Below are 72089 nucleotides of genomic sequence, written 5' to 3'. Positions count from 1 at the left end.
TAGACACCTCGTCACAGCTGGAGGACTAAATACCCCTAAAGATGGAAATTGGAATACTATCTTGCCTCAGAGAAAATCCCCAAAGGATAGACAGCCCCCCACAAATATTGGCGGTGAGTCGGAGAGGAAAAAACATACACAGGCAGAAAAACAAGATTTAGCACAGGAGGCCACTCTAGCTAGATAGGACAGGATAGGACAGAGTTCTGTGCGGTCAGTATTAAAACCCTTCAAAACATACACAGCAGAATATACAAAAAACTTCCTACATCTACTAAAAGATGTAGGAGCGTAAATCTGTAACTCCAGTGAATCCTACAATCAGAGCAGGCATAAAACTGAAACAAGCACACAGCAGTGTGCCACAGATACAAAAACCAAACACTTATCTTTGCTGAATTTGGCAGCAAGCAGGAGAAGCCAGAAAGTGATCCAACACTTCACAAGGAACATTGACAACTGGCAAGGGCTAAAGGATCCTGCACACCTAAATATCCCAGTCAGAATTGTAATCATCCGATACACCTGGCCAGGACTGCGAGTCAGAGACAACTGCATTCCCACCTACAACCACTGGAGGGAACCCAAGAGCAGAATTCACAACAGTTTGCCAAACAGTAGCTTTTCATGTCATATGGGGTATCGGCATACTCAAAAGAAATTGCACAACACTTTTTATGGTCTATTATCTTTTATTGCCCTCGTGAAAAGGAATAATTTGGTACTAAAGCAAAATGTTTGTTGGAAAAACTAAAAATTGATTTTGAAAATTGTGTTGGAAAAATGAGAAACTGCTGCAAAACTTTTAACGCTTCTAACTTGCTGATGCATGTTGTATATCTATCTGGTTTAAGGGCATAAAAAATAAAGTTTCGAAATTTCAAAATTTTCAAGATTTTGCCAAACGTCTGATATTTTTAAAAAAAAAAAATTAATTAAATTTATCAGTGACATAATGTACATAAACTGTCTGAGAACCTCTGGGATATGTTGAACTGTTGAAGCGTTCCAGAATTATTACCTCATAAAGTGACTATAGTTAGAATGGTAAAATTTTGCCTGGTGAGGAAGGTGAAAACAGGCTTGGGGGAAAAGGGGTTAACAAGTGAAATACTGTTCAACTCAAAATATAATGTACATCGCTCAGTACATATAATTTTTTTTTTTGGAAGATCTGTAAGTGATGCACAATATGTGGCTGGCCGATTCTTGTACAACGCATAAAATAAAAATAAGAGATATTTGCCAGAATCATGAGATTTTTCCTTAACTTCATGGGATTGTTAATACCAAAAGGCATTGCTTAACAATTAAATTGTATTGCCCAATATAAAAGCACCAAAACATTGTGTTTCATAGCAATGTAAAACTTGGGTCTTTTCATGTCATTTGTTCAAAAAGAATAAAGAAAATAAAATGAACTTGACTGTTTCAATAATAAAAAAAGATTATATTGTTCACTGAACACTGAATTCAAGGACCCTGACAATGAAGACCTAAAGAATAAATGAGTAAAGAGTAAATGTTATATAAACATTCAATTTTTATATTTTCATTATTTGATCAAAGTCATGGAAATCCAGGTTTTTACATTAATTTTACTCCTAAAAGTATTTTAGAATACAAAATACCAGGTGGAAATAAATAAATAGGAAACAGTATCATAGTAGAAAGAAAACTAAATAAGTGAATGCCTTTTTATATTACAGGCATGAATAGTTGAAGCTCTAGGGATCTACTTTTCTCTAAGGTGATACTTGCAGTTCGAGGGGTTTAAGGTAGTGATTCTTGTTTATGTAAACCTCATAGCTCCTTCATTAAGATTTAAAGAAGCTCACATGTAACTAGTGTGAGATTGTAATATATATATATATATATATATATATATACATATATCTACTATATAATTGTCTAAGGGTCACTTCTGTCTGTCTGTCTGTCCTTCTATCACGGTTATTCATTTGCTGATTGGTCTCGGCAGCTGCCTGTCATGGCTGCCGCGACCAATCAGCGACGACCACAGTCCGATTAGTCCCTCTCCTACTCCCCTGCACTCACTGCCTGGCGCCCGCTCCATAATCCCCTCCACGCACCGCTCACACAGGGTTAATGGCAGCGGTAACGGCCCGCGGTGTAACGCACTCCGTTACCGCTGCTATTAACCCTGTGTGTCCCCAACTATTTACTATTGATGCTGCCTATGCAGCATCAATAGTAAAATATGTCATGTTAAAAATAATAAAAAAACCAAAAAACCTGCTATACTCACCATCTGCCACCTTTCCCGCTCCTTGCCACGCTCCCGGGACCGCTCTATTGCAAGCGGCAGCTTCCGGTCCCAGGGCTGGTGTGCGACAAGGACCTGCCGTGACGTCATGGTCATGTGACCGCGACATCATCATAGGTCCTGCTCACACCAGCCCTGGGATGGGAAGCTGCCGCTTGCAATGGAGCGGTCCCGGAAGCGTGGCGAGGAGCGGGAAAGGCAGTGGATAGTAGGACTTCAATGGGCCTTCGGAAAGTGAGTATATGTTTATTTTTTTTAAGTCTCTATACTACGTGGCTCTGTGCTGGGCAATATAGTACGTGGCTGGGCAATATACTACGTGACTGGGCAATATACTATGTGACTGGGCAATATACTATGTGGCTGGACAATATACTCCATCGCTGGGCAATATGCTACGTGGCTGGGCAATATACTACATGGCTCTGCTATATACTATGTGGCTGGGCAATATACTACGTCACTGGGCAATATACTACATGGCTGGGCAATATACTACATGGCTGGGCAATATACTACGTGGCTGGGCAATATACTACGTGACTGGGCAATATACTACGAGACTGGGCAATATACTACATCGGTAGGCAATATACTACGTGACTGGGCAATATACTACGTGGCTGGGCAATATACTACATGACTGGGCAATATACTACGTCGCTGGGCAATATACTACGTGGCTGGGCAATATACTACATGACTGGGCAATATACTACGTAACTGGGCAATATACTACGTGGCTGGGCAATATACTACGTGGCTGGGCAACATACTACGTCGCTGGGCAATGCACTACATGGACATGCATATTCTAGAATACCCGATACGTTAGAATCGGGCCACCATCTAGTATATATATATATATATATATATATATATATATATACTCGTGTATATATATATATATATATATATAGATATATATATATATCTATATATATATATATATATATGTATATACAGTACAGACCAAAGGTTTGGACACACCTTGTCATTTAAAGATTTTTCTGTATTTTCATAACTATGAAAATTGTACATTCACACTGAAGGCATCAAAATTATGAATTAACACATGTGGAATTATATACTTAGCAAAAAAGTGTGAAACAACTGAAATCATGTCTTATATTTTAGGTTCTTCAAAGTAGCCACCTTTTGCTTTGATGACTGTTTTGCACACTCTTGGCATTCTCTTGATGAGCTTCAAGAGGTAGTCACCAGGAATGGTCTTCCAACAATCTTGAAGGAGTTCCCAGAGATGCTTAGCAATTGTTGACCCTTTTGCCTTCACTCTGCGGTCCAGCTCACCCCAAACCATCTTGATTGGGTTCAGGTCTGGTGACTGTGGTGACAGGGACTCAATATGAAAAACATAACAAATTTTTTTTAGAAGCTCTGGACTTTTGCTTGACTAGAAATGTATTTTTGTTTGACCGGAAGTACTTCCACCAGCTCAGGGGCACCGCGATGGGCAGCCCTTGTGCACCTTCGCATGCTCCTGGGCTGGTGGGAGGAAACAGTGGTCTTTAGTGATTCCATGTCTTGCCCAGATGAAAGGATAGTTCTATGGCTAAGGTACATTGATGATGGTCTGGTGATTTGGAGAGGAAGTGCTATATAGTTTGGCAGTTTTGTTGAGGGCCTTAATACTAACAACATAGGCCTTCGCTTCACCTACGAGGCCAGCTCAACCAAACTAGTGTTTTTGGACATTTGTATTGAAAGTAATAAGGATAGTAAGATAGGAGCTAAGACTCACAGAGAAGACACAGCCATGAACTCTCTTCTCAGATGGGAGAGCAATCATCCTGTCCCACTAAAAATAGGTATTCCTAAGGGGCAATACTTAAGAATACATAGGAATTGCTCCAGTTTGGACACTTTCCATGAACAAGCGGATAACCTCAAGAATAGGTTCTTGGAAAGAGGTTACCCCGAAGGAATACTAAATAAGGCCTACAAAGAATTTGTAAAAAGGAAAGAAAACAACTATTGATACCAAAACCTAGGTCTGATGAGGACAATGTTATTCGCTTCATTACTAGGTTTTCCAATGAAGCAAGTGACATCAGGAATGTTCTTCTTAAACATTGGCCTATACTCCAGATGGACAGGGACATAAAGAAACACATTTCAACATTCCCACAGATCACCTACAAAAAAGATAGATCTTTATCTGATAGATTGATTCACAGCCATTATCAACCAATGTGCAGGCCCACTTTGATGAATCAGATGAAGGGCTGCTTCAAGTGTGGGGGCTGTAAAGTGTGTGCCTCAATTACATCTACAAAAGTTTTTTGGGGCAATGTCACGGGCACCACCTATTCTATTCGAAACTTCATTAATTGTCGCACTAAAGGTGTTGTATATAAGGACACCTGTGAATGTGGTTTAGAATATGTGGGGAAGACAAAAAGGGAGTTCCGAAAGAGGGTTGGTGAACATCTCCGTGACTTCGTCAATAAAAGAGAAACCCCTGTGGCAACCCATATGAATCTCTTTCATCAAGGCAATCCCCAAAAAATTTATTTTGTGGGGATAGACAAAATATCTCCGCCAATAAGAGGAGGGGATTGAGACAAATTGATCCTTCAAAAGGAGAGTTGATGGATATTTACTCTTAGAACGGTCCAGCCGTTGGGCATGAATGAGCTTCAGTCCTACAGCTGTTTTTTTGTAATAATTGTTTCTAACATCTATTCCCAAGTACATTCCTCCATACCTCTGCCTACCTGAAATCTAAAAGGGACAGCTATTGAGGGATAGCCGCCGATGAATGGGGGCGCCATTTGCACAGGAGTTTAGGGTGCCAACCCCTGCATGAGGCAGGCTCCAGTTTTAAGAAAAAAAATCTCTCATGAGGAACACCCAGATACACATTATACATCATAATCCAAATTAACTAATTTTATACTTTGGGCACTCATTCAATCTATTGTTTCCCTACTTTTCTATTTATAGTGGAGGGACCAACGAGGGACCAACGGGGACAGGTAGTTTGGGATAGCCTTCGTTGAGTGGGGGCGCCACATGCGCAGGTTTCTCTTAGGGTGCCAACCTCCACGATAGGTAGGGTATAGGAAGAGTATGCGCGTATGTGTTTAGGGCATAATAGGTCCCCTTCCTCTCGAAAGGTTCCTTCCCTCCCCTTCCACCCCCTGTTTCCATTCTTTTGGAAAGTGGTGTTCCGTACATATAATAGAATTTTTGGAGGATATTCAAATACTCTTTTCTTTTAGAGTTCATACAGCTGTTATTTTCTTTTGTATACACAATATTTATAATCTCTCTCGTCCAATGTTTTTTCTCCACTCTGGATCTGTTTCCTTCTCTAGTGCTCTGCACATCAGATCTGTGATTACCTCTGTGAGTGTCATCATAACGAAGTGTTGAGTTAATGCTGAATCATGCCATATGGTGCATAAGACGGTGCTGAGACAAATTGCATCCGCCTTATCTTGAGTGCTTAGCCCATAAGGGATGCCTGTTATATACATTCAGTCATTCATTAATATATGCACCGCACAAATAGGGACTTTCTTGCGTGGTTGGATACTCACTAGTGTGTGACATATGTCCCGCTACATAGGTATGGGGGCCAATAAGCTCCGGATCCGGATGGGAGCAGAATATCAACATAGGTGAACGCTTGTGTTTCACCTTAGTGGGATTTTTGCGTTCCACTATCCCGGACGAGCGCTCCGATAATACCGAAGTACTTCTCTTAACCCACAGACGCATCACATCCCAGGGGCGGGGCTTCCCGGACGCACCATTGGGTTGAACCTTTAAATATCACAGAACTGGGAAGATCGGTAAAGCGGCGAATGCAGGCTACCATACTCCCCTGATTATTCCGCAAGGATGAAACACATCGGGAAACGCTATTCATAGCCGAGGCTTCAACTTTATCTCACCGCCTTTGAGAGATCTAATACAGGGCAAAGTCTCTCCAACTTGCGGTGAGACCTACCCACATCTGTGGGTTCTTTAACATTATGCTGCTCTAAACTTGCCAGTGTACAAATGAAACATCTATGGTAAATTGACAAAGTGTCTGCAAATTAACCATAAGGGAACGCTCATGAATCATTGATGAGGAAGCATGGTTCCGTATATACATGTGGTCTTATATTTGCGGTTATGATTTTTTTGGTTTTGAAGCATCACGGACATGCTGCTGCATTTACTGACAGTAACTATGGTTTATGATAAACAAATAATTCATTGACAATTGTTTATATGATTTGGGAAGCAGCCTCCTGATATAATTACTAGAGGCCAAAAGTAACACAGGCTGAAAGATTCTATGATTGGACTATAGGATCGTGCATAAATGCATTCAATATTGGACACAGTTTTGCACTTATGGTAGTGGAGAGGGCATTAGTCCATACAGGGATATACCTTGCATACAACCTTGACCATAAAAAATACAGTATTGAAACTTGTCCAATCGATGTTTTTCTTTAAATCTGGCCCTCTTGAAAGTGGTCTAAAGAGAGATTTCCTCTCACTTTCCACTTAAGTGGAGATCTGCTTCATTTCTCTGACTGTGACATTTACTGGTTCAGAGATTAATAGTGCTGTCAACTTGTAACATTTTGTATTTTTGATTTTTTGCTTTTTTGTCTTCCTTTTCTGTGTTGGGTATCAGTGCACTTTTTTTCACTAGGGTTCCCCTCCCCCTTTTTTGTATTCTTTCAAAATTTTATGATATTTTTAATGAACCTATTAAAGGTTAAGTTTTACAGGATCCAATTGCTCATTCTACTATTCGCTCATCTCTATGTGACCAATTTTCCTGCGGTCAGTGCTGTTTCCTCCTTCCACCAGTCTTTTTTAAGACTGGGTTTAAATATATTCGTTGCTACTCAACCAGATCACAAGTGATACCAAAACTGATTTAAAAATTCATCAGGCACATTTTATTTCCAGGTGCAGATCCACGGCCGGATGCTAAGGTTACATGAAACATTGTGATCAGGCCACATGTACCTGGTGCGAGTTGCAAACTTTGGAATCTTTTTACCCTTCAGCTTCCATCTGGCATTAAACGCCGAATGGAAATAACGATGCAACACCTGAGATATAAGCAGGTGCATTACACATACGCAGAACCATGATTAGCTTTGTCTGTAGCTTTGATCTTTGTATCATAGCCAAGATTCTGGCTTTAAATGCTCTCTCTGTCCTGTCTCTGAAGAGTAACTATACTATTGTCACCCTACTTGGTGCCTTCCATTTGCCTCCCACTGCCTCCTCTACTGAGACCTGCATCCAAGACGGTTGCAATAGTGTCTTGAGGAGTACACTGGTAACTGTGAACCATGCCTCCACAGTACAGGAAACGCAGGGACAGGTGTGGTTCAGATTTACAACTGAGGTGGCCATCTTGGATGTAGAAGGATTAGAATACTGGTGTCAGTGGAGGAGACAGGGGTGACTATACCTGGCAAATATACAGTCACTTTTCAGTACAGGTTAGAGGGTCACTTTAAAATGATACCAAGATGTAAGCCATTATTCCATTGTGACAATTGTTAAAATCATAACGTATTATATACTGTATGTCTATGGCAGTGAAAGGGTTACCGGCACAGGCTTACAATAACAATTTCTGCTTTTTAGATTATGAGTATTTGTAAGCACTTGTCTTCCATTGTAATACTTACATAAAAAAGCAAACTCCGGCTAGAATCACGCTCTTTCGAAAACATGAGGCATATTCAAAAGAGAAAAGAGCTTTTCAATAAAGAGACTTAAATTATGTTTCTTTATTCTCCAGGTTTGATTTCAGCCAGATTGCCTCTTTGAAGGCATCTCTTATATTCCAAGCAAACATTTCCCTGTGCTTTAGCTTTATTGTTCTGTTCCACTACGCTCCCCTAAGAAATAGCCTGTCATTTAAGAGAGCTTTACTTAATTTGCTGTATTCTAGAGTGACAATATTGGTGAGAGAAACAAGGAAGGTGAATATACTCCCTCCAGCTACAATTTACACCTCTAAATTACAAATCAGCAGCCCAGAAACTTACATTAGGCAAAACCTAGTCCGCATATTGTGATGCTGGGAAATGGCATTTTGACCTCCTTTGTTCTGTCCTTTATAAGATATACTTGTATAGAAGGTAAAAACAGTATTATGTGGCAGAACAAAGAATAATGTAATATGTAAAAGCTACAAATATTCAGCCATCTATTATTGCCCTTGGTTGAATCTTCTGTAATCTGTATGTATTGATTTAACTTCGGCATACAGTATTATTAGGTTTAGGCAGATTTCATGCTTTGCATTTTTTTTCACCTCCAGTCTATATATGCATTTTTGCTTTTTTGCATTTTTTTCCCTACTTTGATTTAAAAGGTGAAGAACACACATTGGTATGAACAGCATGAGGAAACAGCATGTTGTGGTAACACATTTATCTTTTAGTACAGCAACTGAGTATTGAGGTTATGGCGGCATAGGATGAATACAGAGTTAAGATTGAAAGAAGCAGCCAAAAAGGTGCGTGAATTATTGGATTATTGCAGATTTTCATCTGTATGTTTTTTTAATAATATCACTATTCATTCACATTGGATATTATTTGCTTTTTACCTAAGTGTAATGCAGTTTTCCATACATTTTCCATTTTAACACTTTGTTGACTGTTATACCTTAGATTTTTCTTCATTAACTCTGCATATATGTATGTAACCTAGTATTAGTGTATTAATATACTCACCTACTGCTGCTCTCTCCCGTGTCCAGCGCTATTCTGCATTGCTTCTCAGTGACATCACCGCTCTGAAGACTCTCCAGGTCATGCTATGCTCTGCATGGTAATGGCTTTTATAATGTAAGCTTATGGAGCATCAGAAGGAGGTTCCCTAGACTTACATTGGTAAAGAGACTTCCAGCTCATGCATAGGACACAGAGTGGGCCAGAGAGTCGGCATTGTCACTGAGAAGCAGAGCCAGACACTGGATCCTGGAGAAAATGGCAGTAGGCGAGTATATCAATGCATTCACACTACACACCATGCACATATTTAATGAGAAAATATTAATGGGAGTGCTTCTTTAAGCTATAAATATAGCTATTTTAGATAGCTCCAACTTCTTCCTGCAAAGAAACTCATAGGGTATGTGCACTCAATGGCCTTGATTCATCAAAGCTTTTTTGTTAGCGGTCTAGCACACCAAGATTTGAAAAGTTGTTATATTTTTGAACTATACAGAGTTGTGCAAAAATGTTGCAACTTTTGACATTTTCATGTTTTGCCCAACTTCACCAAAATGGGAAAGCTGGGATGGGACAGATGCATGGCGGGGCGTGGCAACCCCGCCTTGTTAAATTTATGAATAGCAGCAGTGTTTGCTATGGCAGAGAACTTCATACAGTCGCCGACTGGAGTAAGATTGTAGCGAGGCACACATGAAAGAACAAACCACTTCATGCTTTGCCTGATTCATTAAGAGGTGTGAAAAACACTGGTCTTGATGAACCATGGCCATTGTCTATTTTAGGAGAACTATCTCAGAGTTTACTTTATTTTAGATATTTTTGTATACTGGAGGTTTTTTATTACTTTTCCAGCATTTGTTTTTTGCCATCTTATTTACTGGGGTTTCATGGGCTTTTTTTTTTATAACTCCATTCAACATTAAAGAAATCATAAAAAAAATGTCTGGGGGGGGAGGTTATTTATTGAGGCTTCCCATTGACTTGTATTGCAAAGTATAGCGATTCATCAGAGTAGAAGTCATCTGCAAACTGGTCAGGTCATTTTTTTTAAAGCGCAACTATCATTTTAATTATTATTTTAGAAATCAACAATACTCATGAAAATAAGAAACTTTGTAATCTGTATTATCAGAGAAATCTGCTTTTTGCTCTGCCAGAATTGTTCCATCATTTTCAAAATTCTCAATTCAGGGATATAATCTGTATTCAGTGAAGACCAACATTCCCATTACTGAGATAGGCAATAGCTGTAGCTACTGAAATGATGAAAAGGTTATTTTCAAGCTGTCTCTTGAGCAACTCAGAGCTCTGCAGTCTCCTTGCTTCCTGGTTTCTGGCAGGGCGGGCTCTACTCCTTGAGTGACAGAATTGTAGTATTAGTAGAACTGTAAAGCTCAGTACAAGTTCTGCTGTAACACATTCAGGTATCAGTGGTTTGTTCTGGAATGTACACTGCTATCACTATGGGCCCAATGGTGATTACATTACAAATGCAGGGCAGCAATTAAGGTAATAAAAAGGAGTCTTGTGGTCAGTATCCTTTTAATGTGGCAGAGCTCTGCATATGTGATCAATAAAGAGAAAAAAACATTTTAATATGTAGAATTGGGACTAACAATGAAGTTGCATTGAGTACAGTAACAACAACATCATGGTTTATGAATATGCTTTATTTGCATTTATGCTATTCTTATTGACAAAATTGGAACACTTATATAGTACAAAAGTGACATAAGAATCATGATGTGGAGATTTATTTGGGGAGAGTATAGTACATATATTAAAAACGCCATATCATTACGTCATAGAGTAGAATGAAACAGCGACTTCTGCACTGGCAGACTTGACAACACTGTAATTTGTGGTTGTGCTATTAATTTGTATGAAAACCATGTGTTACTACACTGTATTTCATTGCAGCAAAATATACATTCCAGCTGCTCTCATGAAATCAGATCATCTCTAAAGGTTTTGTCCAATTGGAGCCTTATTTACATATCTGTTCTAGTTAATAGTAACCTCCCTGAAATAATAGCCCTGGAAATTGAACTGTGCCGTTATTCTGTATTTACTTCTACTTCAGAGTGGAAATACCCAGCTGTCAATTTCTATATACATTTCTATGAGCAATAAAAAGGAACAGTACATAGTAGACTTCTAAGAGATTGTGATGTAAAATTATTATCTGACGGAGAATACAATTATTTCATAAAACAGCTCCTCTTTAAAGAGGTTGACTCATTTAAAAAAAAATATTACTACTACATATTGCTCATTATCCACAGGTTCAGGGCTGAGTCTCATGGCTCCTAGTGTGTGCTGCTGCACCGATGTCACTGTGACAATGTGGCGGCCAGTCAATGAGGTCAGCAACTCTGAACAGGGAGCTCCATCCACACAGGTAAAGCTATTTGAAGTTCAGTGATTGACTGCAGTCATTTTTGGTTTTGATGCCAATTTTGCAGCCAATAAAAACAACTGCACACAGGGAAAGATATTTCCTGAAAAAGGACAACTCCTTTAAGGGTGTCCTACAGCTTCATGAATCACACGTGGAAACTTGATGGGTATCTTCTACTGTGCTTAATAACAAGACATATTCATGAAGAAGATATGCGCTATTAGAAACCAAAAACTGGCAAAAACAGTCACTAAGGCTAGTTTCACACATCAGGTTTTTTGTTTTAGGCTAAATCCGGCAAATGTTGGAAAAACTGGATCCGGCGCAGATTGTGAAAAACTGATGCGACGGATCAGTTTTTTGACGGATCCAGATAGCCTATCTAGATTATTGGATAAAAAAAAATTTGGAGCATGCTCAGTTTAAAAAACCGGATCAGGCCGCCAGATCCGCCATTTTCCACATCCGGCACCTTCTGGCTCCCATAGGCTTCCATTCTAGCAAACAGCCGGAAGCGCCGGATTCGGCGCTTCAGGCTTTTTCGCCGGAGACAAAAAACGTTACAGTAAACGTTTTTTCCAGATGCCTGGAATCAAGTGTACACCGGATCCGGCCTCAAACCAGAAGGAACGCTGGGCCATCCGTCGCAATCCGGCACTATTGCAAGTCAGTGGGGGAAAAAACGGATCCGGTTTTTATTTTTTACGGTGCCGGTTTTTCTCGCGATAGCCGGATTTAGCCTGAAACAAAAAACCTGATGTGCGAAAGCAGCCTAAGGCCTTCCAAACATGTGATTTACAAGGCACAGCTGGCGCCATTATATGTATAGTGTTTATGTGCTTTTCTATTTTTGGTCTGATAAAGAACAGTGAGGAAAGTCATAGTTTACTACATATACGAGAAGCTGTGCGAGCACGAGTCAGGAAAAGTTTTCTCTGTGCACTGACCTGTGACAGACCTAAGTCATGTCAGACTGACAGCTTTTAAAAGCAAGGAACAATCTGCTCCAACAGCCGGAACGGCTTTAATGAGCGAAAGTAACCAGCCAGTGGTGCTAATGTTTCAAAGCTATTATAGTATTCACCAGTAATAGGCTCCTGTTCAGTAATGCACAGAACAACATGGGAAACATGAATATATTTATCAAGGAACTGAATGAAGCAGTACTGACATAACGAGTCCATGAAGTTCTGTAGTTCTGAACCCACCAAGAATGCTCTTAGGTGACAAGACCTGTCGAATATGGCAAGTGTTTTAACATGACTTGATTTATTTTTCTTTTTTCTCATAAATTCTTAATAAATCTCCTTTATGAGCAGGGCCGGTTTTAGATAAAGTAGAACCTTGGTCAAATGTTTAAAGTAGGGCCCTGAATTCTAACATATTGTACCAACACACTCAATCATTGCGGCTGCATTTACATGTTCTGGGGTCAGGCTGTTAGGCCTGTTTCATACGTCAGTATCTCCAGTACGTGTAGTAACAGTTTTCTCACGTACTGGAGACACTGACACACGTAGACCGAATGGGTATATGCACGTCAGCCTGTTTTGATGGACCATGTGTCCATGTGCAAAACACGCAGACATGTCCGTTTTTACCCGGACACACGGGTCGCAAAACGTGCCACACACATGCACACAGTGTAAGAAAAAAATCAAAGCGCCAGAAAAATGTTTTTTTTTTTTGCCCACTACAAAATTGTAAAAAAATGAGAAATCAAAACATTTTGTCTACCCAAAATTATAGCAGAAAAAACATCAACTCAGGGCACAAAAATAAGCCCACTATAATAGACCCATATCTGAAAAAATACAAATGTTACAGGTCTAGAGTTTTTCTCACGGTGCTAGCGGGGATCTCACCGAGGTCATGACAGTTCAGCCTGGCTGGGAACACAGCCTCAGTGACTGGAGGTAAGCTCAATGAGTCTGCACTCGCAGCAGCTTATTCACCAGTGATTCTCAGCTTGGACGGTCGCATCTTGGCACCGTCCAGATTGAAAACTGTTTTTCCCCCAGACATGGATTACGGCGTGGGACAGAACGACAGACAGGTGAGGGATATTGTTGTTTTTTACCTGTGGTTTATTACAGGAGAACGAGGGCTTCAGTAGAATAGGCATTTGGTGAGTATAACTGTTTTTGTTATTTTTAAATAAAAAAAGTAAAAGTGTGTTTTGTTTTATTTCTAATAAAAGACCTTATTCTGGCTGTGTCTTTATTTAGACTACAACTATAGGATTAGTAATGGAGAGGTGTCTTATAGACACCTCTCCATTACTAAGCCGTGGGCTTGATGTCACCTTGACAATGCAAAGGTGATATCAACCCCACAAATGTGAACCTCACTTGCCACCGCCACAGGGCAAGTGGCAAGATCTGGGCAAAGTGCCAGAATTGGCATCTCTAATAGATGGGGGGGCTATATCCATGGCCCCTTACCAGCCTGAGAATACCAGCCCCCAGCTGTCTGCTTTAGCAAGGCTGGTTGCCAAAAATGGGGGTGACCGCACGCCATTTTTTCAATTATTTATTTAAATAATTAAAAAATATGGCGTGGGGACCCCTTTATTCTTGATAACTTGCCTTGTTGAAGCTGACAGCTGAGGGTTGCAGCCCCCAGCTGTGAGTTTTGCCTGGCTGGTTATTAAAAATACAGGGCAACCACACCGTTTTTTTTTATTATTTATTTACAGAGCAGGAGCCGGCTAATGAAAACACCCATCAGCCGCTCCTGCTCTCGCTGTTATTAGCGGCAGCAGGTGTTAGATGATGGGAGCTGTAGTTCCATTCACTGACACCAGTGATCGGAGGTAAACTGTATTCCGATTACAGCTGAGCGCTCACGCTGCCTTTTGACAGTGTGGGAACTGAGGGTCTCTAACCAGCGGTGAAGAATTCACCACTAATCAGAAGTGGATGTTCGACCCCCTCATTCAAGTGAATGGGGTCCGGCTACTGTTCTGGTACCTGAGCTCGAACTTTTTGTAACTGCCCGAACCCACCGGACCTGAATATCGAGGTGTTCTCCCATCTCTAACAGAGACACACATATAAACATACACAGACACACACACACAGATACACACACAAACACAGACACACACACACACACAGACTTACCACCAATCTCATCTTCAGTCCCTCTGACTCCCGCAGAGTACAGGGCATGTGGTGACATCACAGTCACAAGCGTAAATTGAGCAGTTAGTGAGTTGTTATTGTTGTAGGTTTTCTGTAACATTTGTGCACCTATTAATTAAATTAGGTTGCCTGCATTTATTAGCAGCGTTTTTCAATACTTTTTTTTTTACATGTGCTTTTGACACTGCTTTTTTGTCTCTTTTTGATGTATCACATTTTAGATATAGCTGCTTTGTTTTTGCTACTTCCAGGCATTTTGCTTTTATTTTATTGATGCAGTCATGTGCAGACTACATTCTTTTTACCTTCGAATTTTCTTTTTTTCTTGGTGCTCGCAAGTGCGACATGTTTTGCATTTCATGCACGCACTGCAGGTCAGTTTACGAAGGGTAAAATACTGTCATATTTGGCATGACATTTCCATACATCCCATCCACTTTGCTGGAACTCTAAGTGACTGCGCTTCTTGCACAGAAAAAATACAGTGTCAAAAACTCACGAAAAGCTCATCAATGAAACTTAACCCTATAAACTCTTCCCAAGTATAAGCGTATGCTGGGAATATTTCATGACATTGTTGCTGTCGTTGTCCTTACAGCAATAAGTAACTTGCATAGTGACAATTATCATTAAATTCTACTGTTATGGCATTATTTATTTATTTCAATGGTTTGTTCTCTACTAAATGGATCATTTAAGCGCACTGATAGTCATTCGGCAGGAAGAATTGGTGTTGTTATAATCTGTGTTCAATTGTTTGTAACAACAATAATACATTTCAAGCTAGAAACTAGACTTGGGAGGAACAGCTGCATAAATACCTCTGATCATTAGCAGTAGACTAATGAATGGGTTGGCAGTGTAATGCGATAGATGGAAGCTTGTGGATGTGTTGCTTTGTGTGCAGCTGCATGAATATTTCGATACCACTCTTTGATTGCATGCTGGCACATACAAGCCATGATTATTTTATGTGGATGTTTATGGATAGATGGTAAGTTTGATTAAATAAATAATTTCAACCTGGCAATCTGCTAATTTCTATTTTGTTTAAGAGAGATGGAAAATTGTAGTATATTATTGATTAACCCAATTGATTCAGAATCGGTATTACGCCAGCATTTTCTGCTTATTTATATTGAGTGGAAACATTTATTGGCAACAGGAATAGTTAATTCTAATAACTTTATTCATGTCTACACCATCTCTGATGATCTTGAAATGTCTGGATTGTCATTATCTGTTTTGCAACTGATGTAGCCCTGAAAGGCATGGAGTAGATGCTAAAAAGGGTGTGCAAAATTAGAAAAAAAATCAACAATTTTTTTTCTTTTCCAGAAACGTACTAGAATGAGGTTACAATAGGCCACAGCCTATGGGTGAAGGAAGTTCTACTTCTGGAACAGGTAGATCTTTTTTTCTAAACATGTTTAAGGCCAGTCTCACACGTCCAGATAATTCCGGTACCGGAAGAATCGGTACCGGAATTATCCGTGACTGTGTGCTCCCATGGTACATCAGTGTGGCACATGTGCGGCACACGTGTGCCGCCCATGTGCCGACTGGGTACCACACGGAGCGTGCAGGAGACAGCGCTAGAGATAAGTGCTGTCCCCTGCATCTGGTGCTAAAGCGACCATTCATATCTTCTTTCCAGCAGCGTTCGCTGGAAAGAAGATATAAAAAATCCTTTTTTTTTTTCTGTCCTTGTGTTTAAAATAAAGATCCCTGTCGCCAAACCCCTCCCACCCCCTGTGCGCCCCCCCGCTGTTACTTAAATACTGAATGGCCATATGAATGGCCGCTTCAGCACCATGTGGGGGGGACAGCGCTTACAGTAGCGCTGTCTCCTGCATGGCACAAGGACTGCACACGGACAGCGTCCATGTGCGGTACGTGTTTTACATGGACCCATTGACTTTAATGGGTCCGTGTAATCCGTGCGCTCCCACGAACACTGACATGTCTCTGTGTTTTGCACACGGACACACGGTCCGTGAAAACATGCTGACATGTGCAGTGGCACATTGCTTTCAATGTGTCTATGTGAGTCAGTGTCTCCGGTACATGAGGAAACTGTCACCTCACGTACCGGAGCCACTGATGTGTGAAACCGGCCTAACGGGAACCTGTCCTGATGAAAATGCAGTCCAATCTGCGGGCACAGTGTTACAGAGAAGGATGAGCAGAGTTAGTCGCAATATGGATTTGTGACAAATGATTCAGCATAATTTGTTTTAATCATTCAAACCTCTGCCCTTTCTGGTATTTTTGGTCCAGTGGTCCTATCAGTGGCTGACAGCTGTCTCTTATGCACTCTGGTACAAAGAAAGCTGTCAGTCACTGATAGGACCGCCCAAAGGACTGAAAACCCCAGAAAGAGCAGAGGTTTAAATGATAAGACCAAATAAAACTAAATATCAATATACTCAGCACTTCCTGTTTTGCAGCAGAATGTCTGCAGTTTGAACAGCATTTTCATGTTGACATTTTCCCTTTAACCCTTTAGTTACTGTGCTTTTGAGCAATTTTGATGTCACATGAATTTTTAAAAAAATGATTTATCAATTTAATTGACTTCTCATTTCTAGCAGCGTCACCATCTATACCCTACCAGCTCAAACTCCTCGTCCCTGTTACTAGACCTAATGCGTAGAGACAAAATAGTGCTCCTCTTGGAGCACTCCATAATGATGCACACCACTGTGCTCTTTACAAAGTAAAATGCTATTTTAGTGCCCTCTAGATGATAAAATTGAGTTCCTAAGTTTCACTTTCCTCTTCACAGTATGATACTCTGCAGTTTCCCTATACCCAATATGATGTCCCCACAGCACATAGCCTCTCAGCTCCCTATATACAGTGCTATGTCCCGACAACTCCCTATACATAGTATGAAAGACTCATAGCTCCCCTATACACAGTATAATACCAACATACTGTTTGATACTACCCACAACTTCCTATGCATTGTAAAATGCCCAATATACAAAGTATAATGCCACTCTATGGACAGTTTTCCCTCACAGCATAATGCCCCCCCAGTAGTGTCCCCACTTTTTGATGCCTCCACAGATATCTTCACAAAGTATGCTGGCCCTGATACTAGACCTCAATCTCTATGATCCCCCGACAGTACCACTTCAAGTACTGAAGATTAAAATGAAAAATTAAAGGTAAGTTCACACAGGGCATTTTTGTGGCTATTTTTTTCTACAGCAAAATCTGATCTTCTTGGCAGGAAAGAAGCTGGTTTGGGTGCGTTTTTTGTTGCGTTTTTGGTGCGTTTTTTTCATGCTTCTTTTGTCTCTTTGTGCATGCCAATAAAGATGAGTGCCCCCAGAGAAAAAAAAACTTCCTGTAGATAGATAGTATGAATATATAGATAGAATGAGTAGATAGATAGATGATAGATGGAATGAATAGATAGATAATATAAATATACAGTGGGGCAAAAAAGTATTTAGTCAGTCAGCAATAGTGCAAGTTCCACCACTTAAAAAGATGAGAGGCGTCTGTAATTTACATCATAGGTAGACCTCAACTATGGGAGACAAACTGAGGAAAAAAATCCAGAAAATCACATTGTAGGTTTTTTTTAACATTTTATTTGCATATTATGGTGGAAAATAAGTATTTGGTCAGAAACAAAATTTCATCTCAATACTTTGTAATATATCCTTTGTTGGCAATGACAGAGGTCAAACATTCTCTGTAAGTCTTCACAAGGTTGCCACACACTGTTGTTGGTATGTTGGCCCATTCCTCCACGCAGATCTCCTCTAGAGCAGTGATGTTTTTGGCTTTTCGCTTGGCAACACGGACTTTCAACTCCCTCCAAAGGTTTTCTATAGGGTTGAGATCTGGAGACAGGCTAGGCCACTCCAGGACCTTGAAATGCTTCTGACGAAGCCACTCCTTCGTTGCCCTGGCGGTGTGCTTTGGATCATTGTCATGTTGAAAGACCCAGCCACGTTTCATCTTCAATGCCCTTGCTGATGGAAGGAGGTTTGCACTCAAAATCTCACGATACATGGCCCCATTCATTCTTTCATGTACCCGGATCAGTCGTCCTGGCCCTTTGCAGAGAAACAGCCCCAAAGCATGATATTTCCACCACCATGCTTTACAGTAGGTATGGTGTTTGATGGATGCAACTCAGTATTCTTTTTCCTCCAAACACAACAAGTTGTGTTTCTACCAAACAGTTCCAGTTTGGTTTCATCAGACCATAGGACATTCTCCCAAAACTCCTCTGGATCATCCAAATGCTCTCTAGCAAACTTCAGACGGGCCCGTACATGTACTGGCTTAAGCAGTGGGACACGTCTGGCACTGCAGGATCTGAGTCCATGGTGGCGTAGTGTGTTACTTATGGTAGGCCTTGTTACATTGGTCCCAGCTCTCTGCAGTTCATTCACTAGGTCCCCCCGCGTGGTTCTGGGATTTTTGCTCACCGTTCTTGTGATCATTCTGACCCCACGGGGTGGGATTTTGCGTGGAGCCCCAGATCGAGGGAGATTATCAGTGGTCTTGTATGTCTTCCATTTTCTAATTATTGCTCCCACTGTTGATTTCTTCACTCCAAGCTGGTTGGCTATTGCAGATTCAGTCTTCCCAGCCTGGTGCAGGGCTACAATTTTGTTTCTGGTGTCCTTTGACAGCTCTTTGGTCTTCACCATAGTGGAGTTTGGAGTCAGACTGTTTGAGGGTGTGCACAGGTGTCTTTTTATACTGATAACAAGTTTAAACAGGTGCCATTACTACAGGTAATGAGTGGAGGAAAGAGGAGACTCTTAAAGAAGAAGTTACAGGTCTGTGAGAGCCAGAAATCTTGATTGTATGTTTCTGACCAAATACTTATTTTCCACCATGATATGCAAAAAAATTGTTAAAAAAACAGACAATGTGATTTTCTGGATTTTTTTTTCTCAGTTTGTCTCCCATAGTTGAGGTCTACCTATGATGTAAATTACAGACGCCTCTCATCTTTTTAAGTGGTGGAACTTGCACTATTGCTGACTGACTAAATACTTTTTTGCCCCACTGTAGATAGATGAATAGATAGAATAGATAGATAGATAGATAGATAGATTACCTGCAGTAACCTCTGGCATTTTCCCACGGTCCAGAGGTTACCTCAGGTCAGGCTGTGAGGGAGCGCAGGCTCAGTGATGTCACCGCTAGTTACTGAGCCTGTGCCCGCTGCGTATCATTCATTCCCCAGTAGTTTACAGCCAGGAGTGGTCGCATTAGCAGCGCTCCCGGTTGTAAACTTTATCTCCCCCAGATATGAATTACTACGTGGGACACTCGTTATATTTGACTGCGTCAGACCAGGGAGTATTTGTGTTGGTTTATTATATTTATTTTTATTACAGGAGATCAATGGCTTTCCTTGGATTACCTGAATAATAAAATGGTAAAACTGTGTGGTGTTTTATTTCATTAAAGGACTTTATTCTGGCTGTGTCTTTATTTACATGTAACCACTATAGGATTAGAAATGGATAGGTGTCTTATAGACGCCTCTCCATTACTAAGCCGTGGGCTTAATGTCACTGGTGACATTAACCTCACAAATATTACCCCGCTTGCCACCGCTACAGGGCAAGCCGGAAGAGTGGGACAAAGCGCCAGAATTGGTGCATCTAATAGCCTTTTCTGGGCAGCTGCAGGCTGCTATTTTTAGGCTGGGGGGTATATATCAATGGCCCCTTACCAGCCTGAGAATACCAGCCCCCAGCTGTGAGCTTTAACAAGGCTGGTTGGCAAAAATGGGGGGGACCCCACGCTGCTTTTTAAATTATTTTAAAAAAGCATGAGGACCCCTCTATTCTTGATAACTAGCCTTGCTGACAGCTGGGGGTTGCAGACCCCAGCTGTGAGTTTTGTCTGGCTGGCTATCAAAATAGGGGGGAACCCATGCCGGTTTTTTTTCAATTATTTATTTATAGCGCAGGAGCCGCAGATGAAAACTCCCATCTGCTACTCCTGATGTCACTGTAATTAGCGTTAGCAGGTGTCAGATGATGGGATCAGTTGTCCCATCAGCTGACACCAGTGACCGGAGGTAAAGTTTATACCTCCGATCACAGCTGAGTGCTCCTGCTGTCTTCTGACAGCGTGGGAACCGTGGCTCTCTGACCGGCAGGGAAATCATCCGATCACAAATGGTGTTTGCCATGCATATGACAGCGTGTCAAGCACTGTATTGTCGGGCCCCCCATTCAAGTGAATGGGGTTCAGGTCCACTCTGCTGTATGACAGGCTGCATGGATGCACCATGCAGCCTGCCATCTAGATGTAGCAGAGAGGAGTGTGAGGTCACATCCGGCTGTCCTTGACTCTTCTGCAGCAAATACGCTGCAAGATACAAAAAGAAGTCTTATTTTTTTGCATATAAAATACAAAATATGTAAAATATTTCATAGATATTTCATAGATCTAAGAAATCATTCCACATAAACATTAACATGTAGAATTATTCAATTCAATTAGTGGGAAGCAGAGACAATCTAGCCTGAGTGATTACACATGTGCAACACTTTATCAGTCTCACATGACCATGTCTCATTCCTGGCACTTCCTGTTGGTCACCGTAAGTGCCAGGCGAGGTGGACAGCAGCATCAGAGAGAGGAGTGTCATGGAGGCAGCTAACTTCTGACCTTCTCTGTTGGTGTTTCATTTAGGTCAGAACTGTGGACAACTACTTTTTCGCAACTATAGACACTGCCCTTTTTTGACTACGGGGTGAAAGTAAATTCATAAAGCTGAACAAAATAAAACACCCAGTTGAATGATAAAAAAAAAATAACATATTAGGCACCACTAATTTTTGTGCCCTGCATCTCGACAACAGACTGGAGAAGAAGAAAAGAACATTTTTATGTGCAGGAATGTACATTTCATAAAACAAAATTTAGTGAAGGGTCCTCTTTAAAGTGTATGTCCAGCTTCATTGTAAGTTGGACCAATCTCTATGAGAATAAAAATATCGGCATCACTTGTCGACTTCTGCACCATGTCTTCGCTACTCTCTGTCAGTCTTTCTTATCATGTCTGTAGCAGTGGCACCATGTCTACAACATATGGCTGCTTTAATCAATCACTTGGCTCAGTGGTCATGCAGTGGTACATGACATGAGACTGATGTACCCAGTTATTAGCTCTAGTGATCATGTGCTACAGACAAGAAGCTACTGCTTCAGCCATGTTAATAAAGACCATGGAGAGCAGGGGAGAGGCAGTGCTGGAGCAACAGTGCAAATAAGATAAGAGGAAAAGTAGACAGCTCTACATCAGTTTTAGGATTTTGTACTTTATCTTGATGGTCCATCCATTACTGTAATTTCATAATTGGCTAGCAAAAGAATTTTGAACTTATTTGTTTTGTTTCTAAGGTTGCATATATCATGTATATGAACAAGGCAATATCTACAATTTATATATAATAACAATAACCTATATGTTGATAAAAATAAAGATGATATAAATTAAGAGGCATAACTGAAAGAAGAGTGCATGCTTCATTGCGGAGCACAGAACCCCGGTGTAATGCGATGAATTATTTTATTTACTTCAGATTCACTGTTAAAAGCTGGCATATATACAAACTTAGCTTTAGCATTAAGAAAGTTGGCAAGCAAGAAATAGGCTTCTAATGCCAAGACTTGATTGCCAGTGTGATTTTAATTAAAAATATTCAGGAAAACTTGTTAATTAACAATTATAATACAACTGATAGTAGATGACACATCTCAGGTTGCAACCATAATCTACATTTCAATATGAAAAAAATCATAATATAATGTAACATAATGTTATCATGTCAATTGCAATGTATCTAATGTTACAAGCAAATTAGAAACATTTTAGATCATATTGAATTGAGGTACTCGTGTGTATGTATATACATATATACTGTATATATATATATATATATGTATATATATATATATATATATACATACACATACACATGTGGTCAAAATTGATGGTACTCCTCGTTTAATGACAGAAAAACCCACAATGGTCACAGAAATAACTTGAATCTGACAAAAGTAATAACAAATAAATGATCTACCGTATATACTCGAGTATAAGCCGACCCGAGTATAAGCCGACCCCCCCCCTAATTTTGCCACAAAAAACTGGGAAAACTTATTGACTCGAGTATAAGCCTAGGGTAGGAAATGCAGCAGCTACCAGTGAATTTCAAAAATAAAAATAGATGCTCCATACCATTCATTATTGCCCCATAAGATGCTCCATATAAAGCTGTGCCACATATAATGCTCTGCACCGTTCATTATGGCCCCATTATATAGCTGTGCCACATATAATGCTCTGCACCGTTCATTATGGCCCCATATAATGCTGTGCCACATATAATGCTCTGCACCGTTCATTATGGCCCCATATAAAGCTGTGCCACATATAATGCTCTGCACCGTTCATTATGGCCCCATATAAAGCTGTGCCACATATAATGCTCTGCACCGTTCATTATGGCCCCATATAATGCTGTGCCACATATAATGCTCTGCACCGTTCATTATGGCCCCATAGATGCTCCATATAAAGCTGTGCCCCATATATAATGCTCTGCACCATTCATTATGGCCCCATAGATGCTCCATATAAAGTTGTGCCATATATAATGCTCTGCACCGTTCATTATGGCCCCATATATGCTCCATATAAAGTTGTGCCATATATAATGCTGCTGCTGCAATAAAAAAAAATCACATACTCACCTCTCTTCGCTCAGGATGCCGGCGCTTTCAGTATTTACCTGCTTCTCGTGCGGCTCCGTCTCCAGCACTGACGCTCAGCAGAGGGCGCGCACTGACTATGTCACCGCGCCCTCTGACCTGAGCGTCACTGCCAGAGGACGCTGGAGACGGAGCCGCAGCAGAGCGATGAGCAGGTAAATATCGTGCAGTGCTCCCCTCCCCGTATACTTACCTGCTCCTGGCGCGGTCCCTGCAGTCCCTGCTTCTTCCACCGCAGCATCTTCTTCCTGTATTGAGCGGTCACAGTTACCGATCATCACAGTAATGAATATGCGGCTCCACCTCAATGGGAGGTGGAGCCGCATATTCATTACTGTAATGAGCGGTGCCATGAGACCGCTCAATACAGGAAGAAGATGCAGTGCTGGAAGAAGCAGGGACGTGCAGGGTATAAGCAGGGAAGAAGCAGGGAGTAGGTGAGTATAATTACACAGCCCCCGCTCCCCCTCCCCTGCCGACCCCCGGGTATGACTCGAGTATAAGCCGAGAGGGGGACTTTCAGCCCAAAAAAATGGGCTGAAAATCTCGACTTATACTCGAGTATATACGGTATGTAAATGAGCAAATGAAAGTGAGACATTGCTTTTCAACCATGCTTCCACAGAATTTAAAAAAAAAAGTAAAACTCATGAGGAGTGTGCCAATATACCTGTCCAGAGGTGCAGAAGTCTCATTGACAGTTACAGGAATCGTTTGATTACAGTGATTGCCTCAAAAGGTTGTGCAACAAAATATGAAGTTAAGCGTACCATAATTTCTGTCTAGGCCCATTTCATGAGTTTTTTTTTTATTATTCAGTGGAAGCATGGTTGAAAAGCAGTGTCTGATTTTCATTTGTTCATTTTCGTAGTTCTTTTATTTATTATTACTTTTGTCAGATTCAAGTTATTTCTGGGACCATTGTGGGTTTTTCTGTCATTAAAGGAGGGGTACCAACAGTTTTGACCACGTGTGTACATATATATACGTATATATAAGCGTTGCCACACCTTATAGGCTAATAAAGTCCACTTTTTTCATGATTTATTGGAGTGCTGACCCTTTTTTCTTATCAATCTATCTATCTATCAAATATAAATCTATCTATCTACCTATCGTCCCTTCTTTTTCTAGCCCCTCTAATTACCGCTTAGTATTGGCCTCTTCCCTTTTAGATCACATACAGCATGAAAAAGATGGAAAAAACAAGAAATCTGCTGATCGTCTATTTCTACTACTTAAATTGAACCCACACTCCAACCACATGTGAAACAGCAGGAGGCACTTCCATACCTGAAAATATAATATATACAAAACTGCACCATTTTTAATTTTTTTATTGATAATACACTTCTTTTGACATGCCCTATATAGCTTTTTAATATTACCTTCATAACTAACACAATAACGCAAATAATTAACCACGAGTAATCACCCACCTGTACCACCCCCAGGCGCAGCCTGCAAACACACTTCAGCATAAAAGACAGCTTGAAAATACGATTTTCAATTTGAAAATGATTCACCTAAATGGCCATACATCACCCCATAAACAGTCTCAGAAAGTATTGTGCAACAATCTTTGATTCTCTTCTATTCTACTTTGATCTTTTTCCTGTCATTCTTTCATTCTCACACACTGTATATTACTATTTCACTGCATGTGTCTCGTTTTTTATTTTAAATCCTGTTTTCCTTATATTTTACTCAGCAGTCTCTGACTCATTTACAGTAAATCTCATTTTCTCTAAGCTACTGAAATGCACGTTATTGATCAAAACATTACAAACCAAGGGCAGAATGGCAAATGTGAATAGACTAGCTAAAAATGGTATTTCTTCCCATAAATACTATCAATATTTTCTTAACGCTACTAATTTTTTCAGTCAAAATGAAGCTAGGCATTGTAGACATTGTATAAAATCTATATGCCTCATATCTACCATCTACCTCATATTCATATCTATCTTTTAGAGTTAAAATCTTCCAAAATTTGCTTCAGGCAGATCTGATTTTCATCAAATGACTTCAGTTCAAATCACATCTGCCAGGAAAGGGTGAAAAGACAATAGACAATGATACTCGCCTCTCCCATATTTGTTCCCCGCTGCTGCCACTCTCCTCTGTGTGATTGGCTGCTCTTCCTTCTTCTCCCTATGATCTGGCATGTTCTGCCACTGACTAGGTGCAACACAGTCACACCGGGTGCAACACACGTCATTGATGTTAATGACATGCGAGGTCACGTGGGCTGTGACCCTCTCATTGACATTCTTCACATCTAACAGTAGAGTTAAAACAGAAGATAAAGGAAATGGATCCGACTAGAAGATAAGGAGTGGCAGGACAATATAGTGAGGAACGGAGAGAGGCGAGTCTCGGAGCTACTTGTTTTATTAAACCTTTCCCCCTAAGAATCAAGTAATTTGGTGGTCGGCTGCTCAACATTTTGATTGATTCACCCAGATTTTAGATTAAAGTGAAGTGAAGGTCCTTCACTCACCGCATTCTAAGGAACAGAGGGAGACGCTAGCAGCGGTGACAGCCAGGGCCCGTCCGAGGGTGAGTATATCCATGTTTTTTATTTTTATTCTTTATTTTTTACATGAATATGGATCCCAGGGCCTGAAGGAGAGTCTCCTCTCCTCCAGACCCTGGGAACCACACGCCGAAATGCAGGATCGCTCCCTGCACACGCCGTACCTGGCGTAAAAGACGACCCCCGACTTTTGGGACAATTTTTAGGGGTCAAAAAGTCGTCTTATACGCCGGGAAATACGGTACCTATAAAGAGAAAAATCAGAAAAACTGAAAATTTTGGTCTCTTAATTTTTTCCAGAGCTGTATATCTATGTATTCTATGTGTATATATCTATTCTATCCTAACCTGTCACTCTTTCATTTTACTGTACGCGGCACATGAATTTTCTTCTATCTATCTATCTATCTATCTAATCTCCTATCATATCATACTTTAAATCTGTGGTAACTGCAACTTGCAAAGGACAAATTGCACTGAGATAACTAATCATCAGCACTTGGCAGAGCCTGTATTTTCAATGTTTGTTTTGTTTCTACAGAGATTTTATCAATTCCTACCAGCATTTTAAACAGATGGCTAATTGTTATAAAACGGCATATAGCTATTCTCCTAAATATGCATACTTCTGATAACATATGGCTTCTATAAATCGCTTCGTACAACTATTTCAGCAGAAGGACAAAGAGTGTAAGCCTAAGACTGCCTTCTGCAGACATCGTATATTCTGTATGAACAGTTTAACTTAGGTTATATACCTTGGCATAAAGATCACAAAGACCACAATATTGCAAGGTATTTATCTGTCATGAATTAAAACATATATTGTACATCTTTAGGAAAGTAGAAATGTGAACATTTTCTGGTGCATCAGAAGAAGCTGTGAAGGCGAAACTCTGCATTGGCTTATGCACATCATGCCACTGTTTTTAATGTTTTATGTTGAAATTGGATTTTAAAGTTGTGAGTTTTTCAAATAAATCTTGCTGGGACCAAGATTATATAAAGGTTTTGAACTATGCACAGTTTTATCTTTTTGAATGATTTATTTGAATGATTTTATTTGAAAAACTCACAACTTTAAAATCCAATTTCAACATAAAACATTAAAAACAGTGGCATGATGTGCATAAGCCAATGCAGAGTTTCGCCTTCACAGCTTCTGATTTGATTGCACTGTAATCCCACAAAAATCCTGAAATCAAGTGGAGCAATGCAGGAGTTTGGTAATAAGACAGTTTGAGACATGGATATTCTTCTACGAATGACTTGCAGAACACAAGTTGATCTGTGGCCATTTGGCTGCGCGGTACACTGCCAATAGAGAAGAAGGATGAGGAAGCCTGTTTTGGAACCAATTTCTTCATGGCCTCATAGGACCCTACTTAGCTTCTATGCTAGTATAAATCAAACTGATTATTAACAAAGAAAAATCATTGTTTTGAGATCTGTATGAAATCAATTACAAGAAAGTAAAAATAGCATTCCTAATTTAACCCCTTAATGACCAGAGCTGTTTTCGGTTTTGCGTTTTCATTTTTAGCTCTCCTCCTTCCCAGAGCAATAACTTTTTTATTTTTCCGTCAATATGGCCATGTGAGAGCTTATTTTTTGCAGGACAAGTTGTACTTTTGAACGACACCATTGGTTTTACCATGTCGTGTGCTAGAAAATAGGAAAAAAATTCCAAGTGCGGTGAAATTGCAAAAAAAGTGCAATCCCCCACTTGTTTTTTGTTTGGCTTTTTTGCTAGGTTCACTAGATGCTAAAACTGACCTGCCACTATGATTCTCCAGGTCATTATGAATTCATAGACACCAAAAATGTCTAGGTTATTTTTTATCTAAGTGTTGAAAAAAAAATCCAAACTTTGCTAAAAAAACTAAATTGTGCAATATTCTGATACCCATAGCGTCTTCATTTTTCGTGATCTCGAGTTGGGTGAGGCTTACTTTTTGCATACCGATCTGATGTTTTTAATGATACCATTTTGGTGTAGTTACGTTCTTTTGATCGCCCGTTATTGTATTTTAATGCAATGTCGTGGCGACCCAAAAAATGTAATTCTGGCGTTTTTAATTTATTTCTCACTATGATTTTAGCGATCAGGTTAATCCTTTTTTTATTGATAGATCGGGCAATTCTGAATGCCGCGATACCAAATATGTGTATGTTTTTTTTTTTTATTGTTTTATTTTGAGTCCAGCATCAACAACCATAAAGGTCTGCTGGAGACCTCTGGTTGTTATACTGACGCACTGATGACCCCCGATCACGTGACGGGTGTCAGCGGTGCACGCATTTCCGGCCAGATGGCCGGAAGTGCTTGTTAAATGCTGCTGTCACAGTTTGACAGCGGCATTTAACTAGTTAATAGGCGTGGGCGGATCGGTTCAAAGCAGCTGACATGTCCCAGCTTTGATGCGGGCTCACCACTGGAGCCCGCATCAAAGCGGGGGTTCTGCCATCGGACGTACTATTCCATCCGATGGCAGAAAGGGGCTAAGCATTTATTGCATATGCAAAGGATATGTCATGAATACCTAATAGTTGTCGGTCGCACCTCATAACAGTCGTAACTTTATGTAGGTTAGTAAAAACTAGGTGCTTTCTAGAAAAGATTTTCCCATTGATTCCATTCACCATGAATTAGGATGCACAGGTAGTGCACATGTATTCAACAATTACATTCAGATCACGTATTTGTCACAAGCTTCTTAAGCTCCCCCAAGCAGCTTGTTTTGCAGTTTTATTAACATTGAAGAAAGCACTGACATGGAGCCCTTTCCTGCACATAGTCAACAGCTACTTGAGTGAGATGCAAATCACGGGTGGGAAGGCAGCTCTCCAAAGATGTGTTTACTCTAGTCTGATCCTAAGAAAATGTGTGCGTCAAGTCTCAGAAGTGAGATGTGTGAAAAGAATAATCATGGAACTTGGATAATCTGTTTGTGTTAGTAAAGAGGTGCATTTGCTTTGACAAGTTTCGCTCATTAACCTGTCAAAACAAAGTGCACACAATTGTAGTGAAAATACCTTATTGATGTGATCCATATCTGGAAATGGTTTGACTTTCAGCATGGATATGACATGCAATTTACTACAATAAAAGCTTTCACAACATGCACAAAGCATTGTACTGTATGCTGGAAAGATTGGCACTTCCTTCTAACCAAGAACCACGTGTAATCACTTGCTATTGTAGTTCATGCAGAATACATCAAGACTTATTTAACCATTTTGAGTATTTTCTCCGATGCTCAGGATTCAACACTTTTTCATGTAATAAACCATAGGGGTAGAAAGAGACATGGACCACACATCCAGAACTTATACACTGATCTTTTCGAGGCTAAGCAAAAATTTATAAAACTGAACATGAGGTTCTTAGTTAACATTCTGATCAAACTGTATAGAGTCCACTGCCACATCATGGTGAACCACTTAGCAGATCCCTAGCAAAAAAAAGTGTAGCACCACTCAGCCTCCACCACCAAAGCAATACCGCACCAGTAGGGGGAGCAGTAAAGATGCCCCACAGCACCCATCCTGCAATGGAAAGCCCAGTAGTTCCATAGCTACATGTCACAGCACCCCACAGGCACATTTCTGCAGCAACAATGTTCACCACACCGACAGTCTTAAAAAGGACAGGCATAAAGAGGAAGTGAAGTCTAAGGTTTCTTTCACATTGCAAATCCCACAAAATGGAATTCAGAGGAATGCACCAACGGGGCCATAAAATATAATGGTGCTGACAGAGTCAATGTGTGCTATCCTGTGCATAATTTGGGGGTATATACGAGAGATGAGTGAACACTAAAATGCTAGGGTGCTCGATGCTTGAACCGAGCAATTCTTAATACTCGCATTCTCCTTTCAAGTAATAAGTATAATGGGGTCAATGGGAAATCAGAGCATTTTTCCAGCAGACCCTACAAAGACGTCTGGGTGGCAGTGAAAATGTTCAAATGGATGGAAAAAGTGCTGAATGGAAGAATAATAGAATGGGTAAGACCCCTGGAAGAATCTCTGACTCCAAGATTACTGCTTCGGACAAGATTGTTACACATTTACTCCACTTTAAGGAGTGACAATAAAACATTCCAGATCAAAGAGAAATTTCATTTTACAGGAAAAAAATGTTAAAAAAACTTTTTTCCTTTATAATGACTTGTATATAAGGCAAAAGGATTAAAAAATATAATAATTTAAGTATACCAAAATTGATTTTTTTAATTTAAAAAATAGGAAATTGCAATGTAATTTATGAAGGAAGCATGAATTGATAAAAATTAGGGACTCAGATACGCCCTCTATTAAACATAAAGGAGGGCCTCATACACATTCTGTTCAAATTGTCATGTATTGGTACTCCTAGACTCGTAAAGGTGATGCACTTCACTTTTGATGGTTACATACCAAGGAAATGGACTCCAGACCACAGAATAGTCTATAAGTGAGCAATATATAAAGATAAGGGTATGTGCACATGTTGAGTAAAATTTCTGCACCATTTCTGCATCTATTGGCAGGAAAAACACAGCTGCAAAAACGTGTCTTTTTGCCCTGATTTTGTTGCATTTTTGATTGATTTGAGTAAAGTGAATGGGGAAAAACGCAGGGCAAAAATGCACACAGAATTGACATGCTGCAGATTATTTTCTGAACCAAATCTGCAAGTAAAAAACACTCAACGTGTGTATGACACGTCAGGTTTCTCATTCACTTTGATGGCATCATGTTTTGCTTCAGGATTTGTCACAAATTTGTGCAGAAAAACGCAGAAAAAAATTTCCAAATCTGCAATGAGTGCACATAGCCTAAATTTTTTTACAAGTTTTTTGAGGGTTATATACCAAAGAGATGTATCCAAGAAGATGTAATTCCCTATGGATGAGCAATATAAGCCCGACACATTTTTAAACAAGTTTTTTGATGGTTATGTACTAAGAAAATGTACTTCAAACCACACAATAGTCTATGAATGAGCAATATAATACCAATTAATTTTGAACAAGTTGTTTGAGGGTTATGTACCAACGAAATGTACTTCAGACTACAGAGTAGTTTGAGTGAGCAATAAAATACCGATAAAGTTTTGAACACATTTTTGAGGCTTTTATAGCAAAAAACTGCACCCAAGAATATGTAATACCCTATGGATGAGAAAAATAATAAAGATACATTTTTTTAGCAAGCTTTTGTAGGGTTATCTATCAATAAATTGGACTCCAGAACACAAAATAGTCTATGAGTGAGCAATATAATACCAATGAATTTATGAACAAGATTTTTGATTCTTACATAGCAACAAACTGTACCCAAGAAGATTTAATACCCTATGGATGAGAAATATAATAAATACTGATACAATTTTGAACGCGTTTTTTGAGGCTTATAAAGTAATGAAATGCATCCAAGAAGATGTAATACCCTATAGATGAGCAATATACTACTAATTAACATAGTTAGCAAGGCCGAAAAAAAGACAATTGTCCATCCAGTTCAGCCTCTATTCCGTCAGAACAAATCCCCTGATCTACGTCCTTCCAAAGAACCTAATAACTGTAAGATACAATATTATTATGCTCCGGGAAGAAAACCAAGCGTCTCTTGAACGCCTCTACTGAGTTCGCCATCACCACCTCCTCAGGCAAGGAATTCCAGATTCTCACTGCCCTAACAGTGAAGAATCCTCTTCTATGTTGGTGGAAAAACCTTCCCTCCTCCAGACGCAGAGAATGTCCCCTTGTGACCATCACATTCCTTGGTATAAACAGGTCCTCGAAGAGATATTTGTATTGTCCCCTTATATACTTATATATGGTTATTAGATCACCCCTCAGTCATCTTTTTTCTAGACTAAATAATCCTAATTTTGCTAACCTCTCTGGGTATTGTAGTTCCCCCATCCCCTTTATTAATTTTGTTGCCCTCCTTTGTACTCGCTCTACTTTCATTATATCCTTACTGAGCTCCGGTGCCCAAAACTGTACACAGTACTCCATGTGCGGTCTAACCAGGGATTTGTACAGAGGCAGTATAATGTTCTCATCATCTGTATCCAGACCTCTTTTAATGCCCCCATGATCCTGTTTGCCTTGGCAGCCACTGCCTGGCACTGGCTGCTTCAGGTAAGTTTATCATTAACTAGGCTCCCCAAGTCCTTCTCCATGTCAGATTTACCCAGTGGTTTCCCGTTCAGTGTGTAATGGTGATATTGATTTCTTCTTTCCATGTGTATAACATTACATTTATCATTGTTAAACCGCATCTGCCACCTTTTGGCCCAAGTTTCCAACTAATCCAGATCCATCTGTAGTAGAATACTACCTTCTCTTGTATTGACTGCTTTACATAGTTTGTATCATCTGCAAATATTGATATTTTACTGCGTAAACCTTCTACCAGATAGTTAATAAATATATTGAAGAGAATAGGTCCCAACACCGACCCCTGCGGTACCCTACTGGTCATAGTGACCCAGTTAGAGAATATACTATTTATAACCACCCTTTGCTTTCTATCACTAAGCCAGTTACTTACCCATTTACACACATTTCCCTCAGACCCAGCATTCTCATTTTGTGTACCAGCCTCTTGTGTGGCACAATATCAAACGCTTTGGAAAAGTTAAGATATACCACGTCCAATGACTCACCTTGGTTCAGTCTATAACTTACGTTTTCATAAAAACTGACTAGATTGGTTTGACAGGAGTGATTCCTCATAAACCCATGCTGATATGGAGTTGAACAGTTATTCTCATTGAGATAATCTGAAATAACATCTCTCAGAAACCCTTCAAATATTTTACCAACAATAGAGGATAGACTTACTGGCCTATAATTTCCAGGTTCACTTTTTAGAGCCCTTTTTGAATATTGGTACCACATTTGCTATGCGCCATTCCTGTGGAACAGATCCCATCACTATAGAGTCCCTAAATATAAGAAATAATGGTTTGTCTATTACATTACTCAGTTCTCTTAGTACTCGTGGGTGTATGCCATCCGGACCCGGAGATTTATCTATTTTAATCTTATTTAGCTGGTTTTGCACCTCTTCTTGGGTTAGATTGGTGACCCTTAATATAGGGTTTTCTTTGTCTCTCGACATTTCACCTAGCATTTTATTTTCCTCCGTGAATACCGTGGAGAAGAAGGTGTTTAATATATTAGCTTTTCCCCCGTCATCTACAACCATTCTTTCCTCACAATTTTTTAAGGGGCCTACACTTTCACATGATTCTTTTACTATTGATATAGTTGAAGAACAGTTTGGGATTAGTTTTACGCTCCTTAGCAATGTGCTTCTCTGTTTCTTTTTCGCCAGCTTTAATTAGTTTTTTAGATAAAGTATTTTTCTCCCTATAGGTTTTAGAGCTTCAGTGGTGCCATCCTGCTTTAGTAGTTTAAATGCTTTCTTTTTACTGTTAATTGCCACGTTGGGTTTTTCCTATTTCTTGTCCTTTTATTCCCACAAGGTATAAACCGCTTACAGTGCCTATTTAGGATGTTCTTAAACATTTCCCATTTATTATCTATATTCTTATTTCTGAGGACATTATCCCAGTCAACCAGATTAAGGGCATCTCTAAGCTGTTCAAACTTTGCATTCCTAAAGTTCAGTGTTTTTGTGACTCCCTGAAAAGTCTCCTTAGCGAAAGACAGTGAAACTGTATAATATTGTGGTTGCTATTTCCTAGATGCCCGACGACCTGCAGATTTGTTATTCTGTCAGGTCTATTAAGTCTAAAAGTGCTGCTCCTCTGGTTGAATTCTGCACCCATTGTGAAAGATAATTTTTCTTGGTTATTAGCTGTAACCTGTTGCCTTTATGGGTTTTGAAGGTCTCTGTTTCCCAGTTAATATCTGGGTAAAGTCCCCCATAACAAGGACCTCATTATGGGTTGCAGCTTCATCTATCTGCCTTAGTAGTAGACTTTCCATGATTTCTGTTATATTTGGGGGTTTGTAACAGACCCCAATGAGAATTTTGTTACTATTTTTCCATTCATGTATTTCGACTCATATGGACTCGACATCCTCATTCCCTTCGCTAATATCCTCCCTTAAAGTGGACTTTAGACAAGACTTTACATAAAGACAAACCCCTTCTCTTCTCCGATTTTTAAGACGGTAACCCTGTAAGTAATACATTTTTAAACAAGCTTTTTAGGGTTTTACACCAACGAAATGTACCGATGGACACATAATACTGTATTTTAGGTGTCGAGTTCCCGCCGCTGCACAGGGGGAATCTTGAGCCACCTTCGCTGTGGTCTCCCATTCTTCTCCAGCTGCAGTGGAGCCTGCTCAGCGGAGACATAGGTCCCAGCGTCTGGCTCAGTCAGAAACTGTGCACTTGGTTACCGCTGATCTTCCAGGCTCAGCCATTGTAACCAGCACTGTTCAGCGGCGAGCAGATGCTCCTGGGACTAAATTGTTTGAGTGCTGTTGCTGACTGTACGACCACTGTACGCTACCTACCCTGTTTATGAGCTTTGACCCCCTGTGAGGTTAACAGGGCACAGCATCTTCTTTAATCCCGGCGACTCTGTGAAGTAACAGAGTTCGCTCCTGTGCACGCCGGGTGATGGAACCCATGTCTATTCAGGCGCAGTGCTGCCATATAGTACCACCATTTACTAGCAGCAGGTTCCACTCCTGCACGGTGGACCCCAGGCTGCGAAAGCACCTATTGTACCTCAATATTTACTCGGCGCGTTCTGCCAGCCCTAAGACTGTATAGCTGAGGAATGTAATCCAGCAAAATTTCAGCTGATGGTGATGATGTGCTCTGAGATAGCACATGAAACATGGAGGAGCAGGAGGAGGTGCAGGAACTGCTGTAGGAGGTGGAGGAAACCCTGATAGAAGCAGGGCCAGCAATCTTCAGCATTTTGAGCACATGCACCATGCCAGGATGTAACTCAGCCCAAGCCTAAGTGGACAATGCCAGTAAGAACTTTGGAAAGGGCACAGGTGATGCTCCTGGACACATGCTGGTTCAAGGCGGGGATACCACACTGGAAGAAAAAGTGGTGGCTGGAGACTGAGTACCTAGGGAGGGCTGTCGCCATGAGTTAACATAAATCCTCTGTGTCTACCAGCCTGAATGGCAACAATTTCACTTCAAGCAACCTGAAAATGTGCCCATTTAGCATTTGGCAATGGGGTAGGAAGCTGAATGCTCGGATGGGACAAGAATTTAGAAGTGTCTTATGATGGTAAACCAGAATGTGCAAGGATAGGTGCAGAGCAGGAGGCATCTGTGCCAGTGTTTTGGGCAAGGGATTGGGAAGCATCTAGCACAGAGGAGGAAGAGGCAGTAGTGTCACCCAATGGCACCAATCGTGGACTCAGGCATTCGGCTCACTGAGTCAGGTTTTTACATGACATGCTGGTGGTGTTTAGGTACTTAGTGGTCATGCCCCTGCTGATCTTGGTATGGCACAAGTTGCAAATGGCCATTTTAGTAGTCTCAGAACTCTCAGAGTTAGTCTCAGAAAAATGGAAGCCTAAAACATTTTTAAAAGCTTTTTCTCAGCTTTATAAATCACGGAAATGTACTCTACTAGCGTTTACAACCACAGGAGGTGGATTCTCAGGCGTAGTAGAATGTGTCTGGGTATCTGCCTCCGATAGGCGTACATGCCCGAAAATGATGTAGGTTGACTCTTCCAGCACCATTATCTTCTATTGCCCCATCGGTGCATAAGCCCAAATCTTATTTTGCCAGGGGTTCAGATGCAATCCCTGATGGGAACTGCTGAACGTTGGCAAGAACACAATGAAAAAGCACCCTTAAAGAAAAATGGAGGTTAAAGAGGAACTTTGTGCCTTGTAAGCTTTTTGAACATAATAGCTGGAATGTACATTAAAACTTTTAGGTTGGTAAAAGTTGACGCCAACAGTTCTAAATTAAATGAAGCACCCAACTAGCACAATTTCTGACCTTCCTGTCTTCGTCTTACATGATGTTGCTCACAATGCCTCCCTCCCTCTTTAAAAGTAATGGTGATGTGTTTATGCGAGACAAAGTCTATTGTGACCATGCTAGCACAGTTCCTGACCTCAATGGATATTACATTTAGGTAACAACTGTGGGAGTCTACATTTTCCTACATATGATCCTGCCTTCTTATGATTGGACAGTGTCATAGTTGGAGAAAAGTACATGCTCACAGACCTGAAGGAGATGAACCACCCTGTTGGATGATAAAACATTTGGCACCAATAATTTTGTAACCATTTATCTCCAGAAAGGAGTGGAAAGAAATATTATGAACAATAATAATAACAATAATAATAAAACCATTTTGATGTACATTCCTGCTACTATGTGTTAGGGCTAGCGGAACGCACCAAATGCAAAGACAGATAGAGTATGGTGCGTTCGCAGCCCGGGGTCCACCGTGCAGAGATGGAACCTGCTGCCAAGTAATGACGGACTATATGGCGGTACTCATAAGTATACACACGTGGGTTAAACTTCACCCAGCGTGAAGGAAGCGATCCTGTTGCGTCACAGGATCGCGGTACCGCACATAGAGCGCGAGCAAGTAGTCAGCGAACTCAACCCCAACTAGGATTGAAGTCCGATTAGACCCTTGCTGGCACAACACCGCAACTGGGTGTGTAAGGAAGCTGAATAACAATATTAGGGCACAAGAGTGCATGCGGTGCCGCACTGACGAACGCCACTAACCACCCAGGCTTGGGTAAGGAAAGCACAGAGGAAGTGCACGGCGCCGTACTGGCGGTCACAGCAACTGGACGCTGTAATGTGTGATTCGTGCTGTAGGATAAGTCGGGCGCTAGATAGCAACCATACACCTTCCGCGAACAGACATTCAATAGGGAAGGGGTATCCAAGGACGACTTGCACTCACAAAAAACACACATATGCAAATGTACACTAGCGCATGGCCGTGCGGTCATGCGCAGTTTATATAGTTGCAGCACAGGAAGTGGCCACAGAAACTTTGCCCTTCCAAGACCTGCCAAGAGGACCAATGGAATGTGCTGCAGGGCCTGAGCACATGACCCTCGATCTCCAACGGGAGATCTTGCCCTGGGCATGCTCAGTGTGTGCAGACAAGGACTTAGTCCCAGAGAAGTCCGCTCGCTGCTGACCAGCACTGGCTTTAATGGCAGAAATGAAGAAGCAGCAGTAACTCTCTGTACAGAGTGAGACTGAGCAAGACGCTGGGACCGACGTCCCTGCTGAGCAGACTCCACTGCAGCTGGATAAGAATGGGAGACCGCAGCGGAGATGGCTCGAGATTCCCCCTGTGCAGAAGCGGGAACTCGAGACCTAACATTACCCCCCCTCCTAGGGCCCCCCCTCCTTGGGCCTCGCTACGCTCGAAGGCAGCAATGAGCTGTGGGGCCCGAATGTTTTCAGCAGGCTCCCATGACCTGTCCTCTGGGCCATAACCCTTCCAATCCACCAGATAGAACTTTTTGCCGCGTACCACCTTGCACCCCAAAATAGCGTTCACCTCGTAATCGTCCGTAGACGAACCCGATGTCCCGGCAGATGACTCGGAAAACCGGGACATGTATACGGGTTTCAAAAGGGACACATGAAAGGTGTCGGTGATACCCAAGCGTGAAAGAAGAGCCAAACTGTAGACCACAGGATTAACCTGTTCGAGAACCTTGAAGGGACCCAAGTAGCGAGGAGCAAACTTAGTGGACTCAACTCGCAGCCTGATGTTACGGGCGGAGAGCCACACCAAGTCGCCAGGAGCAAAGGTCGGAGCGGGGCGCCGATGAACATCGGCGGAGGACCTCATTCTCTCCTTGGAGGCCCGAATGGCATCCTGCGTGCGGTCCCAAATGTCCCGTGCCTCCACAGCCCAGTCTGCCACCCTGGAGTCAGCAGAAGACACAGGCATGGGCACAGGAACACGCGGATGCTGGCCGTAATTTAGGAGGAATGGAGTCTGACCGGTGGAGTCGGCTACGGCATTGTTAAGTGCAAACTCTGCCCATGGTAGCAAGGATGCCCAGTCATCCTGCCTGGCAGAAACAAAATGTCGTAAATATGTGACCAAGGTCTGGTTGGCCCTCTCTACCAACCCATTCGTCTCGTGATGATATGCCGAAGAGAGATTCAACTCAATACTGAGTAGACGACAAAGCTCTCTCCAGAATCGAGACGCAAACTGGGGACTCCGGTCACTAGCAATTTTGTCTGGCATACCGTGTAGGCGAAAGATATGCTTGATGAACAAGACAGCCAACGCCCGTGCAGAAGGTAGCCGTGGAAGAGGCACCAAGTGCACCATTTTGGAAAAATGGTCGGTGATCACCCAGATAATGGTGCAGTTACGAGACTTGGGTAAGCCCACCACAAAGTCCATCCCGACCATCTCCCAGGGCCTGTCCGCCACCGGCAGAGGATAAAGCAAACCAGCTGGCCGTTGCCGAGGAGTCTTGTTCTTGGCGCAAGAGACACACGCCCGAACATGCTCTGCGACATCACGAGCCATATGCGGCCACCAGTATGTCCTCGCCAGTAACTCAGATGTCCTTTTGGTACCAAAATGTCCACCCACCCTGGACGAGTGTGCCCAAGAGAGAACCTCCGGTCGCAAACTGGATGGTACAAAAGTCTTGCCCAGAAGCACAGACTCTAGCGAAACCGGGGCTACAGTTCTCAAGCTCTCGGTGGGGACAATAAGCCGAGGCTCCTCCTCCTCCTCCGCAGATGACACAACGGAGCGAGAGAGAGCGTCGGCCCGAATGTTCTTCTCCCCAGAAAGAAAATGGAGGGTGAAATGAAACCGGGAGAAGAATAAGGACCATCTGGCCTGGCGAGAATTCAACCGCTGGGCTGTCTGCAGGTACACCAAATTTTTATGGTCTGTGAAGACTTGGAAGGGAAAACGTGCTCCCTCCAAGAGATGTCTCCTCTCCGAGAAAGCCAACTTCATGGCTAGCAACTCCCTGTCCCTGATGGAATAATTCCTCTCTGCTGGTGAGAAGGTCTTGGAGAAAAAGAAGCAAGGATGCTTCCGACCTTGAGCATCCTTTTGGAAGAGGACTGCTCCAGCACCAACAGAAGAGGCATCCACCTCCATGATAAATGGCTTATCAACATCAGGGCGATGTAGGATGGGAGCGCTAGCGAAGTGTGACTTTATAGAGTTAAAGGCCTTGGAGACCTCCTCAGACCACAATTTGGGATTCGCCCCCTTCTTGGTGAGGGCAACCAAGGGAGCTACCAAAGTTGAGAAGTGCGGAATGAACTGGCGATAATAATTAATGAACCCCATAAAGTGCTGCACCGCTTTAAGAGAATGGGGTTCCTGCCAGTCCATCACAGCCTGTAGTTTGGCAGGATCCATAGCCAATCCCTGGGTAGAGATGATGTAGCCTAGGAAAGGTAAGGACTCCTGCTCAAACATACACTTCTCCAACTTGGCATAGAGGGAGTTTGCCCATAGGAGGTCGAAGACTTTGCAAACATCTCTCCGGTGGGAGTCAATATCTGGAGAGTAGATGAGAATATCATCCAGATAGACTACGACCGAGGTGGAAAGCATATCCCGGAAGATATCGTTCACAAAGTCTTGGAAAACGGCTGGGGCATTACAGAGCCCGAAGGGCATCACCAGATATTCATAGTGCCCATCCCTGGTGTTAAAAGCCGTCTTCCATTCGTCCCCCTCACGGATGCGAATCAGGTTGTAAGCACCCCGCAGATCTAGTTTAGTAAATACCCTTGCTCCCCGAAGCCTATCGAAGAGCTCAGATATCTAGGGCAAAGGATACTTATTTTTAACGGTGATGGCATTAAGACCCCTGTAGTCTATGCATGGACGCAATTCCCCATTCTTCTTCTGCACGAAGAAGAACCCTGCCCCAGCAGGTGACACTGACTTCCTAATGAATCCTCTTGCCAGATTTTCCTGGATGTACTGTGACATTGCCTCCGTCTCCGAGAGAGATACGGGATAGACTCGACCCCGGGGAGGCTCAGCACCAGGCAAGAGATCAATAGGACAGTCATAGGGGTGATGGGGCGGAAGGATCTCCGCCGCCTTTTTGGAGAACACGTCTGCATAAGACCAATACTGCTTGGGGAGAGAGGATAGATCTGCGGGTACCTCTGTAGTAGCAACCTGAATGCACTCCCTCTGACACCTACCCCCACAAGATTCGCCCCATCCCAGGATTCTGCCAGAGGACCACTCAATATGAGGAGAGTGGTACCGTAGCCAAGGTATTCCCAACAGGACCTCATCAATTCCCTCAGGAATGACGAGCAGAGATATAATCTCCTGATGAGATGGCGACATGGACAGAGTAAAAGGGATGGTCTGGTGTGTAATCTGTGAGGGCAGTGTCGACCCATTCACCACTCGTACTGTTACTGGTTGAGCTAGCATAACCAGGGGTATTGCGTGACGTTGGGCGAAGGCAGAAGACATAAAATTGCCCTCCGCCTCAGAATCCACGCAGAGCTCTACCGAGTGGGAGAATGAGCCTATAGTAATTGTCCCCTTAAAGGACAATTTAGAGGCAAACGTCGCCGTGTCTAGTGTACCTCCACCTACTACCACTAGACGCTGACGTTTCCTCGACCGCTGAGGACATCTGGTGGCTAGATTTCCTGACTGCTGGCAAACATGACAGACCTTGAGTGCACAAGCGGTCCGGGACTTAGATCCCGTTTGTGACACTTCCCTGGCCTCATGTGACTCAGGAACCAGGACCGGAGATTCCAGAGATTTGGCGAAGGTAGGAGCCAGCCGAAACCTCTGCCTACACTGGGCTCGCTCTAACCTCCGCTCGTTAAAACGGAGGTCAATTCGAGTGGAGACAGTTTTTAACTCCTCCAGTGTGGCAGGAATCTCCCTAGTGGCCAGAGCGTCCTTAACGTGGTCAGCCAGGCCCCTCCAAAATATGGGGACAAGAGCTTTATCCGACCAATCCAGCTCAGAAGCTAAAGTGCGGAATTGGACGGCAAACTGACTGACCAAGGACTCACCCTGAGTTAATGCCAGCAGTTGGAGCGCAGTATCATGGGTGACTTGAGGTCCTAAAAAGACCTGTTTCAGAGTGCTCAGAAACAGCGGAGCACTCTGCACCACATGATCGCCACGCTCCCACAGCGGCGTAGCCCATTCCAACGCCCTGTCCGACAAGAGAGACACTATAAATCCCACCTTAGCCCGCTCTGTGGGAAAACGTGCAGCCAGGAGCTCGAGGTGAATAGAGCACTGACTCACAAATCCCCTACAACATTTGCTATCACCAGAAAATTTTTCTGGCAGCGGGAGGCGAGAAAATGTCGGAGCAGGGGTGGCAATGGACAGGGTTGCTGCAGCCACGCTAGCAGCCTGTATAGCAACTGCGGAAACATCCACAGCTGAGGTTGCGCTCTCAAGAGCCGCCAACCTACCCTCCAGCTGCTGGATATACCGCAAGGATTGCTGTTTGTCCGTCATTACTAGCCAGACTCTGGCGCTAGTGTAATGTTAGGGCTAGCGGAACGCACCAAATACAAAGACAGATAGAGTATGGTTCGTTCGCAGCCCGGGGTCCACCGTGCAGAGATGGAACCTGCTGCCAAGTAATGACGGACTATATGGCGGTACTCATAAGTATTCACACGTGGGTTAAACTTCACCCAGCGTGAAGGAAGCGATCCTGTTGCGTCACAGGATCGCGGTACCGCACATAGAGCGCGAGCAAGTAGTCAGCGAACTCAACCCCAACTAGGATTGAAGTCCGATTAGACCCTTGCTGGCACAACACCGCAACTGGGTGTGTAAGGAAGCTGAATAACAATATTAGGGCACAAGAGTGCATGCGGTGCCGCACTGACGAACGCCACTAACCACCCAGGCTTGGATAAGGAAAGCACAGAGGAAGTGCACGGCGCCGTACTGGCGGTCACAGCAACTGGACGCTGTAATGTGTGATTCGTGCTGTAGGATAAGTCGGGCGCTAGATAGCAACCATACACCTTCCGTGAACAGACATTCAATAGGGAAGGGGTATCCAAGGACGACTTGCACTCACAACAAACACATATGCAAATGTACACTAGCGCATGGCCGTGCGGTCATGCGCAGTTTATATAGTTGCAGCACAGGAAGTGGCCACAGAAACTTTGCCCTTCCAAGACCTGCCAAGAGGACCAATGGAATGTGCTGCAGGGCCTGAGCACATGACCCTCGATCTCCAACGGGAGATCTTGCCCTGGGCATGCTCAGTGTGTGCAGACAAGGACTTAGTCCCAGAGAAGTCCGCTCGCTGCTGACCAGCACTGGCTTTAATGGCAGAAGCTGAAGATGCAGCAGTAACTCTCTGTACAGAGTGAGACTGAGCAAGACGCTGGGACCGACGTCCCTGCTGAGCAGACTCCCCTGCGGCTGGATAAGAATGGGAGACCGCAGCGGAGATGGCTCGAGATTCCCCCTGTGCAGAAGCGGGAACTCGAGACCTAACACTATGTACAGTAATGTATAGTAGACTGTTTAAAAAAATAAAATAAATAATAACATTAAAAAAAACATTATTTATGTATATCTCTGCTACTATGTGCAGGAATGTAAAGTTTATAAGGGCAAAATTGGTAAAAGGTCCTTATTGATAATTTTGTCCATATATTATATGTTCACAATATGCAGAATATATTCATCTAATGTTTGTAAATATTTCAATTTTTTCCTTCTGAAAATGCTAAGTCATGGGCAGCAGAACTTCACTACCTACAGTATCTCCTGCCACACCCAAAATAAGCAGAAAAATATGTAGACTTTAAAACTGAAAATGATACAAGAAGCAAAAATTCATTTATCAACGTTTGATAAGAGTCCAGACAAGTAAAGCAGTTTATGAGCTTCTGGACCTGATATGATTTTAACAGAGTTTTAAAAACTTTGCTAGAGGAAAAATGCTAAAGAGAGATGTCATTCTCCCACCATTCTTGTCTGGAATTAATTCAGAATTAATAGTCGACTGGCTGAGATATTTCCTCCTACACAGTTCTCTATGAGAAATGCAGAAAAGGTGGCGTTAAAAAGAAAATGTATCTCAAATTCTAATCATAAACTCTAAAGTGATCAAATAAATGTTCTGTCTTCATGGAAGGATCAAACAAGTTATCATATATGACATTAAATTACATCGTGGCTAAACTTCCCCTTATTTGTTGCATTGTTATTACCAGTATTATTAATTTCTTTTATACATTTTTAATTGTTTGATAGAAGCATGTGCAGCTGATCAAGTAGTATGTAGGTGTACTGCTTAGTCATAAAATATGCATGGTTATGTGAAAAAGTGTTAGCTCCTAAACCAAAAAGCAAAGATCTATAATAAGAGAAGTCCTACAGCGTCATCAGACTATGCTTAAAAATAATAGGTAATCTCAAGATCCAATCAAGAGAAAGAGGTTTGTATTGAATAAATATAAATTTTACTACACGTATCAAATAACACACAAAAGCATTAAGATATTCAGGTGAGATATGCATGCTTCCTGCCGAAGACGGTGAAACGTGCTTCGAGGCTCCTGTGTGTTTCACCAGCACCCCTGCATGTTGTAGTCACAATGCCTCAAGGTAATATTCTATCATAATTATTTTTAAGTTGTACATTGTTTACCTTAGGCTTTTGTGTCCGCAATTGTTTAAACTCTAAGCCTATTGATAACCTTAACCTCTTCAGCTCTGATCAATATACAGTAGTCACAGGCTAATTTGCTTACAGACCATATATTCTGATTAATGTTACTTAAACTCTCTGGTCTGACATTGGTTTAACCTCTTGGGGACAATCTCCATTCGATCCTTTACCCCATGCAGATGTGCCATGTGAGATGCGTGTTTCTCTATCCGGTACATTACTTGTCATTCATAAATATTGCTAAGCACTGGTCTCTTTAGCTGCTATTCATATCTCACCTGAATATCTGAATTTGTGTGTTATTTGATACGTGTAATAAAATGTATATTTATTCAATACAAACCACTTCCCTTGATTGGATCTTGAGATTACATATTATTTCTCAGCATAGTCTGATGACTATGCTAGGACTTCTCTTATTATAGATCTTTGCTTTTTGGTTTGGTAGTTTGGGCTTTGGGGTGTGTCCCGGTTGACCATGTGAACATTTTTATGGGTTTTCATTTTTAAGTGTTAGCCCCCTTTCTGATTTTCTATTCTTTTGCATGTTTGTCACACCTAAATGGTTCAGATCATCAAGCAAATTTGAATATTAGACAAAGATAACACAAGTAAACACAAAATGCAGTTTTTAGTTGAAGGTCTTTATTATTAAGGGAAAAAGAAATCCATACCTACAGATGCATTTGCCCCCCATAGTGTAATAACTTCACTCATCGTCTACTATTGGCACCCATTCAAGGCCCCTAACTGGTATACTAATAATGCCCCCATCCTGTGCTCCTTCCATTAAGAATGTTTCCCATTCTTGGCCCCTTCCCATAATTTTCAAAGCAGTGAAAATTAAAAAAAAGCACATCTTTTCCCACAAAAATGTTATTTTAGTCTCAATTTTTTTTATTTTCACAAGGGTAGCAAGAAAAAAAAGACCCGACGATTTGTTGTGCAATTTCTCCTGAGTACGCTGATACCCCATATGTGGTGAAAAACTACTGATTAGGTGTATAGCAGGGCTTGGAAGGGAAAGATTACCATTTGACTTTTGGAATGCAAAATTGGCTGGAATCGATAGCGGAAGCCATGTCGCATTTGGAAAGCCCCTGATGTGCCTAAACAGTGGAAACTCCCATTAGTGACCCCATTTTAGAAACTATACCCCTCAAGGAATTTATACAGATGTGTGGGGAGCAGCTTGGATTCCCAGGTGCTTCACAGGATATTATAACATTGAGTCGTAAAAATAAAATCACATTTTTGCCACCATTTTGCTTTTCATTTTCACAAGGGTAACAGGAGAAAATGAACCATACAGTTTGTTGTTCAATTTCTTCTGAGTACACCAATACCCTCTACGTGGGGGAAAACTACTGTTTGGGTGCTCAGCAGGACGGGAAGGATCGCTACTTTGTAATAGGTTGCGGATACCATGTCTCATTTGAAGAGCCCCTGACATGCTAAAACAGCATAAAATCCCAACAAGTGACCCCATTTTCAAAACTGAACCTCTCAAGGACTTAATCTAGGGCAGTAGTGAATATTTTTTAACCCTCGGGCACTTCAAAGACCTGTGTTACATTGGACTAAGTAAATTAAATATTACCATTTTTTCCACTGAAAGTTTGATTTGACCCAAAGTTTGTAATTTTCAAAAGGGTTAATAGGAGAAAACGAACAGTATAATTTATTTCGTATTTTCTTTTGAGTGCGGCAATACCTCATAAGTGGACAAAAACTACTTTTGAGGCACAGCACAAAGCTCAGAAGGGATGGAGCACCATATTACAGTGCAGATTTTGCTGGTATGGTTTGAGGGTGCCATGTCACATTGGCAGAGGGAACAGAACAGAAGAACCCCTATAGGAGACCCCATATTACAAACTACACTTTGCAATTAATTCATCTAGTTGTGCAGTTATCAAATTGACACTACATGTCTCCGAATTTTATATCATTGGGCAGTGAAGAAAAAATTATTATATTTTTTACCACAAAAACATTTTTTTAGTATCAGATGTTACATTTTCACAAGGGGAAATTGTTAAAAATGGCACCAAAATTTGTCACACAATTTCTGCTCAAAGAGGCAGTACCCCATATGTGGCTGTAAAGTACTGCTTAGCCACACGGCAAGACTCGGAAGGAAAGGAACGCTATTTGGCTCTTGGAGAACAAATTTTTGCAGAATAGTTTACAGACTCCATATACAGAGCCCTTAAGTGCTAGAAGAGCAAAATATCACATTAAATTACCCAATTTTGGGGATTTACCTATAGGTGTTCTGACAATTTTGACGCTATGAGTGGTTTCCAAAAAAAATCAGCAATGAATTTTGCCAAGTAAAAATTGCAAATCTGTCACTGTAGTGTCCATACATTATGTCCAGCTCATGCTTCAGTAGACACACACCAATAAATTAGGTGGGGTCTCATTGCCACAGAAATGCCAAACAAGTGGCCACTAAATGTGGTCTAGGCACATCGTGGGGCACAGAAACGAGAGGGGCATTTGGATTTGAGAGCTCCAAATTCACTGGATATATAGTGTTTTTCCCGAGCCTTCGTACTGCTAGTAACATTGAAGCCCCATATATTTCCATTAACAGATGATGGACTTGAGTGAGGGCTTGCTTTTTTTGTGGATTGAGATGAAGATTTTATTGGGAACATTTTACATAATGTTTGGGATCACATTTATCCGGCTGAGCACTTACATTTGGGTTTCCATTGAAATCCCGGAATGACGTGATTTGGATGAAACCCCCGAGGGATCAATTCATTATCATGAGGCAGCAGAGTTACTCTGGTCTCCGTTGTTCAGTGTGTCCTTAGTTTCAGAAGTACACAAAAGTGTGGCTGACCGCGGTTATGCTTGTCTAAAAAGATGGACACTGCCGGATCAAGTGCCAGACGTCGTTCACAGTGGCTCCATCTGCCTCATTGTAGGGAATCTTCCACTGGGGGTTCCATTTGAGTCATGTATTTCTGAGATTTACACAGAAAGCCCAGTGTAAGAGCTCAGCGCAGAGAGCATGACAAATGTGCGCTGAGCCTTACTGCGATCTTTGGGAAGTAGAATGAGCAAATTAGCAGCAGGTTAGGATTTGTTTTATTCATTTTTAACAATGTTCCTCATGCGGCATAAGTGATCAGGCAACTTTATTCTTCGTGTTGGTGTGATTACAGCGATAACAGATTTATATCGGGTGTTTTCTGTTGGGCTGCTATCACAAACTAAAAGACGCTTTTTATACAAAAAACAATGTTTTTGCATTGCCATATTTTGAGAGCTATAATTTTCTTATATTTCTGCCAACAGAGTCATTTATGTAAGGGCTTGTATTTTGCAGGACAAGTTCCAGTTTTTATTTGCACCATTTTCAGTCCCATAACCTTTTTTGGCTGCTTTCTATTCAGATTTCTGGTAGGTATAATGAACAAAAACTAGCAATTCAAGAATCGTTTTTAGATTTTTATTTTTTAATGCTGTTCCGCTGGTCATAACATTGATAAGGCTGCTTTTTTCTTCGGCTCAGTACGATTACAGCGATACCACATTTATGTAATTTTTTTATGTTTTGACGCTTTTACACAATAAAAACTATTTTATAGAAAAAGGAATTGTTTTTTCATAGCTTTATTAGGAGAGCTTTAACTTTTTTATTTTTCCACTTATTGAGCTGTGTGGCAGCTTCTTTTTTGTGAGACAAGATGTCGTTTTAAGCTATACCAATTTTATTTCCATTTGACTGAATCATGTTTTTTTCCACTTTTAGTTCAGCGGTATGATGAAAAGAACATTACTTTTTGCCTCGTTTTTATATTACTTTATTTGCTGAAGGGGTTAACTAGTATGACAGTTTTATAAATATGGTTGTTCCAGACTAAATACCAAATATTTGTATTTTTTTACCTAAATATACGGATTTATTGGTTTAATTTTTTTTTGTTTTACTTATTTCAGGATTTTTTTAAATTAGTTTAATGTTTAACTTGTTTTTAAACTTTTTTTTTACATAGTCCTTATACAGGACTTGAACGTTTATATTTCTGATTACTGCATGAGAACTGTCAGTTTTACTCGCAGATCGCCTCTTAGACTCAGCTGCTGGCCACCGTACCTGGCAGACCCGGAGTTCATCACGTGACCTCTGACTACCATGTCAAACCTTGGCTCCCCCGTGATCACATCACAGCGGTCGCCAGAGAGGTAAATGAAGGAATTCTCTCACTCTCACTATCTTCTAAATTCTCCAATTGCAATTGATTGGGACATCTAGAAGATAGTAAAGGGTTAACATCATTGGAACCTAATCCAGACAGGTCCCAATGATGTCACCTGTCAGAGCTATCACTCTGTACAGGAATCGCAGCGCTTACAGGACCCTGGGGTCCTGAGCACAGCGAGACCGCCAACCATTGATAAATGTCAGCACTGCATAAAGCCCAGTACATGCCGATGTTTATTTACAGTGGGTGGTCGGGAACCGGTTAATATTTTTTTTACTGTAAAATTTTTGATTTATGACCCAAAACTGCACCTAGATTTTAAGTTCTCTGGGCCCTAACCTTGCAAAAGTAACATTTATCCACTGTTTCTAACCTACAAATAACAGAAGAGGAGATTATTGCTGTTTGCCGGTTGTGTGTTGTTTCAAAACAGAGGAAATGCTATGAAATGAGACAGCTGGTGCAATTTTCTTAGCACATCTTGGTACTGAGTGATTCGCCTCATTCCAGTTTGGATGGAAATCACAGAACCTAGATATACATCAAGCTGAGATAGATAATTTTCCAGAAGTGACATCTTAGTCTCTGGCTGGCTTAAAAGTTGCCTAGAGGCCTGACATATGGTCAGGATGCCGATGGGATATTGCTGCTTCACATGCCTCACATCTGACATCCCTTCTTACTGTGTTTGATTTTGAGCTGCTCCATTTACAACATGCAGCACGGTTCAGGATTTACTGTAAAAGAGAAATCTGATTCCTCTGGAAGTACAAAAACAGGCTAAATTGAATCCTGTGCTGGAAAAACATTCCTAAATTGTAATACCAGGTTCAGATTGACTGTCATTTTATAGGGTTAACTTCACAGTAATGACTCAGGTAGTTAAAATAGTAAATATGTATGACCACATGACCAACACATTTATCCTTAATCTGCAGATCTGGAAATTGATTGGTTCTACTGATTCAACTACTATTTATATCTATCTAATGGAGCAGTATTTTTTAACATTTGTTTTTCATACATATGATATAGTCGGTAGCTGTACTGGAAGACAGAGGTAACGGTCCCAAGTTCTCAGTGTAAGTCTATGAAAGACTCGTTCTGGCCCAATTCTTGTTCTCATAATCTTACATTGAGTTGTGACTTCCAGATCGCCTGGCAAACACTGCAGCGATCCGGCAGGTCAATGCCTGCAGAAGACGACCGGAGCTGTGCTGATAACAGATGAAGATGGCGGCTGCTGAGAATAATACTAGGAGCAGGGAACTTACATTAGTAGCAGCTCTCCACCACTGGAGTGGTTCTTTGAGAACTGTAAATTATTATAGGCTGTAGGACAATACAGTTTACGTTGGAGGCAAGCACTGACTTAGCTCAAAAACTGTATTTTTATATAACCTTTTTGGCCCAATGCAAATATTCAAAATAATGCAAAAGAACTCGATATCATAATAGAAAAACTGTTTATCCCATTTCTAATGAAACAAAGTAAAAAAATTAAACATTTTCTTATCTGTTCTTTTGTTCTGTTAGACATGAAAAGATGAACAATGCATCTACAGTCAGTGTCGTACAACTCACTTCTTGCCTGCTTCATCTGTATGAGGAATAGCACAGTGTGCTTATTAGTGCTGCAAGCCCAATTTGCTTTCATGGCTTGAAATGTTCAAGAATGACTGACCAGTCCTTTGAGAATTGTAGTAGAAAGATGTTCAACCATCTTTTCGAAGTTAGTGGAGCTTAGCGCAAAATCTCCAGTAGATTTTGGAGTCCTTGGAGCATAAGTGACGAATATTAACTAAGGAGACACAGGTGAAACTGTGACTTCAAGGAAAAGCTATCATTTGTTTTGATGTTAAACTTTTGATGTGTAGCCAGAGATTTCCCTTATGTTTTGGGTAAATGTCATTTGAACAATTCTGGAGTTATTAAAATATATTGGATGCATAAAAAAGCAGAGGATAAAATTGCATTTACAGATACTTAGCGACCATGAAAATCGCTAATGACTTTATGAATCCTGCAGTTATTTTCATGGAGAAATTACACTTTTGGAAGACAGTGGAGATTTCATTATTAAAATAAAATGAAAAATAAAATCAATATTTTTAATGAAGGTCTATATTACAGTAATGTGTAGAAACATTCACTAGAGTGGTTTACTTTTTATCATTTTTTTGCATCATTAGTACATATGAATATATGAAATATTGTAATTAAGTATATTTTATTAGGTGGAAAAGATGCCTTTCTCGCCTTCCTGCTGGCTGTATTCTGCCTTTCCCTGCCTTCAGGCTCTCTCTGTAAAAATAAAAGTCTGTTTAATGTTTTTACTCACCTAATTCCAGGACAACCTCCTAGTCAGCTCCATTAGCTCCCTCCTGCTTCCTCTGCCTACATCCCTGTCTTCTCCTATGGCCCTGCTAATTCAATCTTATGCCTTGGCTGCCCAAAGGTGTCTAGTTGCTAAGACATTGGGTATGGTGGCATATTTAAAGGCAAATCATGCTGCCCCATATTTCATGTTCATTGAGGTTATAATGGCTCTCATTGCTTGTCTATTTCTCCTGGTACGGCTCAACATTTACCCTGATCCTGCCATCAGCCTTCTTAATACTGTAGATATTGATTACTTCCATGAAATATTCTTATGGTACCTACCATTCTACTCCTGGCTCTGACTCTGACTGCTCTCCTGGTGATGACCTTTGGCTTTATTCTTGACTATGCTTCAACTGCTTCATCATAGCAGCCATAAATTCATGACTATTTTAGAGACTACAACTTGAATGTTCTCCTACAGCAAAGGTGTAATTAGTGATGAGCGAATATATTCGTTACTCGAGATTTTCCGAGCACGCTCGGGTGACCTCCGAGTATTTTTAGTGCTCGGAGATTTAGTTTTCATCGCCGCAGCTGAATGACTTACATCTGTTAGCTTGAGTAACGAGTATATTCGCTCTAAAGGTAATATCTCCTTGGAGGATTTAGAGTAAAGACTAAAGGTACCGTCACACTAGACGATATCGCTAGCGATCCGTGACGTTGCAGCGTCCTCGCTAGCGATATCGTCCAGTGTGACAGGCAGCAGCGATCAGGCCCCTGCTGTGCTGTCGCTGGTCGGGGAAGAAAGTCCACAACTTTATTTCGTCGCTGGACTCCCCGTAGACATCGCTGAATCGGCGTGTGTGACACCGATTCAGCGATGTCTTCACTGGTAACCAGGGTAAACATCGGGTAACTAAGCGCAGGGCCGCGCTTAGTAACCCGATGTTTACCCTGGTTACCATCCTAAAAGTAAAAAAAAACAAACAGTACATACTTACCTACAGCCGTCTGTCCTCCAGCGCTGTGCTCTGCACTCCTCCTGTACTGGCTGTGAGCGTCGGTCAGCCGGAAAGCAGAGCGGTGACGTCACCGCTCTGCTTTCCGGCCGCTGTGCTCACAGACAGTACAGGAGGAGTGCAGAGCACAGCGCTGGAGGACAGACGGCTGTAGGTAAGTATGTACTGTTTGTTTTTTTTACTTTTAGGATGGTAACCAGGGTAAACATCGGGTTACTAAGCGCGGCCCTGCGCTTAGTTACCCGATGTTTACCCTGGTTACCGCCATCGTTGGTCGCTGGAGAGCGGTCTGTGTGACAGCTCTCCAGCGACCAAACAGCGACGCTGCAGCGATCCGGATCGTTGTCGGTATCACTGCAGCGTCGCTAAGTGTGACGGTACCTTAATTGATTCTGGAGCCCTGTCCAGTCAGCACCAAGTAAAGTAATCTTTAGAATATCCACATTTCCAGCACATGTCTATGAAACATGTAAAGCATGTCTAACAGAAAAGGAGAGAATGAGAAAGCAGATCTGTAACCAGATTTATGAATACAAATTGCAAACATTACACTGGTCAACACAAAAAAAACATCAGCAAAGGTAATATGTCTGTTTTATGGAGTTTGATTTGCTGATTCAAAAAATATGCTTAGTTTTGCTCTGTCACATAAAGTTTCTGAGATAGAAGTATTTTTGTTATTACGCTGTTTCTGCATTTTCAATGTGTGTGGTTTTTCCTATGTTTTTTCCATTTCTTTGCTTGTCTTACTTAATTAAGAATTTTCTTACAGGAACAACATCAGTAAAATTTTAGTGAGTTTTATGGGAAAGAGTATTGACAGTGCAGTCAACCAATGACTGCTTCTTGGAAAGTCACATCTTATGGGGAGGAGCTAACTGTTATGAGGCGGTAAGATTTGAGTCAGTCAGAAAAGGATGGTGAGGGCAGCAAGTACTGGTATGTGAGACCCTGACAGGAGACAGGCCTCTCTCTACAGGGATCTGAGACCTGCCACAGGGATATAGAAGGGAAGGCAGTGGACAGCCACCACTGTGAGAGGATTTTCACCGCATTTCTGTAAGGGCAAGTCACCTTAGAGGGAAGAAAACAGCTCAGACACTGAGGTGTAACTGAGTGAGGATCTCCACAGAGAGAAAACCTGAAAGCAGCCGATATCACACTGAGAAACCGCCTGTCTTCAAATGTTCATCTGTAAGGAATAGGCTGACCCATTTACCTCACAACTGTATATAGTTATCTACCAGATTACCTCCAGTAAAATAAGTTCTAAATACAAGCTACCTCTGTCATCTCTGGGGAAATATCTACATATAGGCTCATCACATTTTTTTTTAGTTTGTCACCATTATTGAACTGAACTTACTCTACTGTTTGATCTGATTTAAAGGAGAAAAATGCCCTAACAGTGTATCAGTCTTCCAAACAGATTCTGCTGTGTGTGGTTCTTTTACACCAAAAGTCCAAGTATGTTCAATCACTCATGATTAGTGTTGAGCATTCCGATACCGCAAGTATTGGGTATCGGCCGATACCTGCGGTATCGGAATTCCGATACCGAGATCCGATACTTTTGTGGTATCGGGTATCGGTATCGGATCAATAGGGATGTGTAAAATAAAGAATTAAAATAAAAAATATTGATATGCTCACCTCTCCGGCAGCCCCTGGACATCACGCTGGTAACCGGCCGGCTTCTTTGTTTAAAATGAGCGCCTTCAGGACCTGCGAATGACGTCACGGCTTCTGATTGGTCGCGTGCCGCCCATGTGACCGCCACGCGACCAATCAGAAGCCGCGACGTCATTCTCATTCACAAAACTCCTAATTCTAGGAATTAAGGACCTGCGAATGACGTCGCGGCTTCTGATTGGTCGCGTGCCGGTCACATGGGCGGCACGCGACCAATCAGAAGCCGCGACGTCATTCGCAGGTCCTGAAGGCGCTCATTTTAAACAAAGAAGCCGGCCGGTTACCAGCGTGATGTCCAGGGGCCGCCAGAGAGGTGAGCATATCAATATTTTTTATTTTAATTCTTTATTTTGCACATCCCTATGGATCCCAGGGCCTGAAGGAGAGTTTCCTCTCCTTCAGACCCTGGGAACCATGAGAATACCTTCCGATACTTGATGTCCCATTGACTTGTATTGGTATCGGATATCGGTATCGGCGATATCCAATATTTTTTGGGTATCGGCCGATACTATCCGATACCGATACTTTCAAGTATCGGACGGTATCGCTCAACACTACTCATGATATTAAAAAGATGTACCAGATGTACTTTAAGTGTCCACTTGGTGATCAAGACCAAAACTTGGCCCCTTATGAGATATGCTCAAGTTGTTCAAATGTTCTTCATGACTGGTGGAATATGAGGAAAATGGCTATGTCATTTGCTGTTCCTATGATTTGGAGAGAACCCAAAAATCATAGTGGCAACTGCTACTTTTGCTTTGTCAAACTGAAGGTCTTTTCTACAAAGAACAAACACAAGATTAATTAACCTGAACTTGAATCTGCAATTAGGCCAGTTCCACATGATGGTACCTTGCCAGTTCCTGTACCACCGTTGTCTGGATTGGATGAAAATGAAGTAGAATATGACGACTATGGAGCTGAAGCTACTGGTGAAAACATGGAGACCTCAAGTCAAGATGAATATGTACCTGATGGAGCAGCCAGAATGCTTTACTCAACATGAATTAAATGATCTCATCAAAGATCTTTAATTGTCAAAAGATAAAGCTGAACTTGCATCTAGGTTGAAGCAGAAGAATTTTCTTCATGATGATGTCAAAGTGTGTTATTACTAAAACAGAAGTAACACTTTAACACAATTTTTCACAGTTGATGGACCAATGGTGTATTGTAACAATGTGAATTGCCTCTTTGAAGAAATGAATCAAGAGTATTTTGTTGCAGTATGGCAATTGTTTATTGACTCATCCCAGAGAAGTTTGAAAGCAGTGTTGCTTCACAATGGAAATATGAAACCATCAATCCCTATTGCTCACTCATATCATCTAAAGGAAAGGTATTAAAATCTGTCAGCTGTTTTGGATGCTATACAATATAAGCATCATCAATGGAATATCTGCAGAAATTTGAAAGTGATTGGTCTCTTAATGGGAATACAAGGAGGATTCACAAAATATTGTTGCTTCTTGTGCTTATGGGACAGTAGAAATACAGTAGAGCATTATGTTTGTCGTAATTGGGGACAGAAAAACATCTATGCTCCAGGTGGAGACAAAGAGACAATGTTCAGCATAATCCTTTAGTTGATCCAACAAAAATCTTTCTTCCTCCACTACAAATAAAGTTGAGATTGATTAAAAACTTTGTGAACGCTATGGCAAAGACAAATTCACAAGAGTTCCAGTGCATTTCACAGAAATTCTTCAGCATTTCACCAGCAAAACTGAAGGAACGGGTATTTATTCGTCCTCAGATTAGAGAGCTTATGAGAGATGATGTGTTTGAAGGAACTCTAAATGATAAGGAATTGAGATCTTGGAAAAGCTTCAAGTGGATCTGTGAAAACTTCTTAGGAAATCAAAAATCTCCAGAATATGTTGAAGGTGTTGAGGAACTGCTAAATGCATACCAGTGTCTTGGATGTCACATGTCTCTGAAAATGCACTTTTTGCATTCACATTTAGATTTCTTCCCTCAAAATCTTGGGGATGTAAGCGATGAACAAGGCGAGCAGTTTCACCAGGACATTAAAGTAATGGAACACCGCTACCAGGGTTTTTGGATTGACTTAATGATGGCAGATTACTGATGGATGTTATATAAAGACAAAAAACATATCAACGACAGTCTAATGTCAAGCACTTTCAATTTCTGCCCACATCATGGTTTCTATTCTGCTTGTGAAATAATTTTAGTTCAATAAAAATTGTTTTGTAATGTGAAGCATTTTTTCTGATATGCAAATTACTGTTTTCTTAATGTCGCCAGTATATTTCATATACCTTATAATAATGATGCTGCTCCATGGAAACTATACGTGTTACAGAAAAACTATATACATTTTTTAAATCAGGATAAAAAGATGGTTAACAAAAGTACAAAGTCACCTGCGATGATTACGCAGATGAGCAGATCAGGCAAAATTCGAGTACACCTGAACGCGTGTTTTTTCTCTAGAAATTTCAATATGGGGCGACATTATTCTTCGTGAATATAATATCACCTATTATGCTCTGGGGTCTGGAGAGATTCCAGTGAATAATAAATGCAATATGTAAAAAATTGTTATACTCACTTCTCGGGCCCTCCGCTACTCACTGCCACACATACAGTCCTCGTCACATGTTCCGATCTCCCGCCCCTCATGTTGGAATCTTCAGTTTTCTTGCACTATGCCGGACTTCCAAGTGTTATGGCTCCCGGGAGGGTTCTGCGTGACCGCATGGGAGGTAAGTGGCGTCATGACGTCATGACATGCACTGTGTTCATCCATCTTTTTGGAGAGAACCCTCCCAGGTGGCATGACACACAGAAATCCAACACAGTGTGAGAGGCATGAAGATTCTTACGTGAGCGGTGAAGGTTCAGAAGATGAGGTGAAGATCTGATGGGTGGCAGTTAGTAGCAGATAGGTTGGAGAAGTGAGTGGTGAAATTGGTATAACAATTTTATTTATTTATTTTTTCTTTTATGGTTCAAACAAATGTCGACCAGCCACCATTTTGCTGAAACCTCACTAATGTGAATAACAAAAAATCCGCATTTTGGCACATGAAGATATTTGTTACATTTTGGTAGAAATCAGTTTCACTCAAATGCATTCATTCATCTCTATACATTTAAAGAGAGGTCTCAAACTTGATGATTATAGTGTACTTACTATCAAATCAATGTGAGAATGGCTCTATAATCTTATAAGATCCAGCACTTTTGAGTCCAGCCAAAGCTGTACTCATAAATTGCTAATTTTAGTGTTAGTATAAAGTGCAAATTTCAATATTAGGGAGAGAAACTTTCTAAAGGTAACTACAATGCCTCATCAGGTCTGAGACATCTATTCTGGATATATGCAGTCAGTATTGTAAAATCTGCTGAAAAATCCACATTAATATTTCTAACTGCACTTTGTCTAATACACAATTATAATTTTAAATATAAGCAGTAATTACTGGACCTGTTCTATCATGTATATTCTTAGCTGGATCGACCGAGTTTTCTTAACATTTTGAACAGCATGTTCTGTTCAGGTGGACTTTACTTTTTGTCCAAACTAACCTGCTAATAACACTTGCTGACATTTTACCAGTTTTCAGTTCCCCTAGATTGACAAAAAAAGAGAAATTATATTCATGTAATATGTTCTTAAATTTGCCAAAAGCTAGTCACATACCTGATGATTCATTTTACCAAAGTATCCTAATGGATGTAGAATTGACAAAAAAACCCTCAATAAATGTAAAAAAGTTAGAATTAACTCTTTCATGTGCTATAGTTTACCACATGCTATGCTTCAAGGGGCAGTCTCATCATAAATCAGCACAATATTATTCATAGGCTACTTCATTGCTGTGGTGCCTGTGTGCGGAAGGGGCTCATGAGTGAAGATTTCTACACACCGGTTCTTACACACCGGATGCCAGTAGATAGAAAAATATTTAGAATTGAGAGTCCTCAGTGGTTGATACCGTTTAAAGGCTAACTGAAAAGATAGTAACAAATTGCAAGCTTTCAAGACTTTTCAGTTAGCCATTAAAAGGTATCAAACACTGAGGACTCTCAATTCTAAATATTTTTCTATCTACTGGCTAACATGGTACCAAGATATATATCTTATATATCTATATATATTTTTCCTGATGAAGGGATCTGAGTAGTCTCGAAAGCTTGCAATTTGTTACCATCTTTTCAGTTAGCCATTAAAAGGTATCAACCACTGAGGACTCTCAATTCTAAATATTTTTCAGGTGATATATAGACAGCAATATATAGATTAAGAGTTTATTAGGGGTTCCTTGTTCTGGCTCAAAGAGGGGGATCTTGAGTGGAAGAATCTCCCCAGTGACTTTGATGTGCCCTCTTGAACACATTGGCATCCATAAGTGAAAAGCTGTATTCGATTCATCCCCAAATAACACTCGATACCCTAAATAATTACTGAAAAACACAATACAGGCTTTAGAACATTGATATCCACTTTGTGATAGGGTCACATTGCAGTGATTGAGAACTTCTGAAAGTTTTTCTACCAGTTTATGGAGGAGACTATTCCACGTGCTGTCTGCTTCTCAAATGGAGAAAACTACTGCCAGTCAGAAAGGAAAATGCAGGAAGATCACTCAGCATTTTAAGAGATTTCATCTGCAGCCGAAGCAAGCAGCCGTGGGGCCGCAGGTTACCTTATTTATGCTGCTTGTTAAAGGGCATATGTATTTGTGTTGTAAGATTAATGGATATTAAGGGGTTTGCAGATCATTATTTAATGACATGGTGGTGGGAGAAAGAAAATAGGAGATTTTTTTTATAAGAATCAGTGTCAGACTGCGATGCTAAGGGCCCTCTAGTAACATTGACTTTGGGGGCCCACTTTTCACCTGCATACAAATATTACACTACCCTTGTTCACCAATTTACCTATACCTCTATACAATAATAAACTGATTAGCTTGGCTAATGAATGATGAGATGCTGCTTTCTTTCTCCACAGAGTGAATTATGCCAAGTACAGTGGGGCTCGGGGCCCAGATCTGCACAGAGGCCCACCAGAGGATTCCCTTGTTCCCCTATTGACCAGTCTGAGCCTGATTAGAATTATTGGCACAGGGTAAATAGATTCAATTAATTGTAAAGTCTTATTATCAACAAATTAGTCTGTATGTCCAGTATACATTAAGATTTTTTGTTCTGGCCCTTGGTATTTTTGTCAAAAGTCTCATTAAATTTTCTTGAAAGGGAATCTGCCAACAGGTTTCTGTTACATAATCTGAGAGCAGCATGTTGTACGGGCTAAGACCCTGATTCCAGTGATGTGGAAGTTGTGTGCTGTTATTTCACTAAAATCAATGTTTTGTCAGCAGGAAATCACTACAGGACTAGGTGCCTCATAGTCAACGGCTCTGTGTAATCCTGTCCCACTGATTAGCAGCTTTCTGTCAATACACAGTGTACAGAGAAAGCTGCGGATCAGTGATGTGGGCGGGGTTACACAGGGCTCAGCATTCTGAGCTTTGCTGGATCTGCTGCAGCCAATAGAGAAGTTGTATCTTCTTCTTAGAGGTTGGCTAGACCCCGTTTCATAGTTGTAACTCATTTAAATGTAGCGACTTTATTAAGTAGCCACTACTGCTATATCTTGTTGGATAAGAAATCTAGCTGGTATGAAGGATATTATTGGATGATTGAAAGAATATATTGTTACACTAATACCCAATTACCAGCATTTATTGTTGCTATAAAATTGCTGCATTATTACATCGTCATGCTATTATCCAACAACCGACAGCTAACAAGTATGGAGAAGGCTCAACAAAATAACAACCATAGTTGGAGGTTGCTGGAGAGACTTACACTAAGCATGGTAAGGTACTACGGAAAATCAATTTTAAAGTGCATAATAAAAGTTATGTTTTATCTGGTTAATTCTCGCAAGTCAGTGATTTTTAGGATACATACCCTGATAATAGAGATGTGTCACTTACTAGACTGTGTGCTCTTGTTTCAGTAAAATCAGTGTTTTATCAGCTGGTGATTATCACTACAGGACTATGTGTCATGTGACGCCCAGGAGACCGGGATACCCAGCACCGGACCAATGGAGTCTGTCTCTTGAGGGGGATGTCACGGGTGGCTTGACCCGGTGCTGTGGCCTCAGGCAATGCACAGTGTAAGGGGTATCGTGAGGGAACAGGCACTTACTTGATCAGCAGCAGGTTCTCCCAGTGGTGACGATCCCGATCCTGGATAGATGGCTATTGTCCAAATGAAAGACTGAGGCACTGAAACGTTTAACCAGTTTACTTTAACATAAAAGGATTTACAACCAGTCCTGTTACCGGAGTCTGTATGGGAACTCTGAGTTACTTTGACCCTGCCGGGGTCTTCGCCTCTTATTGTGCGCAATTTCTGTGTGGCCCTGCTGCTGTATGTGAACTGGCTGCCGGCCCAATCTGTCCCCTCCGGGTCCTGGTTCGACGGGCAACCCGAGTCCTTTTATCGGCTTACCCCCTCCGGGAGTACCGCTGAACTCTGTGTCTGTTGCTGCGTCCGGCCCTAGTGAAGCTGATATCACCTCACGTTTTTCCGGTTGCTGTATTATATATAATGAATACAGCCACGGATCCGGTATCCGTCTTTGCGCCTGTTCTGGGTAGTGATTAATGCTACCCGGTTCTCACAATGTCCCTTTTCTCTGTCCCTCTTCTCCTCAGGCCGGTGATTTGGGCCTGGAAACCGTCATAGGGCTGTTAGAAATTCAGCTGTATGACCTCTCACTATCAGCTCCTTAGCCCAACTGCCATTTCTTCTCTCAGACCAGAATGGATTAAGGGGAGTCTCTGGAGCTCCCCCTTCTGGCCGGAGGTGGTAGTGCAGTTTTGCTATCTTAATATTTGTGTTTAGTGTCAGTAACTATTTTTGTGGCAAATACCCCTAGGGGTGCCATATTCCCCCTTAATTAAGAACAGTACTCCGGGACTGTGGGACGATAACATTTTGAAATAACAATTAATATGTACAGAGTCTTAAAAATGAAAAGTTACAAAAACCACTCAAGGAAACAAAAATAGAGTTCTGTAAAAAGTCACTTCAAATAGCGTCCATTAATACAGTTCTACCCTTGAAGGTACTCAATAGAAAGTCTAAAGAAAGTTCAAAAAGAGCAAAAAGCAAAGTTCAAAAAGCAGTCTTTCCGGAGCTTTGATTTAGTGCCTCCGGGCTGATAAAAAGTTCAAGAATATGCAAGAAGTTCATACAGACAAGTCTCTGTAGGTACTGGGCTTAAACGTTGCAGAATGATAACAATGACTATAGTTTTATAGTTGGTAATCTGCATACCTGGCCGGTAATTGACCCTGGGTACTACGCTGTGATCTACGTAACAGCGGTATCTCTCCATGTGGTGTACTACTGTCTACTGCGGATGTAGTATCTGCCCGCTCTGCTAAAGATAATTCCACGACTATGGAGTTGGCAAGTCCACCGTGAATGGGATCACTCTGATCAGGAATCTGTTCTTCCTGGCCTGGAATCTCCTGTAGTACGGGGTCAGCCTCTTCCTGTCTTGGGACTTCTGGTATTGGGTTCGGTGTTGGGTAAAAGGCCACCATGGGAACCACTACTGCACCATGGTATGTTAGTAGGGTTTTGGGAAAGTCTCCTATACAGGTGTGATACATTTCCTCTTCTTTTTCCTTTACTGGTTGGACCTGCATGGGTTGAATAACTTCTGGTTCTGGCTGGACAACTTCTGTCTCTTTCAATGCTTCCTGACATAATTTAAGATTGTCTCTTGACACTAATACAGATGTTAAGCCTCCGTTTTTGCTAATAAGACACATTTTAGGATTATCCATTCTTGTTGGTAAAACTGTGTAGGGTACGGCTTCCCACTGATTGTCTAGTTTATTGGTTCGACGGTTTCTCTTGAGCACTTGATCACCCGGTCTTAATGGGGTCGCTAGAGCATTCTGGTTGAAAGTTCGCTCTTGTCTTTCTCTAGTTTGCTGAAGGCTTTTTTCCACACTCTCTTGCACTTGGCGATACTGCTTTTGCCGTATGATATCCCAATTGGAGTCTTGAACTTCTGCGTCTGGTTTCAGAATTCCCATTTCTAGATCGATTGGTAATTGGCCGGGTCTTGCACGCATAAGGTAAGCTGGGGTGCAGTTGGTGGAGCTCACCGGGACATGATTATACAGATCCACCAAGTCAGGCAATTTCTCTGGCCATTGATTCCTTTCTGTCTCAGGTAAAGTCTTTAGTAGGTCTATTATAATATGGTTCATCTTCTCGCATAAGCCGTTTGTTTGTGGATGATAGGCCGTCGTCCGGATCTTTTTGCAACCATACATATTACAGAATTCTCTAAAGATCTCTGATTCAAAGGCTGTACCTTGGTCAGTGAGAACCTGTTCCGGATATCCATGGGGTCTACAAAAGTACGTTTGGAACGCTTTGGCTGCTGTTTTTGCTGTCAGATCTTTTACGGGTACTACTACCAAGAAGCGTGAATAATGGTCCACGATGGTCAAGGCATAGACATAGCCGGACCGGCTTGGTATTAACTTCACGTGGTCTATGGCTACAAGTTCAAGTGGTTGTTTGGTGATTATGGGCTGCAGTGGTGCTCTTTGGTTCTTTTGATTGTTTCTTCTGAGGTTGCACGGGCCACAATTTCTGCACCACTGTTCGATTGATTTTCTCATCCCGACCCAATAAAATCTTTCTCTTAGAAGTACTTCTAACTTTTTCCAACCGAAGTGACCAGCACCATTATGGTAAGCTTCGAGGACCATCTTGACATCTTGTTTAGGCACGATAATCTGCCAAACCAATTCATGTGTTTTCGGATTGGTGTACCTTCTACAGAGCTTCCTTTGATACAGGAACATTTTGCCTCTCTCTTTCCAGAGTTGATGCGTCTCTTCTGGGGCATCCTCATCGGGATATGCACTTTGCTCAGTTAACAGTTCCTTCACCAACTTCACAGCCGGATTGCTGTCTTGGGCGTCAGCCCATCTATGGTGTGCTAACGGATTAAAATTCACCTCTTGTTGTTTCTGATAGGTACTTGACCGATGATGTTTTGCCTTGGGATGATGGAAGGCTGGTAGTTCAATTTCTTCAAGCTCCCCCGTTTCTTCTTCTACATCTCTCAAGTGTGGCATCCGGGATAGGGCATCGGCATTTCCATTCTTGCGACCTGCTCGATACTTGATCTTGAAGTTGTAATTAGATAACCGGGCTATCCATCGCTGTTCTAACGCACCTAATTTGGCTGTGTCCAGGTGGGTCAACGGATTGTTGTCAGTATAGACAATAAATTCTGCAGCGGCCAGATAGTGTTTGAAACGTTCCGTCACAGCCCAAACTACTGCCAGTAGTTCCAATTTGAAGGAGCTATAATTTTCTGGATTTCTTTCAGTAGGCCGGAGCTTTCTACTTGCAAAGGCGATGACTTTCTCCTGACCTTCTTGCTTTTGTGACAGCACCGCTCCTAGTCCCACATTACTGGCATCTGTGTAGAGGATGAAAGGTTGATGGTAATCTGGGTATGCCAGAACCTCTTCTCCGGTTAGTGCCTTCTTCAGTTGTTCAAAGGAGTCTTCCCTTTCGTCGTTCCATTGGAAAGGAGGGTTTCGGTTTGAAGGTTTCTTCGTCTGCCCTACCAAGGCGTCTTGCAAGGGTGCTGCCAACTTGGTAAATCCTTTTATAAATCTGCGATAGTAACCCACCAATCCCAGGAATTGCCTCACTTCTTTTGCGCTGGTAGGTCTTGGCCAATCCCTTATGGCGGTTATTTTCTCGGGATCCGGTGCTACTCCCTCCGAACTCACGATGTGTCCCAGGTACTGTACCTTTGGCTTGAGAAGGTGACATTTGGATGGCTTGACATTCATGCCATACCTGGATAAGGCTTCGAACACTTCTGCCAAGTCTTTTAAGTGTTGTTCGTAAGTCTTTGAGTAGACGATCACATCATCTAGGTACAGGAGGACGGTCTCGAAGTTCTTGTGTCCGAGGCAGCATTCCATCAGCCGCTGGAAGGTACCGGATGCATTGCAGAGTCCGAACGGCATGCGATTAAATTCACTTAGACCCATTGGTGTGGTGAATGCCGTCTTTTCCTTATCTCTCTCAGCCACAGGGACTTGCCAATACCCGCTTGTTAAGTCTAAGGTGGAAAAATAATTAGCAGATTTCAAAGCAGTCAAGGACTCTTCTATCCTAGGCAAGGGGTAGGCGTCTTTATGGGTGATGTTATTAATCTGCCGGTAGTCTACGCACATTCTCATAGTTCCATCTTTTTTTTTGACAATCACTAGAGGGGCCGCCCAGGGGCTACAGCTGTCTCTTATTACCCCGGCCTGTTTCATCTCCCTCAGCATATCTTTTGCACATTGATAGTGAGCGGGCGGTATGGGTCTATATCTTTCTTTTATTGGGGGATGGTCACCGGTGGGGATTGTGTGTTCTACCCCTTGGTGTGATCTACCATGTGCAGCAGATCCAGAAAAGCTTGGAATGATGAGCTGTGTATAACCCCGCACACAGCACTGATTGACAGCTTTCTTTGTACACTTTATATTGATATTGCTAATCAGTGATGGGTGTGCGGTTAGGTTACACATGGAAGTTGACTAAGAAGCATGTGACTGTTCTACCCCTTCTATCCGTCCGAAGTCCAATGGGTGTTTACTGAAGACTTGTTCATATTCCATCACTAGCCTATACACCCCTTGTTTTTGACGGGTAGGTGTTGAATTTATGCCCACGTGTAGCTGTTGGCACCAATCCTCCATTTCTCCATCTGAGCCATTGCCTTCCACCTGACAGGTTGGTTCTAAGGGCTCAATGGTTGTGATGGCATTGTTGTCAACAGTATATAGCTTTGCCATTGTAGCATACCTTGGCAAAGTGACCTCTTCCTCTCCACAGTTCAAAAGTCGTACCGGCACTCGTCCCCGGTGTACCTCGACTATCCCTCGTGCTGTGAGTATAGTGGGCCTGCTGTCGGTGTACACTGGTTCTATTAAGGCTTGATAATCTCGTCCCTTAGTACCAATGGCTGCTCTACACCATACCAGCATTTCTGTTTTTGGTGGGATTACAATAGACGTTGGATCACTTACCCTCACACTGCCGATTTACTACATCCGCAGTAGACAGTAGTACACCACATGGAGAGATACCGCTGTTACGTAGATCACAGCGTAGTACCCAGGGTCAATTACCGGCCAGGTATGCAGATTACCAACTATAAAACTATAGTCATTGTTATCATTCTGCAACGTTTAAGCCCAGTACCTACAGAGACTTGTCTGTATGAACTTCTTGCATATTCTTGAACTTTTTATCAGCCCGGAGGCACTAAATCAAAGCTCCGGAAAGACTGCTTTTTGAACTTTGCTTTTTGCTCTTTTTGAACTTTCTTTAGACTTTCTATTGAGTACCTTCAAGGGTAGAACTGTATTAATGGACGCTATTTGAAGTGACTTTTTACAGAACTCTATTTTTGTTTCCTTGAGTGGTTTTTGTAACTTTTCATTTTTAAGACTCTGTACATATTAATTGTTATTTCAAAATGTTATCGTCCCAAAGTCCCGGAGTACTGTTCTTAACTAAGGGGGAATGTGGCACCCCTAGGGGTATTTGCCACAAAAATAGTTACTGACACTAAACACAAATATTAAGATAGCAAAACTGCACTACCACCTCCGGCCAGAAGGGGGAGCTCCAGAGACTCCCCTTAATCCATTCTGGTCTGAGAGAAGAAATGGCAGTTGGGCTAAGGAGCTGATAGTGAGAGGTCATACAGCTGAATTTCTAACAGCCCTATGACGGTTTCCAGGCCCAAATCACCGGCCTGAGGAGAAGAGGGACAGAGAAAAGGGACATTGTGAGAACCGGGTAGCATTAATCACTACCCAGAACAGGCGCAAAGACAGATACCGGATCCGTGGCTGTATTCATTATATATAATACAGCAACCGGAAAAACGTGAGGTGATATCAGCTTCACTAGGGCCGGACGCAGCAACAGACACAGAGTTCAGCGGTACTCCCGGAGGGGGTAAGCCGATAAAAGGACTCGGGTTGCCCGTCGAACCAGGACCCGGAGGGGACAGATTGGGCCGGCAGCCAGTTCACATACAGCAGCAGGGCCACACAGAAATTGCGCACAATAAGAGGCGAAGACCCCGGCAGGGTCAAAGTAACTCAGAGTTCCCATACAGACTCCGGTGACAGGACTGGTTGTAAATCCTTTTATGTTAAAGTAAACTGGTTAAACGTTTCAGTGCCTCAGTCTTTCATTTGGACAATAGCCATCTATCCAGGATCGGGATCGTCACCACTGGGAGAACCTGCTGCTGATCAAGTAAGTGCCTGTCCCCTCACGATACCCCTTACACTGTGCATTGCCTGAGGCCACAGCACCGGGTCAAGTCACCCGTGACATCCCCCTCAAGAGACAGACTCCATTGGTCCGGTGCTGGGTATCCCGGTCTCCTGGGCGTCACAATTGGCGTCACGAACAGGATCTAGCCAGCCCATATACCGGGTATTGTGTGCCGTGATTGGAGCCCAAAACTGTGAAAACTTGGATGAAAAATCTTGAAAATTGACTTTATTAAAGAAAAATCCATTCCTCATTGAAAACTATTGAAAGTGACTTTTCCCCATTGGTTATAATGGAGTAAAGATGGCCGCCATCACCTCATAACCGTTAGGCACGAGACTGTTAATTGAGCTATGCCATCACCTGAGCCCCAGTCTAACTGAAAAACTTCAGAATCCGCCATTACAGAGCGCGGTGGGTGGGAGCAGCAGGGGGCGTGTCATTGTGGGTGGCACCAAGCTGAGCGCTCTGACGTCAGAGCAAGGGGAAAATCGCTCCTGCTGCACAGCGGAACGAATCTACACTATCCCGACGGAAGCGGAGGACCGGAAGGGTCCGGATTAACTAAGGGGGCACAGTATGTCGCAGCACGGAGACGCCGCAGCACCCGGCGACGCTAATGCAGTTGAAAGACAGAGTGTCGATAGAGAGTCCGGTAGCGCAGCGGTGCAAGGAGTGGCGCCCATCATGCCGGTGCTGATGCCATATACCCCGGGTGGTCCATGGCTTCCAATGTATGAAGGTGAGCCTAATACCCTTGACGATTTCAGAGAAAAGATGCTGGCCCATTTTAACATGTTCCCCGTGGGTGAAGTTCAGCGTGTTAGTCTCCTGATGATGCAGTTAAGTGGCCATGCTAAGCGAGAAGTCACAGCATGGGCAGCTGATCTAAAAGGCACTGTTGAACGCATATTTGCTGGATTAAAAGCTACATTTGAAACCACTGCCAGCAGCAAAGCTAAAGTACGATTCTTTAATTGCAAACAAAAAGTTAATGAGGGCATGAGAGACTTTGCCTTAAACCTGCAGGAAGCCCTTAAATCACTTACACTGGCTGAACCCATTTTTAACACCGGAGCGGATAAACTGCTAAGAGATCAATTTATTGAGGGACTCTACACCCCTTCTCACCGGGGGCATGTGAGCATGCTTGTTTTTAAGAACCCTGAATTGACATTTGCCCAATTAAAGGAGAGCGTTATACGTCTCCAGCTGGCAGAGGCACCTCGGGATCAGGAGCCTGCGCAACTCATGGCAGAGGCTCCTCAACAACATGGAGTACCAGTGAGATCAGCTATGTCCGGGGCCATTGCTAAGCCCCTGGGGCCCAGTACTAATGAGGCTCTTCAACAAAAGCTTGACTCTTTAACTGATGTTGTTGCTTCAATGGCTAAAACCATGCAGGAGATGAGAGGACCCAAGATGGAGTTGTCAAACCGTAGGGAAGGTGTTCCATGGATGAGACCCCGGAGAAACCCGACATGGAGAGGACGACCCCGCGACCGCTACCAACCGGATGGACAGCCCATTTGCCGCCGTTGCCAGCAGCCAGGCCACTTTGCACGAGATTGTGATTTAAACGGGAATCCCCTGGGAATGCGGGCCGCTTCGCAGGAATGAACTTTCAAGGCCCAACAATCTGGCACGACAGGTACATCGGAGGACGACCCATTATCCCTATCGTGCTGGACGGAATGCCCCTCAACGCTTTGCTGGACACAGGTTCCCAGATTTCATCTATACCGTATATCCTTTATAAGAGGTACTGGGCTGATGCAGATATTGATAAAGGGCCCTCTGATGTTGAACTAGATATATGGGCCAGTAATGGTAAGTTGGTACCGAAACTAGGATTCAGGGAGATGACCATAAAGATTGGTAAAGTAGAATTGAAGAAACAGGGTATAATTGTTGTTGATGTTGACCGGCGGAACTGTGAACCAACTGTATTGATAGGAATGAATGTGTTAGAGAACTGCTTTTCCGAAGTCATTTCTGTCTTACAGCAAATTGCTGAAACTGCCCAATCCTGCCAGCAGAGAGTTCTCCAGAGGGAAATAAAAGTATTGATGTTAAGGCAACAGGTAGAAGTTGCAGGTGGAGAAATCGGCAGTGTGAGGTAAGTGATCCAACGTCTATTGTAATCCCACCAAAAACAGAAATGCTGGTATGGTGTAGAGCAGCCATTGGTACTAAGGGACGAGATTATCAAGCCTTAATAGAACCAGTGTACACCGACAGCAGGCCCACTATACTCACAGCACGAGGGATAGTCGAGGTACACCGGGGACGAGTGGCGGTACGACTTTTGAACTGTGGAGAGGAAGAGGTCACTTTGCCAAGGTATGCTACAATGGCAAAGCTATATACTGTTGACAACAATGCCATCACAACCATTGAGCCCTTAGAACCAACCTGTCAGGTGGAAGGCAATGGCTCAGATGGAGAAATGGAGGATTGGTGCCAACAGCTACACGTGGGCATAAATTCAACACCTACCCGTCAAAAACAAGGGGTGTATAGGCTAGTGATGGAATATGAACAAGTCTTCAGTAAACACCCATTGGACTTCGGACGGATAGAAGGGGTAGAACAGTCACATGCTTCTTAGTCAACTTCCATGTGTAACCTAACCGCACACCCATCACTGATTAGCAATATCAATATAAAGTGTACAAAGAAAGCTGTCAATCAGTGCTGTGTGCGGGGTTATACACAGCTCATCATTCCGAGCTTTTCTGGATCTGCTGCACATGGTGAAATGAGTGATCTTTGCTAGTGATGAGCGAGTATACTGGTTGCTCGGGTCTCTGAGTATTTTGGCGTGCTCGGAGATTTAGTTTTTGTTGACACAGCTGCATGATTTACAGCTGCTAGCAAGCCTGCGTTCATGTGGGGGTTGCCTGGTTGCTAAGGAATCCCCACATGTATTCAAGCTGCTTATCATCTGTAAATCATTCAGCTGAGGCAACGAAAACTAAATCTCCGAGCAGTTACAAATACTCGGAGGTCACACAAGCATGCACGGGAAAACCCGAGCAACGAGTATTCTCGCTCAATCACTAATCTTTGCCCTTACTTCATACTGTTCTTAGATGAGGTAGCAAAAATCTGGTGACAGATTTTCTTTAAGAAAAAATAGGGCTGTCCTTAACATCAAAGTCTGAGTGGAGAACAAAAGGATCCTTAACAGAGCTTGAAAACCACAGCAGAATCCATAAAGTCAAGCAGAAGTTAAAATGCACCCATTCTGTGTGGGTGGATGATAGGAGCTTATATACTGTATAGTAGAGTTATATGGTGGGGTGGTAGCAGGACTCAGTCCTATCTGCCCCTGACAACTGTACTTAAGATGTGTATTTTATGTGTGTATTGTAGTTGACTTTGGGGTTGGAATTGATCTTAATTTTAGACTGACAACGTCTATTGTTATTGGTGGATCCTGTGTGTAGAGGTGTTACCTGTCATTGTAATCCCTTCTCTGATAATATTGAACCTGCTAAAATCCGTTCCTGACAGGACAGGAAGTATAAGGTCAGAGACAGACTGCCGTATTCCTCGTGTGAGAATCACATCGTAAACCCCGCACTGGCTGTCGGCTCTCCTGACCTGGGCTTGACAACTGCATAGTAATCCATCACGCTATCTTGCTCAGGTCAGGAGAGGGCCAGTCCGTGCAGTTCGCTGCAATTCGCTCATGAGAAATACGGCAGTCTGTCTCTGCCCTAAGTCTAAAAAAGGACCAGTGTGAAAATTACAAGATAACTAATTTTTTAAAAAAAAATTGTGATACAAAAAAACAAATATTATCCAAATATTTTTTTTAAATCCAAAAAATGAAGAGAATGTTCAGCTTCACTGAATCCATAAAAAAAGAGTTTTCTTTATTTACAAACTTTAAGCATACTTGATTAAGTGAGCTTAGTCTCCAGAAACGCGTTGAGATTCTTACCCATATGGTTCGTGCTGAAGTCTGTATCCTCTATGCTTAAAGTTTGTGAATAAAGAAAACTCTTTTTTACGGATTCAGTGAAGCTGGACATTCTCTTCATTTTTTGGACTTTATACGCCTGGACACAGCGGGTCCGTGCTCCTGAAGTTTGGTTTATGCATCACGGGTGAGCTGGCTTATATTTCTTCTTTCGAATTTTTTTTTAAATACATGCAACACAAAAATCTGAATTAAACAATAGGTAATTTTCTGATGATGGCTTGCCTTCAAGATCCTGTAAAGTGAGAGCTTTTGCATTTCATATGTATGTAAGTTCAGGATTAATTTACTCAAGACATGTATAAAAGGTCTGTCTCTGGACCATTACCTCCAATGTGTATATATATATTTGGAAAGTGACTTGCTCACTTGCACCACAGTATAGCATTGCTTTGCATAACGTTGCATAATGGCCATCTCCAGGGAAAATGCTCTGTATAGGATTTGTATATATTCAGACTGATTGCTTAGTCTGGTCAGACGTGAAAGGAAAAACAAAAGCAGAAGGTTAGCTGTCATCTCCTTTACATGGCACTCAGTCACCAGCTTATTTTCTTATTCTTTAGTTGTCTGATTACTTGACACTGTCACTACTATTGCAAAGCAAAAGGGTGCCCTCCTGTGATATGGTGTTGACCCATGCTTAACTTGTCTCATCCACTGCCTCGCCCTCAGTAATGACAAATATTTATCAGTCACTTACTGGAGCCGAAAGATTGCTGAACACATTACAGATTGTTGCCGCCACGCTCTGGGAGTTACTGCTGATACTGCTTGAGGTTCTTTAGCAAGCAAATTTATTTGGCGCTTAGTGAGTCCCAACCCGTCAGCTTGTATGCTGTGCCTGTAGGAACTAATAGGCAGAAGTCACAAACACAAGGCATCTTGGTATTCAGAGAGGGGCGAGAGAAAATATTTAAATCCCGCAGCAGAATTCAGAGCACTCGACTCTATTATTCATGTAAGGAATACAAGCAGTATTAGCTGCGGTAACTACAACAAGCTCCACATGGAATAGGACAAAGGATCTCTACGTGAGAAGCGTTTAGATAAAAAAATGCACTATGCATCCGGAGCTGTGTCTTTCATCAGAGTGGAATGTATAATTCATGTGATTTGTTGGCAGATAACACAATGTAATTAGCCTCAATCCCTTTATGTGGAAATCTTTGCCTCAACAACTTGTTAATGAGTTGTTTGCACCTTTTTGTGTGATATTAGTCCAAAATAGCTAATGCAGATAATATTGATTTCCATTTTATGAGTGAAATTTAGATTTGTTGGGCAAGATAATAAAAATAATAATAATAATAATAATAATTAGATGATACTTTCAGCTAATTTAAAGGTTACACACTTGGGTAAAATAATTTAAAGGTTTCTGAGCTAATAGGGCCGCTTTAAATTGTTATATTAAGAAAAATAAATATTAAAAACTGCTCATCCTAAAGAATCATTTATAATCTAGTTCTGCCCATATTCAGCTTACATTTCCTACCACAAATATAGGAAGCTCTTCAGTAAAGCATGGAGATTCTACATTACTGTCCATTGACTGTTTTTACCTTTATGTGGCAGTGTTCCAGGCATATCAGGGTGCTGCCTTAGTTTCACAGTGAAGTTGTTTGAAAAATTGCACTATAAGTGTGCTAGACTAAAGGAAAGTCAATTCTTTCGGGCTGACAAACAAAGCAAACCATGCATGAAGCTTGCATGGAGGTACAAAGAATTCATTAGGGGGAATCTGTCAGCAGGTTTTTGCTACCTCATTTGAGAGCATCCTGATGTAGGTAAAGGGATCCTAAATCCAACAGTATATCACTTAGATTACTGGGTGCAGCTGTTCTAATCCAAGCAGAGTTTTAAGATTTAGCATGTAGCCAAGCTGAGAGAGCTAACCCCGCCCACACTATGCTCACAGTGTACAAAGTCCATAGACAGTGAGCTGCTTATCACAGCAGGTGTCAGGGTTCGACCAGGGTTCAGGAGCTTCTGTAGTCCAAGCAATGCTAATTACAAGCTGATAAAATCTTCAGTCTATGTAAACATCACCACACATACCTCATGCTGTCCTCAGATTACACCGCAAAAACCTGCTGACAGATTCCCTTTAAAAATTCTTTAGGTATTCAAAACATGAGAAGTGCTGAATAGTGAAATACTATAAGGGATATAAGTATATGTAGGATGTGAAAAAGCACACTTGTGTAAAGTGCTAAGCATGCTGTTCTACCTTGCAAGTCTGCAAGCTCAGTTATTTAGAGACAACTAGACGGAGGCAATGTACGTGGAAAAAACAGGAATGTATGCCTGCCATGAAATGGAGCAATAAATAAGTGAAACAAAGAATTTATTGCATTAAAACAAAATGTTTCAGAACTGGTTCAGTGCCTTCTTCAGGTATGAAAAAAATTCCATTGGCACTTTTGTTCCACCAAAGGTTGGCTTTGTATTCTTTGCACAATATTTATTACCCATTTAGGCATTTTTTATGCCTTGCCATTTTGTTAGTCCTATTACTATATAGCGCTATCATGTTGCACCGCACTTTACAGACATTATCATCGATGCCCCCATTGGGCTCACCATCTAATTTCCCTATCATTTTGTCTTTGGAATGTGGGAGTAAACCCACAAAAACACAGATGTTTGTCCTTTGGTAGGATTTGAACGCAGCACCCCAGTGCTGCAAGGCTGCAGTGCTAACCACCGAGCCACAGTGCTGCCCAGTAGTCATGAATAATTATTCCCAGGAATTCTTGTTTCTTGATTCGACCTGTCTGTCAGACTGGCAATAACTCGACAATTGAGCAAAATTTTCATTCTCTGGGTGAGATGATTTTTACGCAAACCTAAATAAAATAACTCTCGACAGCACAT

Source organism: Ranitomeya imitator, chromosome 6, assembly GCF_032444005.1.
Source record: "Ranitomeya imitator isolate aRanImi1 chromosome 6, aRanImi1.pri, whole genome shotgun sequence".
Taxonomy (NCBI): Eukaryota; Metazoa; Chordata; class Amphibia; order Anura; family Dendrobatidae; genus Ranitomeya; species Ranitomeya imitator.
Note: the sequence above shows the minus strand (reverse complement) of the source record.